The sequence below is a fragment of the Chrysoperla carnea genome, chromosome 1 (genome assembly GCF_905475395.1).
Source record: "Chrysoperla carnea chromosome 1, inChrCarn1.1, whole genome shotgun sequence".
In the NCBI taxonomy this organism is placed as follows: domain Eukaryota; kingdom Metazoa; phylum Arthropoda; class Insecta; order Neuroptera; family Chrysopidae; genus Chrysoperla; species Chrysoperla carnea.
In genome coordinates this window covers 136,053,963-136,126,051 of record NC_058337.1, presented here as the reverse complement: position 1 = coordinate 136,126,051, position 72,089 = coordinate 136,053,963, and the positions used below count along the sequence as shown (strand labels likewise).

Sequence of the window (72,089 nt, the reverse complement as noted above, 5' to 3'; positions counted from 1 at the left end):
TAATCTAAGTGCACATTTTGAATTGGTTGGAGAACAATTTCGTCAAATTGATGTTACTTCGAAGGATACAGATGAACAGTTTAAACGATGTATTGATTTATTGAGTCATATTACCAAGTAAGTAGTCTATAATTATAAAACGTAACATCCCACTTATCGGGCAAAAGCTTCCCTCATTGACTTCCAGGTATGCTTGTCACCAGCTATTGTTGCATCCAATTTCCTCCTTCAATTTACAATATTATGCAGGACAAGAAAATGCCTACAAAGCCTGTAGGCATTTTCTTGTCATGCGCTTGTGGTTCATTCTGGCTATATGACCGGACCAGTTTCATTTTAGTTTTTTCATAGTCAATATAACGTCTTCGATTTTTGTATTGCCCTTCTATTTGCCGAACCAACACGTTCCATAAGCTTTATATTTAAAACACTACGTTCTAAACCACGTAACCGTGTCCAGTAATCTAATATGTCCAAAATAAGCCAAATTGTGGGATCTTACTTTTTAAAAGTTCTTGGAAATATTCAGCAACCACCAATCTACGCCCGATCGTACCTATTACGTCTGGATGGAGACTGGCGGAGCAAGATATTAATACGTTTCTGAGTACGAATTGCTTCCACAAGAACATGGGAAATTATGTGGCTACCCTGTATTTGTATTCTTTTTATTGGCTGCATAGGAAAAATTGCTATAGCCAGGCAGTTTAGTTTACATGATCCCAAAATGTTTGGAAGTTTTTAAAAAATCAATTATTTCAGAGCTTCAAACGAATTAAAAGCGTTAGTTTCAATACAGTTACTCGGACAATTAATTCCATTGCTGTTTTGTGCCTGTTCCTGTTTACTTCTACTGACGTCACAGGTAAGTAAAACATTGTACGTACCATTTTTTATGCTTTCTTTGATTTAATTTGAATTTCTAGCCTGTTAGTGAATCTGGCGGGGAAATTGTTTTTGGCGTAAGTGTATTTGGTGATTTATTTATTTACTGTTGGTTTGGTGAGCACATTCATTTTCATGTAAGGGAAAAATATGCGCCATATTTTACTAAGCAAGTATCGAATAGCTCGAAAAAAAAGATAAAAATTTTTAAAAATAGTTGCATGCAAAATTGCGATTGCCCAAAAGATGGTTTTTTTCTTGTATTTTTCGAGATATTCGAGGGGCAAATTTTATGTTCTTTCGTTTTCTCACACAGTGACGTAATTTGTAGTCAAATCAAATTTCTTCAAAAGTTGCCGAGATCAATTGGAACGAAGGAACTAAAAAAACCAATAGTGCTGTACTCTTTACTTTGAAGCGGTTTTATGAAGGCGTCACTTTTAAAATTGGTGGATTTTTACCATTACGTCTGGCAACTTACATACAGGTAACGAAGAGATGCACTTGTAATAAATAATTACAAAAACAAGACATAGAAATGCTGACCATCAGCATAACTAGGAACGGGCAAAGGTGGTACTCGTCAAGTCCATTTCTCGTCAAAAAAAAATCGAAAGTTAAATAAAATTGTATTTTAATTTTAATTTATGGTTCTAAGAAGATATTCTAATTTTAAAATGTCAAGAAAACGGCACGCCAAGAATTATATCCCAAAAATGATTATTTTTCCCATACTTCAGGGTGGGAAGCCGTCTGGCCTGAAACGCTCAGAGAATGTGACTCCCAGGCAAATATGTATTTTTTATTCATATTAAATCCTAGTAACCTCCATTAGTAAAACAGAACCTTATTAGCACTCTTACTAGCAATGTACAAATTAAAATTTATTCATTTCAGATAATGCGAGGAACATACTCAATGTTTACCATAATGCGATCATTTTCTGCGAATAATTAAAAAATTAGGTACAATTTTGGTACTCATTGTAAAACCACACACAGTTTAAAAATTTAAAGAAACCTCCAATACAAAATCAGGTCTGATCGATTCGTTTATGGCATCGTAGCTCCTTAACGAGTAAACCAATTTTTATTTTTATTTTTTTTATTTGAAAGGTGAATTCCTCGAGAGTGTTCTTACCTCCGTATAAAGAAAATCTGCATAGCCGTTTGAAAATTATTACCTTTTTTCTAATTGAATAAGGTTGCCCTAAACTCGAACTTGAATCGTAGCTAAGAATACTCTCGATCAAATTGCCTTTTAGGAGTTATAATGCCACAGACAGACACACAGATACACAGATACGTTAAACTTTTAACACCCTTCTTTTAAGTCGGGGATTAAAAAACTTGAGATCAATCTAGCCATGAATAGATATTGTGGAAATTGTTCTTTATCATAATCTTATATATTTAAACGAGCAATTCTTGTATATATATATATATATATATATATATATATATATATATATATATATATATCAACGATCTTGGAAATGGCTCCAACGATTTTCATGAAAATGAGTATGTAGGGGTTTTTTGGGGCGATAAGTCGATCTAGCTAGGTTTCATTTATCAGAAATGTCGTTTTATCCGTCTTTTCATGAAAAATTCATCAGACATCTATTGGTGTATAACGTAGTTAATGAAATACAATGCAAATTATAACATAACAAAAAGGAGGCGTTTGAGTAGTCTAAAGTGAAAAATATGACTCTTGCTGACATCTATTGGCGAATAACCGAGCGAAGCTCGGTCATCCAGATATTTTTTCTTTATTCAATAAAATGTTAAAGTCAATAATACGAAGAAATAAAAGTTTTCCTTCATGATTATAACAATTATATTTCAATGACGTCGACATTGTGAGAAAACAATCAGAAAATGTAGATTGTCTGAACTTGTGTGAACACGTATTTAGAGACAGGCATGATTGCACAATAACTAATTGAATAATATATTAAAATAGTAAAATCGTGACATTTCTATTTAAAGAAATTGTATTTCGAATAACTTATCTCGTTAGAAAGAAATATGAATTTAATTTTAATTCGATATTCGTTTTTTTTTTTTTTTACAAGGAAGCTAAAAAGTAATCATCCCATTCAAAAAGTGGCATGGTATGTTTATCTATGATGGTATTTATTAGCCCCCGACTAAAAAGAGAGATGTTTTGATCTTAATATATCTGTGGATCTAAGTATCTGTGTGTCTGTTTGTGGCATCGTAGCTTCTAAGTGCGAGTTTAAGGTTTCGTACCAAAATTTAGAGGTTCGATCAAAAATTTATTTATAATCAATCATCGTTATTAATATTTTTGTAGTTTGGTAACCAGTTTCATAATAGAACTTCAAACGTACGTTTTCAGCAAGTCTGTATTGGTACTCAAATTTGGAAACTTGGCATAATTCTTTCTTTTTGTTTCATTTTCTCGCTGGGAACTAATAAATAAGAATATTAAAAAAATAGAAATAATTTAATAAATAAATAAATAAATAAATAATAAATTAAATAAAACCATTAATAAAAAAAGAAATTTTAAAAGATTCATTCCAAAGTTAATTAAATTAAAAAACTGTTTCTTTTTTATATTGACAGCATTCTTAAGCTTAAAATTTTTGAATATACCACGACAGATATGGATCGACAAAAAATCTGCGAATGAATAAATATTAGCTATTATAGCTAACTTTGTCACGTTATGAATTCCAAAAGGAAACTATAAATCGTGGTATAGTAATTTGATGAGATATTTTATAATTTTTATTGTAAGCATTCTTACCGTATTATTTACAGTATTCATGAATATGATTATGTTTATTTAATTTTTGTTCTAAAATTGTTCATTTATTCAAATTCGTACTCAGTATATTAAGGAATATTTACGAACGAAATATTTGACGCATGTGCAAGACACATGAGCAAATCTCACACCCGAGACGAAAGATTATCGAACGGATGACACGGAGTTCTGACGGGTTTAAAATTAAATTCAACATATACTTGTAAACGATAAGAAATCTTTCTAATCCTGTTTTAACGTTTGATTTCTACGGAATCTAGGGAACTTTCGAAAAAGTGTTTTGAGAAAAAATTGTTGTATAACCGTGAACTTTGGAAATCTGGTTTTCTTTGATTTAATTTATTAAACTTTTTAATTCTTGTGGAATGCTGTGTTTATAAAAAGTAAACTATATGGAAAAATTTTTAATCATTATCATCCACCAACGGTCATTTGTAAATCAGCTTGTGGTCCACGCTCATAGATCGGTTGTGCATCATATGCATACGGCCCCGCCGCAGAAGGTGCTGCTGCTATCTCTTCACGCCCATGTCGTTCATGCCATCCAGGATATTGTGTATATAATCCATAATTCACACCACTGGTTGCAATACGTTTTAAACCTTGTATTGATGCTAACAATAACGCCATTTTAGCTAATAGCAATGCTTTACCACCAAGCACGGCTAAAAATTTAAATCCCATTGGTATTAATAGCATACCCATGGCAATTGTACCAAACATCATTATTGGCATCATATGACGATGTCTTCGACGTCTTGCTGAAACTGAAACAATAACATGTTATTTTAAAAGTTAAAATTTGACCTTTACGTCTTTCGACTTTTAAACATTTTTTTGTTCAAGTTTATTATATCTTATACGTTATTCACGAATAGAATATTTTTTCTTGAAATGTCATCGACACTTTTCCCGAGATTAAGTATTTTATATAAGATTTCGGGTGTGGGAGGTAACTAAGAAATTTTCGGTCAAAGTTATTCTCATTCTAAGGATGTTAAACCTCAAAGGGCGTTTAGGACTTTAGTGCATAGTGAGATTCTGTTACGTTGACATCAAGTTCCAAATTTTCCCACGGTTTCATTAAACTTTTCAATCTATTTTTGAAGGGAATGATAATTTCGTACCAAGAAATTAATAACATCTGTACCAAAAAAAAATAAATGTATCTTTAAACATCTCTACAAATAGAAAGAAAACTTTAACAAATAATAAAATTGATTGAAACTTCATCAAATCATTCTCCTTCGATTTCTACTTTAGCACATAAAATGCAAGGTTAGAAAATTTTTATGAGTATACTATATTCTTTTATCGTTTTGTTATACTATATTACTATATTATTATTAGTATTGACTTCAGCCAAATGCGTTTCATTTATTACGATAGACTTTTGTGCCTTGAATCAAATCACTCTTCATTTTCTTAAAAAAAAATATAGGGCAACAATTTTATGAAGCCAAAACTTCTTTCGCAGACGGCAAGCAACCAAGATAATTATTTTTGAGTAATTGAATGGAAAATTTGTTGTGCCATATTTTATATTTACAAATAATGTAAAATGTAGAGAAAGTATAGTTAGATAAGATTCAACCTCATTTACCTTGAATCAAAAACATACTGTGCCACTGAACAATAAGAATAGGTAAGTTCTTAGGGCTACAATAGCGAATCGAACTAAATATTTTTATCACTTCAGAAGAAGAATTCTAACTTCTCGAATAGAAAAGTGAAATTGGTTTTTAAAAATCTTTATTAGTATGCAAGATATGAACGTTTAAAATTCCTAAACAAAGAGGAAGATACCCACTAGTGACGTCATACGTGGGTATCGCCATAGAGATTACATGGGTATCGCCATCTTTGATTGCTTATAACTTCTTCGTTTTTTAATCAATTTTAATTTCACTTTCAAATTTTGTCTTGGCATCAAGTCTAGTTTTACATTTTTGTGGGTAATATGGCCAATTCGGGATTTGAATTATCCTATTATCATTAGTATTTTAGTACTATTATTTATAGTTAAGCATGCCAATATCTCTTTCATTCAAAATAGAAATGGAAGCGTTTTGTAGACGCTCAGTGGGTTTTTCAATGTTTTAATCATATACAACTGAAATGATACTGTTCCCCAATGTGCACACTAACTAAATATTTAAGAAACACACTATTAAATATTTAAGATAGCAAGGTATACAATCATTGAGAGTGATTTAAAGTACATTAGAATATGATCCATTGAGTACAATGGTCTTGTACCATGAATCAATATTATAAATCTTGAAAACAAGGATCCGAGGTACCACAGTCTTCCTTCTATTGTAGTAGTATTTTCACTTCCTGTTCCTCAGCTCTCATACCTCTCGTTCTTACTCAGCTCTTACTCATATTACATACATTTCAATCATGTTTCTAATGTTTAAAAGATATTTTCAATGTGTTCATTTTTATCAGTAATAGCGTACATATATCCTACACATAAATATTATTATGTTTCGGAGGGAAAATGATATTATTTTAGTTTTCCTAAATGAAAATATCATATCAATTTCACATTCATATTTACAGTTTTTCGAGACAATGTCATATAAAAAGGGTAATAAGGAAATTTTAGGTTTTTCCAGTGAACTTATTGGACTTTTCAGCTAAAAAATATTCTACCAAGCGTTTTAAAAAGATCCACAAGCCGTTGTCCAAATCAGTATCTTTAGAAGTAACGGTAAGTACCTATATCTCAAAAACCGTGGAATCTACCGAAACACATGAAATTGTTTTAAAGTCGAGTAAAGTTCTACACTAAGCTTTTTAATACCTTTAGTACAGTAAAAAAAGGGTTTAGCCTCCGTTTCTCTGGCATATGCCTATAAAAGGGACCACCTACATCATTATTTCTTATTAGCACAGTAAAAGATCAAAAATCAGCTAATAAAAGAAAATGAAAAAAAAAACGCTCGTATTTTGCTAAAACCTCATAGAATATGTTTCTTAGGTGTAAAATATCATTAGTAACGCATGAGTTAGTGGCGCGAACGTTTCTAGTTGCTAATAAACAATATTTTTTTAATTCCATGAAACGATCAATGTGACAATTTACTTAAAAAATTAGTAATTAGACAACTTGTATGACGTAAATGTTAAGTGTTTGCATGTATTTATACATGTATAACGTATCCGTAACTCAAGTTGCCTATTTATTAATTTAGTAAGTCAACTTTAACATTAACCGTTTCATTGAATTAACAATTTATTATTTACTAGCTGACCCGGCGAACTTTGTTCCGCCTTAATTAACTCAATTCAGTTTTCTGCCTACTTCCTACCCCCTAAGTACGATGACGTGATCATTTTGATCTTATATCCGTTTTTAGGTAACCATCTATTACCTTAAAATCACTAACCAATTTAGTTATCTGCCTACTGCCTACCCCCTAAGAACGATAGTGTGATTATTTATAGCAAAATCCGTTCAGCCGTTTAGGCGTGAAAGAGTAACAGACAGACAGACAGACAGACAGACAGACAGACAGAGTTACTTTCGCATTTATAATATTAGTATGGATTAACAAATAGAAACATTTGCGCCTCACTCATGCGTTACTAATAATATTTGACATCAAAGAAGCACATTCCATGAAGTTTTAACAAAATGCGAGCAGTTTCTTTGATTTTTCTTTATTTGAAACATCTTTAACTGTACTACTTATTATTTTTATATTTTTTTTATTGGTTTCATCCTTGAAGCTTGAAATGGAGAAAGTACACGAATGTAGAACAATATGAAAGTTATTTGAGAATTTATCCTGCAGATTTTTATTAAATCAGACATTTTTTATATTTTTATCTCTTTTAAAAAGGTCAAACATACTTTTATCTACAATACTTAGTATTTTATCGGACGTTCAACACCAATAATAACGCAATACATACAAACATTGTAACACTGATTAGATTTTCTTTTCCATCCATTGCAATTAAATATTTCGATGCGAAAATTTCTTATGTCAATATTTGAAAATAAATAAAAACACTTCATAGGTAAACATTTTCAAAAGTTTATAAGTTAGTTAAAACTTAATGTAGATAGGTGTCGGATAATATAGGAATCGGATTTTTTTAAAATCGACAAAGCTGGGATTTTTATGTGGTATAATTTTGAAAATATCTTTTTATAGAAAAATTTTTTTAAACCAATGTACGATACTTGAGATATCTAACCAATTGCGTACATAAAAGCCGATCTCGTACAAGTTGCATACATTTTTGAATTGATATGAAAACAAAACGGTATAAGATATCAAAATGATTTTAAAAAAATTTAGTAAACGATATGATTTCATGTAAATGAACGCCTCTATGAGACAAAACTTGGAGGGGAAGTTTTGAGGTAACAAACATTAAAAAAAATACAGTCGAATTGAGAACAATCCTGCTTTTTTGAAGTCGTTTAAGTAATAATAAAGCAGGCTTTGTTCTAAATTTGCACGAAATAAAAAATGACAAAGGGTGGCTTTACGATTAATGCTATTTTTTCAAGAAATTATTTTGTGTTCAAAAGTTACGCGATCAAATTTAACCCAGATGTGGATCTTGGTATAATAATGATTGACATTTATTTACAGAAAATTTCTTTTATTTACTAAAAATCTAAAATCACTTTCCTCCTTTAATTTTACTTTTCATAAATTTTCGATGAAGGTATTTATGAAGCACTCTATATTATAGGAGTCATGTACTTTAACCAAATTTAAAATATACTTACAATAATCATCGGACGATCGAAACTCTGACGTGTCACTCTTGTTAAAATTAATTCTCACTACGTGGGTTCGAAATACATCGGCTAATCGCATAATAACTGATGTCTTCCAATCTGTTACGTTCGAATTTTTTTCAGAAACCATATTGTCTTCAATATTTGCCTCAGGCGATGAAAATGATCTTGGTTTTCTAAAAAAAAAAAAACATTTACATAACGTATTTTTTTGTTACATTAAGTACGAAATGGGAATGTGTAAAATGAACAAACACCAAATATTTTAAAATATATGAAAATTGAAACTTTTAGAAATTTTGTAAACTGTAAATTTGTATTTTATGTCAACATATTGTTTTATAATCTTAGAAAATTGAGTTGGAAAAGTTTTCAGATGTTAAGAATAATAGAGATAATTTAATGTAAGTACAATAAAATTTTTATCTTATGTCATAATAAATCCTAATCAAACCAAGCGTAATGTACTCACATATTGGGTTGACCACTAAATCAGAAGTATGTCTTTATTAAACTAATACGACAATTAATTCATACAGTAAAAACTAAAAGTAGCTATAAAATTCAATTCTTTAATGAATCAAACAAGTATTTGACAAAAAAAAAAAGGAATATAGTTCCAACCTTGTGTCCCACGACACCTTCCGTTCTTTTTTTCTATTCGATTAAGATTCGGCTTAAATCGAGTAATTAATTAATTTTTGAATTTATTAGGAACGATAAGAGATATATATCTGTGGCCGTGAAATTACATGCGTATTCTAGTACTAAACCTCAAGGGAAACATTTACTCTCATCTGAACATCTTTTATTTTCAATTTTCTGTTTCAGATAAATAAATACTCCCCAAGCATAAAGAGACAAAAAAAACAATAATATCGAAAAGTATAAATTAGAATATATAAAATATCTATCGAAAATATCGTTTATTATTACACCTATCCATGGTACATGCTATTGCCTGTAGTGATCCCAGCATTTAACGTGTACTTACGGTGTACCAACCATTAGCATTTTCATGATATCGTTCTATTATAATATTTTCCATGAATAGGATAACATCAGCGTCTACTACAGGATTTAAAGTCTCTAAAGGATTTTCTTTTCAAATATACAATAAACTAACTATAAATTCGAATTACATATTAGCATCGATTTTATAAAATTTAACCCGTCAACCTAGAAGATTTCGAATTTCCTCCAAAATTTTAACAACAGAACTAAACAATATAGTCATTCAATATAGTTATAGTTAGTTTCCTTTGCGAACTGCAAGCTGCCATTTAATTAAGGAAATCTTAAGAAGGTTCAATTTTAAATGGAGGAAAGAACGCACTTATGATACTGCAAGGTAGATTTGATCAAAGTACAGTATTAGGCGTTAGCAAGACCTGATCTGACTCCAAAAGGCCTCTAAACTTTTGCAGCTATTACAGGACACTGACTAGGAGACAGGCACGCTGCTTACCAGTGCACCACGGTTATTGCAAGAGCTCTTCTTTTCTCACTGTCCAGCTCTTGCCATCAGAAGATCTCATCGGAGATCTTCTGATGATAAATGATTCATAAAGTAGTGACCGGAATGGGCCAACCCATTTTTTCTATCTAAACAGTATTCTTACTATATCGTGACTATATGTTGCTTCTATCAAGCTTTTATGCAAGACAACAATCTTTTAATGGAAAATCGCTGTGACAGAAACTGGCTTTAAAACTGCAAGGCTTAAAAGTCGAAAAGTAGCACTACCGGTGAAATTCTGCAAGCGGCATTGAGGAAATGAAAAGGCGGATGAGTTGTATACCTTACCCTGTACCGCAGCGAAAACTACATTGACCACCAAGCGTTGGCTACATGCAAAAAGAATATTTCTTGAACTCCGCTTTAAGGACAAAGATAATAAAAACTTAATAGACACAAGTACTATTAAAGAAATTCTGAAAGTAAAGTGTTGAAAATGGAAGAAAAAAGAAAAATGGTGAACTTTTTTTGCAGACGTACACTTACCCTCCAGTAGTATTATCACTGTCAGCTTCATGATATCGTACCATTTCAATATTATCCACCAATGGTATAACATCAGCATCTAATGCACGATCTAAAGCCAGCAAGGATTTTCTTTTCAAACATTCAATAGTTGATGGTTGAATTATCTTCTTGATTTTGTTATAATAATAGTTATTGTTGTTGTTAGTGGTTTCATTATCAGTAGCAGTGTCGTTAATAATTTTATGATGATATGGTTGTTTTATTACCATTGAACAATCATCCCATAAATATTTTAAAAAGCGTCCACCATCATACAACCATGCATTACTATTGTGTTGTGAGGGCATTGTTGTTATAATGCCACAGTTTACGTACAAAATAGAATTTATGCATAGAAGTATTAAGAAAATTGGAAACGACATCTGTAAATAAAAAAAACCCGTTTTAATAGTGCAGTAGACACTCGATAATCGGAAATATCCACTAATCGGAACACTTTTCGCTCAGCAATTACAATAAAGGTTTTTATCTAAATAATCTAATAAAATTTCCAACTAAGAAGTTTCAAACGAAATATCGCTATCATCTTCTAGTTCACAATTTTCAAATAGAGCAAATAAATGTAAAAAATTAATTCTATAAGTTACGTATGACTTATATTATTTTAAAAGAATTACCACTACCAAGAATTCGGGGAGTAAAACGCCCAGCTGGAAAAATATTGCATTTTTTATCGAAAGATAGTAACTATTTTAATTCTTTTATCGAAACTATTCATACGTCAATCTATTAAACAAAAGATGAACTTCAATTTAGTTTTAGAATTATCAATATATTTATTTCCCAGTGATTGAAGAATTATTAAGTATTTATGCAAACAATGGAAAAGTTTTAATTGTAAAACTTTTCTTATCGTTTCAACATTGCACAATTTTAAAACAATTTATAAACATAAATTTCTAGGCAATTTGCAAACATATATGAAATGTAAGTGGCTGTAAACACACAATTTAAAATTTTTTGTGTTACGTATAAACATAAAGGTACAAAAATAGGGCGTTTAGTATAATTATCAAGGCATCTGTTTTAAACCATCGATCCCATTTCATGGGGTGTATAGAAGAATCAGAGGTAGGTACAAATTTTACTTGTATTTATTTCTTTGTAACTCCCGACTAAAAGAGGTGTGTCTTATGTATCGGTGTATCGGTGTGCCTATGGCATCCTAAACGGATGAACCGATTTTGATTTTATTGCTTTTTGTTTGAAAAGTAATTTGATCGAGATTGTTCTAAGCTATGTTTCAAGTGAGAGTTTAAAGTTCCTTACACGAAATAAATGAAAAAGAAGCGGTGATAACTGAGTAGATTTTCTTGAAACATGGCTAGGAAATTCTCAATTAAATTACCTTTCATACTTCTTTGAGTAGCCACTAAGATCTTGCAAACGAATCGATCAAATCTGATTTTTATGTCGGGTGTGTAATTTAATATTTTTCGAGGCATCTCTTCGACTACAATCTGTCTTACTTGGGACCATCAATTTTAATCCAAACTTGTTATTAATGAAAAATAATCAAGAAAATTTTACCGTGTTATAAGTTTGATGTTAAACAAACTTAATAAATAATTAATACGAAATAACTTTTAGTAAAATATTCAACAAACTAACTAAACATATTAATCACACTAAACTTAACTACACTTAACGTTATAGCTTAACGCTTAACATACAATGATTCGTTAATACGTATTTAACTTGTATTTATAAGTAATGTAAATTGTAATTTGAGTTTATTATTACGAAATATAATACGAAACTATTGTAATTCAAACAGAAAATAAATAATAAAACAGGCCCTTAAAATTTGGAATTCAAAAGATTTGTCATTTTGATTCAGTTGTCAGGTATGTAGCTTTGATCATTCGAATATATTGGCAAACTTTGGTATACTACAAACACTGGCAAGCTATAAATTTGTATTCAATTTAGTCAGAAAATTCCTCATAATACGCCAAATGTTCAGTATATTTCTTGGTCAATAAGCGACGATTTTTCAATCAGAAATCTTCGCCATGCTGAAAGGTGTTCAGATCTGTAACACAAAAGGTTACATTGAGGCATGTATCAGCATCTTCTAAGAAAGTCAGGCCGCACTTTGGGATCTATGGATGCTTCGAGAGATTTAACTGCCTGGAATAACACAGTCAGACTTATTTGGGTACTAGGTCACTAAAATAGACGAAACAGTGGACTCGATGATACGAGATTCCCATAGCAAGATGCTTAGTAATTTATGGAATCAAGCAATGGCTACGACAAGTCCATCTTGATTACTGATACTTTGCGCAAAGCATGCGACAAGCCATGCTGTGCATATCCACGGCCAGGTCATTCTGTGCGCGGTTAAAACTCACTAGAACACAGTTGAGAAAAGTGGTGCGGCTCTTGACATGAGACTATCGATTGAACATAGTGATCTCATATCATAGTGATCTCTGATGATCCCACTTGTAGGGCCTGTATGGAGGACGATGAAATTTCCAAACATGTTATTTGCACTTGTAGAAGTATGAGCGATGTCAAGTATAGAATGTTTGAGTTCAAAGCCTTGGACCGATAAACCCTGGGAGGAATCCCGGTAGAGAAGCTTTTTGTATGGAGCACTCTCGGTGGAGAAGCTGTGGGTTTTTTGTGTGCCATGCCTGTCACCTTATTACCCCATTCCACCAAAATCCAGCAAATAATTTCCGAAAAATACAATACAGACTTCAACCGACAAGGCCTTTTTGTTGCCTATCTTCCTTAAAAACTTTTTCAGCGTACGTGCTTCGATAAAAAAATAACTATAAAAACTGATTTAAATAACATCATCGGATATAATCGAGTATCGTATGAATCTACTTTGCCCGTGGAATTAAATAAACTCTTGTGTAAATCATTTACAGTTGTTTTTCTTAAATAATAAGTATTTAAAAAAGTATACAATTTGAAAATAATATAAATTAGCTATACTAAATGTATGAAGGAAAACATAATACTCCATTGGTTGTTGGTATGTAATATTTATTTGGATTAAGAACTAGTTTATCGATGGTGCATGAAATAACCACCCTGTCTTCTATATTCTAATAGTATGCACAATGCAATGCAATATTCTATAAATGTAAACAATTTAATAGTTAGGTAAGGGACAATCCATGCATACTTATTTCATTAAACATGCAAAATATTCTTAATACTTAATACTAGGTAAATAATTGTCATTGTATTTGCAAATAATACATTTAATATTGAATATCTATTGTATTTGTTATATTAAATTCAAGAGCATGCCAATGAAACCAACCTAAACGCCACAAAACCATTTTTTAAAAAAATTGTTAAAAGACAAGCTTCTATTGTAATAAAAAGTAGAAAATAATTTAGTCACGTATACATGACAAGCTGGAGGCGCTCAATTTAAAATATGAAGGACCATTCGGAATGTCTCAAGCTTCTACTTTTAAGTACAATAAAAGTATTTAAACCTAAAAAAGATCAAAAAACCTAAAAAATATCGAAAATCAGATAGGTAATGCTTACCATAAAAATGCATTGGCATCCGATTTCCTTATGTCATTCGTAATCTTCTTAGCAAACCCTTTCATTTAAAACTCATATCAGGAAAATACATAAAAATAACTAGTCCGCCATGATTTATAACGACGTCACTTAGCTAACCATGCCTTGTCATTTAAACTAATCGTTTTTACAAAATTTTAGCTTAATCGGTTGAGGATAACTGCTTTAAAATTAAGCTAGAAGATTTAACCCGAACAAACATATACATACATACCAAAATCCATATATACATACAAACATTGCAAGTTTGTTTCGTTGGCTTATACAATGTACCTTTGGTCCAATTGAACGATAACTTTTGTTTATTTTGCAATTGAATTGCAAAGTTTTTGAGATATCGACCAAAATTGCTCCGGGATATCCCCTTACGATTTTGGGCGCCATTTCAAAAACTAAACGTCCAATTGCAAATAGACCCTATTTCAGCATTTTCTGGACTGAAATTACTCAAGAAAATGAATTTTACCCTTTCAAAAGATCGAGAAATCCTCAAATAAATAAATTATTTCGGAATTTGTTGAAATTTGGTATCATGGGTAATTTTGGGCAAAAAATATATAAATTGGGTTCATTTAACGATTTTGTAAATAGATTTTGAAATATCTCCTAAAATCCTGTACAAAAACCTTTTGTTTCGGAGCGATTCTGAACATACTCGTCAAAAAATACTCTTCAAATCCTCAAATCATAGCTGGATGTTATGGATTATGATATTTTGGTGTCATAATTGCCTTGAATATTACACATATTTACTGACAAGACTAAAGTATACTGATTGAAGAAATTTGCTCCTGGAAAACATCTCTCATATACGATTTTACGGGATTCTCCAGAAAATGATTAAAATTTGTTAACAGTTATCTACAACAGTTTTCGTAAAATAAATTAGGAAATAAATCGATAAGAATATTATGAAAAATAAAAGTGAAATAAAAATGTTCCCATTTTTCATCAAACTAGTCAGTTGATAATAATTGACTAATTATTATCCAGACAATAAATAATCCATTTTTATGGTTTTTTTATACATTTTAATTTCCAGGTGCGTACAAAATGTTTATGTGTGTCACTGTGATATGAAATGTCCGACCGATAAAGGAAATAGAATTGAAAATAAATTATATGATTTTATTTAATTACAGAGTGTTCGTGACCATATGTGAAAATGTTAGAAACCTACTTGTATTTATCTACCTTTTAATATAATTCGATTTCATGTACAAGGTGAATCATTTTAATCAATTTTGGCTAGTAGCTCATTTTGTAGTTAACCAATCAAAAAATAATTTCAACAAAAGTTGCAGAGCTTAATGGGGGGCATCATGTTCTGGCTTTAGATTGGATCTAGTTCTCCAGGCTGAATAGTCCATTTAGATCCTAAAAGATATGAGATAGAATAACACTTTAAATTAGAAAAGTTGATTCTAATAAAAAAACTAACATTTTTTATTTTAAAACTTTTTTTCGAAAATCAATAGCTTTCGAAGGAAATGCAACTTTAAAATATTTCATTATCGCATTTAATAGAAAGAAAATACGCTGGCTTTAGAAAAATTTCCACTCCACATTGGGCACCAAAGATAAACTTACAAGGTGAAAGAGTAAAATAAATAAAATTAAAATAATTTCCACGAAAATATATTAAACTTTTATTGGCAGTATAATAAAAATAACATTAAATATTAATATATACAGAATATATAAATATATGATTTTAACAATTTATTCTTTTAATTATTTAAATTTTTAAAAGTTAAAATAATTTTTCACACATTATTTCATTCTCATTTGTAACTCGAGATTAAACAAAATAACAGAAAAAAAATTATAACATTGGCCATTCATAAAATATGTTAAAATATTTGTTTTAACACAGGCATAATGGCATATCTTCAGTCATATGGGTAATTTTTTGCGTGATTTCAATGTTGTGAAATACAAAGGGTTTTCCATTAAGAGTGTTCGAACATCAAACTTAAAAACACGGTGTGTATGAGATATCATTTTTATTGAAAGAGTATTTCATGTCATTTTACGTGATCATAATACCAGACCAAAGTTAGGATACTCTTCATGGAAAACACTTCACGCATTTTCAGTTAATTTCGAAAATTATACTATCCAAACTTATTGGGAACCGAGTATTTTGATTATCATATCTGGTGCTTAAAATTTAAAGCACTGACATTGACATTCAATTAATTTAAAAAGCAAAATGGGCGGAAAAAGAAGGCGCTGTATGATTTTTTTTTCCAACAAAAGGGAACGAGGCTCTTGATTCGTTCGCGCAATAGGTTTCGTATCAAACGCAGCTTTCACCTGAGCCAGTCATTTCAATTGGAAAATGTTCCGTTATTTACCGAATCAAAGGGTAGCTACGACAAGCCCATTGATTACCAGGACTTTGGCCTGCCACAAAACAAGAATACAGTTCAAATAGCACGGGGCTCTTGACAGGAAACCTTGAGCAATTCCAGCGGAGAAAATGTGGGCTGGCCTCGACAGAATCTTAAGAGTTTCTTCTGTTTAAAATAGGGCCTCTTATCGCAAGGCGTCTCGCCTTCAGGATACAGGTTGTTCTCAAGGAACAATCTATCACTTACGGTACCCCTCTTTTGTATTACTATTACAGCTCAAAAAACCGGATAATGACATTATTTGTCAAAAAGTTTACTAATCAAAAACTATCAATTGGCCTAAGTGAATACTGCTTTCTTAATGAATTTGATAATGATTGTTATGGAATCAAACTTGTATGTTTTTTTGCAACCTAAAATCCGCCATATTTTTTTTTAAACATACCTCACTACTATATCAGTTACCAATTTTATAAGGTTGACTGTGATGCCATTATCTGTGAACGAATTCTTTCGCAAATTATTTTTAAAACTTATACTAATATAATTTGAAAAATTCATCATAAAAATAATTTACTTTATAAAAAGTTTTTAACTTCGAAGGCCAGAAGTTCATCATATCCGAATTATACATCGCTTATTATCACTTATAAAACTTGTTATTTCCTTACAACGTTTTTTTATCTTGTGTAGTCTTTTGATAACTAGTGTCAAGGTAGAAATGCCATAGGTATGGTTCATTTGGAGCTGCGGACTTATCTATCTGAGCTTGACGTGAATTTTTTCTTCGATCCGCCAACCGCGACAGTAAGCCATCCATCTAAAAGACAGTTAGGTAGTGACGTAATTAATGTTGTACGAATTACTTGCGAATACAAATGCGAATGCGAACATCACTAGTTCAAACATGCAGAGTTTTTATGCCCAAGAAGATTTTCAAACATGAATCAAGCGAAAAGCCATCGCAATGGTAAATAATGTATAATGTTGATACCATGAACACCTGGTCTATTTGATCCTATGTCTATAAATATATTTTTAAAAGTTTCAGACGGTTATAAGTATGTTTTTTTAAAACTATGTAGATAAGTTATACGTTTTATTTTTCTCACTTTTTTCTACCAAAATATAGTAGGTACTTAATTAGGTTTTATAAACGTATTATGTGCATTACGAGAAAAAAGAATCATTTGATTTCGTAATAATATTTGATAGTGTTACCCACCCGTGCTCGAATTTATGTGTGCATGATAATTATTTATCCCTTATTTAAACTTTAATTTTCTCGTTAATTTAACGAAATAATGAAGAAAATAATAGTTTGTGGTGTTTTCATAGACGAAATAACATTAGTGTCTCATAGATATTTCATTTTAGAAAGTGATTACCTTTTGTTTCGGACAGTTTGTTAAAAAACGAATATGATAAAATGAATAACACATGTCTTGTATCTTTGTCCAACTTATTATTGTCTGTCCGAAACAATAATGAACCGTAATTGAAATGAAAAGGCCTACTCTTTTGTTTGGTAACCAGAGACGGTTGAAAACTTGGAATACAATATTCGATGAGTTATTGGCGAAATATGATCGCAAGTGCTGCGAAAATTGTGAGAAAAAAGGTCAACCAGATTGCGTGCCAGCCGTGTGGCCACATGACCGTAATCATATTCAAACATTAATGGCATAAAATTATCTTTACAATAAAGACAGTTTCATTTATTTTTCTTTGATTTATTTTAGTTTAAAGTTATGAACATCTGAAAAACACCCTTTATGTACAGTTTATTGCCAGTGTATATATATTATTCAGTTCTACTTTCATTAAAACTGAAATGCCCACAAACCATTATTTTATAACTCGACTAATATATTTGGAACTTTAATCTCATATTTTTTAAATACTGCACAATATTAAAATTTGAAATAAAAATATTTTGATTACACAAAAGTTATTTAGGTGGTGAAATTTATATAGGTCGGTTTAAAAAAGAAACCCTAACTCTGTTCTATTTGGAAGAATGATTTCCTCAACGAGAATTATCATCACTTTATTTCTGAAAAAAGGTTAGCAAAGTGTTCCAAATAATCTCTAATTTCACAAAATAAGAGTTGTTAATTATTAACCTCTTATTTTATTTAAGTGCGAAAATAATTATACAAAATCACTGATCTATATAAATGTTACGACCTAATCAAAATTTTCATAATTAAAGGCACTAGAAAACGTTTTTTTACATAGGTGTAGCCAGAACGTTTTCTTAAATTAATTTCCATGAAAAGTGATGGAACTTTAAACTTATCACTTTCAAAGGCAAATCCCAATATCAATTAAGGGTATATCGCAAACTTAAGTTTCGCCGCCTGTGTATGACTTAAACGAATTTATCAGAAATCTTAGTCGGTAATGTAGATAAAAAGAAATGTTTATATGTGTGTATGTCGCAGCCAACTACTAAATTAGCCTTTCAATTAACAGCCTAGCCTTTTTACTAAACAGCACTGTTCAACCAACGGCCTGAATATATTCAAAAAAAATTTCACTTTTAAAATAAAAATATATCATTCTTTAAAGTTTGTTGAAAAACATTTATAATTCAATATACCTTAAGCTGATTTCATACTTGGAGAGCCATCTCTCTTGGGCGCTTTCTTAATTTAAAGTCGACATTCACTGCTGCTCGTAGCTACACCTATGATATTTTCTCAAATATCTATTTTTATAAGCATATAATCAACAATATTCGCTTTTCTGAATAAAATCACAGAAAATAAAAATTATTTGCTATTATTTATTAAATTATACATCGTTAAAAATTTAATTTTAGCACAAAATTACATAATTTTTAATAAAACTTCTTTTTCGTAATTATTATTATAATTATTAATATCTATCTAGATATATGTACAGTTTCATAAAGATCCGTAGACAGAAATTGGACGTACACATAGCAGAAATTCAAGCTTTCCAGTTCCTGGTGGCACTCCTTTTGAATTTTTAATCGTATCCACACACATAAAATTTCAACGTGGATCACCAAATCACAAATTCTAATATCATTTATGTTTACGAATCCCTTTTTTTAAGATATGATGGATTTAGCACAAAGTTAACGTATTTCTTTTGAATTAATTAATTTGAGTATTCTTTTAATTAATTAGTAATTTAATACTCTGAATTATTGAATTAATTCTCCTTTTATACACAGTCATTTTAAAAATAAAGCTCAATTCATACCACATTTTTCCGTTCTCGAAATGCAAACTACACACATAAATAATTTAATAATGAATGGTTCTCGTTTTCAAATATATTGTACATAAAATGGCTGTTTTCTGCTCAAACGAAAAATACCGGTCAGGAGGACACTTTGAGCGTTAATAACATGATGTTTACAGCGGATGCTTATAATTGAAATTATTGACACTTTCCGTATAGCTCTGATATCACCGAAATACAAGTTCCATAGTTATTTCCATAACCATATTTCCATATGATTTTTCCCATAAACTATCAAACAAAAGTTGGAACGTTTCGTGTTTCAAACATAAGTTTGAAGCTGACCATGTACGCACACTTAAACGTGTGATTGATAATGATTATCTTTTGTGACGTATTCAAAACGATGTAAAATTGTTTTATTTGAATAAAGATTATTATTATTATCATCAGACTCTGAACGGTCGCCATTGCAGCGCATAGTTCATTTCATGAGCGCTTCCCAAAAAAAATTTAATGATTCCGTTGTACCGATTTTAAGTCGATCAAATCGATAAAACAAAATTCATCGCAGAAACTAATTTGTCATATCTGAAAGTATTGAATTTTTCCAAGGGCTGTAAAAAACGGTACCGTTTATTGCGTCAAGTGGGATTTATCTTGTGGGCAAGTCGAATTTACTAAATCATTCTATTGTCATCTGTTAATTACAAGGACCTTTCTTCTTCAACGCCATAAGTTTATGTACCTATAGATATGTTTAGCTTGCATTTCAATTCACGACATAAAATTGATTGTCTTTGGTCATGTTACAGGCATCCTCACACACGAGTATTTAATATCAATAATAGTTCATTCTCGAGTTACGTAAAAATTTTGTGTAGCCTTCGTGGATTTTTAAATTTTCTACACATCGTTGATATTCCATGTATGCAACTGCGAGATAAAATTAAATTTCGAAGATAATTATTTCTTCAAGTATTCGATCGGATCCACTAAAACGTGTCTGATTCACGGAAAGAAAAACAACTGTGTAAAAAAATTGACATACAAATATTGAAATTTTTTTAAACCATAATTGGAAAATATTTTTGATTATGGTTCCCTAAAAATTTTTGTTCCTATTTTATTTTTCAGGTTTCTTATTGTTTATTAGGTGATATGGAAAATTTTGGTAAACACAGCCCGAATTTTGTTTCAATTCCACTAAGTATTGGTAAAGCCACTTGATATCCACCAACATGATCCGGATTTGTAGACTTTAAGTCATCGGCCACACCAACTGCAGGTACAACGAGTTCAGAACCAGTCGGTCGGCTGAAAATTATTGATAAAAATTTAGTAAAAGAACAATTTAAAAATAATTATTAACGTCTATGTACTAGAAAAATAAAATAAAAATAGAGGTAATTCACAATGAATTAAGAGATGCCAATAAACGGAAAATCTAAAAAGACGTGCAGAAAAAGAACTTATTTTCTGAAAATTATATTTTTTCCAACTAGAAATGTCTAAATAGATAAATGTCGGAGATGGATTGTCCAATCAGCTGTTTTAAATAAATGTTAGTTGTTTAACAAAACAGTTCCGTTACGCAAAAAAATTGAAGGACGTTTAGCGATTTTTCACTCTTATTAGCGAACTTTAACACGCAACATTGCATAAACGTTTTGCATTTGAAAGAATGTATGCCGGAAGTAAAGAGTTTAATATATTTGTTTGTAACAGTAAATATTTACTCTTGTCTTATTTCATCGAAGATGAAACTTCACCAAACACTCTGTGACTGCAGATAAGTACTTGGGCAGTAATAAATTTCGATTTTTGCCCCAATTTCCTAGATCAGTTTTTTGTATGTATTTTCGACTACCAAGTAGTCATCATCAGTAAGAATTAGCTAGCGATTACTCTTTGGTGGCGGACTGCACCAAATTAGCAAAGAGTAACATTCATAATAAGAGTAATCACTAGCTAATTCTTACTGATGATGACTACTTGGTAGTCGAAAATACGTATTTTAAAAATACAAAAAACTGATCTAGGAAATTGGGGCAAAAATCGAAATTTATTTCGATATATCCTAGAGTTCTCATTTATTATCTTCGATAATATTTATACTTGGGTAGTAGTTTTGTTAAAAATGATGCAACTTCCATCAAGCTGAACGTCTTTCAGCAGTTATGCATAGCGGAGCTGTTTTCTAAAACAAGGGATTCGGCAATCCATGTGCGACATAAACATTGCTTCGTTAAATGGTATAATTAGGAAAATATTAAAGCAAAGACTAAAACAAAGCACATTTTACCTCGACATGCAATCCCATCTATTGGCAAATTTTTAAACAAAAAAAATTACATACTTTTATTAAATAAACGTAAATAAAAATTGTATAAAAACTTAAAAATTAATTAACTACTTTAAAAAAAATATAACAAAAGGAACTTTAAAGGCGTAAACTATCTTTTAAGTTACACTGTGCAAAACCAAATATGATAGCAAGAGCCCTGGCCCCGCGCATTGGCAGTCAACTTGTTTTTCGCAACAAGTATGCGCAGATTGCCTTAGGGTCTGTCATAAAACCGTTATACTAATAACTCGGCTCTTGTGTTCTCTCTCCACCATATTACGTTACGATTTTATATCCTCCACTAAAGTGTATCCTCTTGCTCTTCTTATGAATGTATTTTACGTCGATATCTCGCTGGTCTAGGAAAGTTGGAAATGTCAAGAAATGCTAACATTCGAGAAAAATCTGGATAGTTGGTATGTATCTTTTAAAATTACTTTTTTCGTGGTTCAAGCGAGAAATAGTCAGAGAACAAATCGGCATAATTTTTTATTATAACTATGAAATAAATAGTCAGAGATTGTCAGCCTACAATTGTAAATTACACTTCATTTACTTTCACGAACACTTTATATCCCTTAAAGTTCCTCTGCAAATGGAAATATTGGGGAGAAGGTTGAATTTAGCAAATTCAAGCACTTGTTTGAAAAGCAAAAATGTTTGACATTACTGCAGTGAAAGAATACTTCAGGCATCTTTTTTCAGTAATGTTTAAGGTATGACCAGAGGCGGACTTTGGCCAACGCCATGGCAGGGCCGGTAGTGTAACAGGAACGAAGTTACAAATAACTGTAACTGTGTAGGGTTGAAAAAAAGTAAGTCCGCCTCTAGGGATGACATGACATCTAAAGTATGAAATGGAATTCTACTTTAGAATAAAAAGTACTATACCATTTTCTCATTTATAAATAGAGCTAAACTTCCAAAGTTTGGAGGGACATAGAGAGAGATATATATTAACAGGTACACATTTGTCTTTTTTTTATCAACGACCAATAAATTAGATTAAAAAATTTACTTACGATCCTCCGAAATCAACGAAAAACAGTCGTTGTAATACTTCATATGTCAGCAACGTAACACCGAATTGTGGTGATGATCTTAATACTCGAGCTGAAGAACAAAAATTCAAAAAAAACAAGATTAGTCCGAAAGTTCTACAAATATTGTAAATTATTAACAAATAAAACCATACAAATGAAAATAAATGTTTTGTTATAATCTTTCGAAACATTGCTCTAAAAGATGAATATATCTAAAAAAACTACGATTTTTGGGATATCACACACGATGTCGAATTATCCTTGGTAAATATTTGCTTCCTTTATACTGCATCAAAAAAGTATTAGGAATTTATTCCTATAGCCTTAACAACCTCTAACGCCATTTGGTTTATTCAAAAGTTTATATTTTATCAAAAACAGTGGTCGATAGAACCGCGAAGACCGTTTTTAATAATATTGTTTCGAAAGGTGCTATAAACACGGAAAAATATTTTACTGCATTGAAATGTTCGGAAATTCGCCAAAAAATCTCTAGATTTCGGATGATAAATTCATGGATTTTGTACATTAGTAAGGCACAATCCGAATTCATGGAACAAAACGTAGGAAGTAGTATCGTTCTAAATGCAAGCAATGCGGCAAATGTTATCGTTCTATTATCGTATTCCCCAAATTTGGATCCACCTGGCTTCTTTTGAATCCGACAAAGCAGGATATACACCTTAAATCAATCGTGTGTGGTATTCCATGAAATATATTTTCGATAAAAATAGCATATCATCCACTGTCTGTCGTATGCAGTGGAGCTTTTTATCTCAATATTTTACATTCCGATTTTTTTTTTTACTTACAAGACAAAAGTAGAAGCGAATAGAAGAAAAATAAAAACCGAAAAACAAAAAAAATAAAAAGCTAAAAAATCAAATAATTGTTACAAATTTGATTCCAATTTTGAATTATATTCAAAGCTCCAATTAAGCAAATTTTTTGTAATTAGCAATATTTTAGGTAGTCCACTCTAAAAACGAAGTTTGGGTTTTTTTTCTGAGACACACCACACACTCTAACAATGCTATTAAATGACGCCCATGAATTTCGAAAAAAAATACGTCGAATTCAGATTACCATTTCGTGAGACAAAAATTGGCACAAAATTTCATGAACAAATGTGGATAATTCATGGACAAAAGAATCCAATCAGCATTTTATAAAAATTCGCATTTGACTGTTTATATGACACTGCCTTTTTTAAGAATTAACTAATTTAAAATAAATTAATTTTGACCAAAAAACATATTATATAGAACGCATTGAATTATGAAGGGATTTTACGAGTGAACTACCTTAAATTAAATTCTATCAACTTACCAACAGTTCCTTTCCAAAATGCCCGTGGTCCCTCTTCTTTATAAATCTTTTGCGCACAATCAACTAAACCATTATAAGTAGTTTGTCCTTGTCGTGCGACCACTTGTAAACGTGTTTTAATAACATCAGCAGGTGTTACTAACGATGCAGCGGGTACACCAGCTATGGCACCAGCTAATAACAACGTTAACGGATGATTGTAACCGTTCTCGTCGGCCAAGGCTGCTTTTGTATGTGCATACATTGGGAAATAAATGGCACTAAATGGTACATCACGCATGAAACATGCTCGAGCTCCTTTATACAATCCAAACAATCCAAGATCTTTAACAACACCAAGTGCGGATACTTTTGAACCACCAGCAATTTCACCGGCAACTTGTAATCGAATTTTAACAATTTCTAATGGATTTGTGAATACTACTTGAGATGCGCCTGCCTAAAATATTAGATAGATCAATATAAATCAGTGAATATATGTAGGGCCGTCCTTAAACTTTTGGAGGTCTTGGCAACATAAGGGTCAAAGTTCTTTCTTCTTTTGTAACGAAATAAAAAATATTAGCATTTAGTTGATTGACTCTGGATAAGTTTTTGACTTAACTAGTGTGCTAGTAGCTACTTGGATAAGTATTCAAAAGATGGTTGTTATAAGCTTGATCACTATGCGTGTGTGTGTCTGTCTATTTGTGGCATCATAGCTCCAAAACGGATGAACCGATTTTGATTTTTGCCTGTTTGTTTGAAAAGGTAATTTAATGGAGAGTTCTCTTAGTTATGTTTTAAGAAAATCGGTTCAGTTTGGAGAGAGGTACAAAGAAAAAACGCATATGTCGAGGATTTTTAAAATTTTGTAAATTTCACTTTTATTACGTATTTTATATTTGGAAAATCACATAAAAGAAACATAATACTAATACTTCTTAGTTTGGGACTAGAAACTTTGGAATCAGGGTCCTTGTCAATCGCGGGTCCCTGGAAACTTGCCCAGAGAACAGGTGAAAAAGAAATGCCCGATGGCAGTAGAGACATCCATCTTCATACAAGTGTTTACCGACGTAGGCAAAAAATGTTGAATTTATTAAAAAATATTACTCACACATGCACCAGCCAAAACTTCGGCATACATCGGTAAATATCCATTTTTATTCATAAATTTATCACGTACTAAATCATTGACTGTTAATTTTATTGCTTTTTCCGGTGCTACACCCATCAATTGTGGTAAAAGACCACGATATAAACCGAAGAAACCTTCATGTCGTATTACTTTTTTAAAACAATCAAAACTATTTCTGTACATTAATTCACCAATAAATGATCCCGTTCTTTGATTTTGCATTCGTGTTTTTACTAAATCAATTGGATATACGGCAGTTGCACCAACGGCTAAAAGATAAAAATTGATATTTAATAGAATAATCTCGTATAAGATTCGGTCTGCTTCCATAGCTTAATCACTCGAATCTATATCCAATCGTAATATTCCCATTTTCTATTTTTGGTTAGGTTAGAGAGGCTGTTCTGAGGTGGTACACAATTAAACCATAGAACTCGTTGTGTTGACGAAAAGAGGGTTGGAGAGTTGCTTACTCCTAGAAGCATTTGGAGCTATTTAAAAACAAAAAGAGTGCTTTGAACATTAACAGACTTCGGGCCGGAAAAATAGTCTTAAATGAGAAAGAAATTTTGACTCAAATGTCAACCTTCCCTATCTCCTCATGACAAGAGCTGGACAGTGATTGAGAAGATGGAACATCGTTTCCTCCTCTCCACTCCTGTGACGGCTTCTGCAATAATTGTGATTCACTGATAAGCCCAATCGTTCAGCCGAGCCTTATAATGAATGATTTTAACATAAAACTTTGTAATAAATATTTGATTGATTAAGCAATTGGAGCAAACATTTGAACAAAGCAAGAGAAAACAAACCTCCTGAAATTGATCCTAATGTAAATCTGTATGTACTTTCCAAAATTTGTATTAAAACGCCACGCTCTTCAGGACTCTGAAAAAATTTCCAAAAACTTAAATTTTAAAATTTTCTTTACGATCAAATTTAAGAAAGCAAGACAAATTATTTTGAAATTAAGAGTGTATTACGTCTTCAGGAATCTGAAATGGCCCCTGTGGCGGATTCTATCGGAGGTAAATGATAGTTATTGGATTCTGTCGAACGAAACCATAACTCAGAATAGCTAAAACTTTAAATAGCTTCTCTACATGAACTATTCTCTTAGTGGGTGAAATCTAAAGGTCCAGAAAAATTACTTACAGAAACTGCTTTAATTTCAGCAAGACGATTTGTAATTTTTTTATAATATTGCTCAGGTGCAATCGCATTCAAATCATTGTAAACAATTCGTCTGAAAAAATAACAACATTAATCAAACAAAATTGATCTTGAATGAATAAATGATGAATAATATAAAAAATTTGTTATTAACCAAGACCAACCCAGACCAGAAGCCGTTGCCGTAATCTCTGTAGTTCGGTGACGATTCCCTGTAGCATGCAGAGAACGAATAATAAAATCAGAACTTTACATTAAAATAGGAAATTTTTTAAGACAAGTTTCAACTGAATCGAAAATGCTATCGGTTTTATTGAAGCAAATTCTTTTGAGTTGAAATTTATTTTATGACCGAGCTTGTATGCATTTTCTAAGTTCACAGAAAACCTACTTAAACGTAGTTTTTTGAAGAAACCATATCGAAACAACGTCCACAAAGAACTTCGAGCTAATAAAAAAACTTTGGCTTTTATATAAACAGCTCCCTTCTCATAACGCAAATGCTGACGGGTTAATTCCTGTGGATAAGATATCACCTTTCACCGATTTATATTAATCAAGCAACTTTTACAAACTGAAGCTCTCCCAACACCAAATGAGAATTACGATACGCAGAGAAGCAAATAACATCGAAACAATTTTTTAATAAACCCTCATTCACACTCTCGCCGAGTAAACTCGCAAAAGTTAGCTGGAGTGAAGCACTTTCTACTCCACTCTCGCCTTACTTCTCAAGAATCTTATTGCTATGGCTGACATATCTCCATGTTTACAATAACAATATAATTTTTTTAAATAAAATTAACAGCAACCATTATTTTGTTTGTTGAAAAAACGTTTTTAATAGAAACACAAGTAATCACAAGACTGTGAAGATGAAGCACACTTGTACTCGTATGAGTGCCTCGTGTTGCCTTTGACTCGGATACAAAAATCCACCTTTTTAGTGAATTCGGGCAAAGCGAGGCGACGACAGTCGAAAAGCCACAAATATCACCTCTACATTCTCGTTCCTCGACCGACTTTGTGCTTCTTCGGGAGAGTGTCAAGGAGGCTTAAGACTTTCTGTGAACTATATGTAAAATAATGAAAAATTTATCGAAATTATTTCAAGAATTTTGGAAAAATTAGCACTATAATGATTTGGATGCGCTAAAATTTGAATAAACACAATCCCTTTTCTCGAAATTTTTCATTATTAAAAATTAATTTTATACCAGTTAAGAAAAGTCATTCGTAAGCTCCCTAATGTTGAACCCACATAAAAATAGTGTATCCCTAAAATAATCTCGAGCATTCCCATCTTAACTGGTATTCAAATTTTTATTAGCTGTATGGGAATGTTTTCTTTTTTTTAAGTATATAAAAAGCTATTAAAGCGCAAAGCGGAAAAAGTTGAAGAATGTACGTACCCTGTTTGATGTAGCATATCACATAGTTGAAATAAAATATCCACTTCCAACGGTGTAATTTGTGACATCATTTGTGCTGAATGTAAGAATTCCTCTTTAGTCACCTCTTGATTACGATGGCCGTTTGTTGCATTTAAATAAATACGTTTTACTAATTCCATATTATTTAACAATGAATTAAATGCCATAAAATATGGAAAACTAACTTTTCTACCACCTTGTAAACCGCCTGCAACCTAGAATTAATTTTCTTTTTTAGTGATGCAGTGAGATTTAAAAGTATAACTTTCGTTCGACATTTATTGATAAATGGTAAGTAACCTGGTAGTCTAAATTGGAACTACTGAAAACGAGCCCCCTTGTTGTTTTAATTAGTACAAATTGTTATCGCCAGATGGCGGGAATTATCTTATTTGAATTTAAATATTTTGATTGGTCTTTAAAAAAGGTAAGTACAAGTATTACCTTCCGGTAGTCAAAATTGGAACTACTGAAACGGATCTACTTCTTGTTTTAATTAATACCAATTATTATCGACAGTTGGCGGGTTGCAACTCCCGTTTAACAATATCGGTTATTAATTTTCAAATAAGTCTTAAAATTCCTACAAAATAAAGACGAATTTAACAAGTCTATATTTATCAAAGTCCATCAACTCATTTACGATAAGAGAAGTGGATAAAAATGGGCATAATGGCTAACCTAATTTCCCTTCTGAGTTAATTATTTGACCTTTACAAGTTAATATTATTATTGGTAAATTATTTCTATGAAATCAAAATTACATTTCTCCCCCATTTTATGTTAGTTTTCAAAGAAACAAGAAAAAGTAGCTTACCGTTACTAAATTATCTTGAATTTGTTTCGTTAATAAATGTGTTTTAATGCTTATCATAATATCTTGGAAGTCCATAACGGATATAAATCCAGTACCAGCTTTATCAAATCGTTTAAACGCTTCAACAGCACACTCTTCATGGAAGTCATGTAAAAATTGACTGAATTCTGAATAACTAATAACACGCTCCTTCTTTTTACCAAAGTATAATTTTACAAAATCACCATCCATATTAACTGGCATTCGTTTATGTAATTCAGTCTTATTTATTACCTCAACGAACTCATCTTTAGAAAAAAAAATAAAATTGGGTTAAATTTTCTTGTTATTTTTTATGACTTATCTATTTACATGTTTTAACGTGCCAACAATTTCAGAAAATAGTAGCTACGTTAAAATATTTATTCTGTATAAATTATAATCATATATGCAACCATTATTACAAACATGATATTATAATTGCTCTAGTAAATATATTTCCCGTAAATTTTCGAAAGCACACCAATTGGAACTATTCACTGAAATAAGATTTTTTTGAGGCAAATATCTGGACAGACCCAAAACATACTGTGCTCTGCATCTGGGAAAGACTTACTCTTCTCTAAATGTCCGGACATACAATAGCAGAAAAAAGGGGCATTATATGAATTAAGAAGAGAAGGAGTTTTGATAATTCTTAAAGAGTACGAACCTTTCTGTACTCAAAGGTTACTTCTATAGAGATAAAATAAATTCCGAAAGGTAAAAGAAACCGGAAGAGTAGTTACTAATGTTCTGAGGAACTTTGGTCGTAGATCTTTAGAAGCTTGCAGGAGTCTACACAAAATTAAAATTCAACTATAAACAGCTTTTCTTATGGAGCATTCTAAACTCACAGAAGAACACCGGAGGCTCAGATTTCGAGATCCTATGAAGAGTTTTGGTGACAATAGTGAAAAATTGCTGCATTCGAATATACAATTGAATCGAATTCTAGATGTGTATATCAGATTATCGTAAAAATACTGCTCTAGATCCGCTTCTAGATACATATCAAAACTCGCGTGTTCTTCGAAAAACAGCTTTGAAATTATTTTAACGTTATCATGTAATAATAATAAACATAATAATAGATAAGAGGGGACCTTCAAATGAGTCCCAAGAACCAAGACGAAGTGGTAGTCTCTGTTCTCTTTGAGAACAATATGTCACTCGAAGGTGAGACGTCTCCGGATATAAGGTGCTTCTTCGATTAAACATTATCATGTAAATAGACACTTTTAATATTTAAAAAAATAATAATATACAAACCAAAAGTAACCATTCCATTTCCATTTGTGTCAAATAATTGAAAAGCGGTTTTATAGAGAGCATCCGGTACGCAGAGTAAACCTTCAAATGCCTGGAATTCTGCAAATGAAATGAGTCCATCTTTATTTGCATCCACGATACTGGCCAATAATTGCATAGATTCTGCATTGTAATTTTCCGATTGAAATAATTGTAAATAGTTTCGTATAAAATCATTGCTGGTCATAAATTTTTCTCCATCAATTTCAGCGGATGCATATTTTTCGAAGACTTCATGTAAACGTTCGGGATTTGCTCGTTTTAAATAACCACCACCCTAGAAATAAAAAAACGAAATATTATTACAAAATAAGATAATGAACTTTAGAGTAAGTTTATGGATTATCATGAATGTTGGAATAATGACCAACAAGGGCGATTCCAAAGACGGGCAATCGAGGTATTTGACGTTTGGATTAGTATTTTTCGAGATATTTTCTGAATCGCTTCGAAATAACAGCTTGGCACAAAAAATTTTAGGCAATATATTAATAACTACTCACCCAATCGTTAAATGGGACCTTTTTTGGTATTTTTTTGGGGTAAAAATTACTCTTTAAACCAAGTTTTATCAAAATCCAAAAAAAAATTTTTTTTTGTTATTTTTTCGATTTTTTCAAAGAGGTCCCCCTTATGAAAATTCCTGAGATATCGACTAAAACAGTATCTGGTGAAGGAAGGGGTGAAATCCCGAGGCAATTTCTGTATATATTTCAGAAACGTTTAATCGAAAAATGAACCAGATTTTCGTGCATTTGAAGTAAACAAAAGGCCAAGGATCAATCAGAATTTCAAGTCAATCCATAGACTATTTTTCGAGTTTTGTGGCCTCAAACAAACGGAAACTAAATGTTTATATACAAGAAAGATTAATTAGCAAAATAATCAGACGTCTGAGATGATAAAACCTTAAAAACCTAATGTTCAAAGGTGTATAATCTTTTTGTACCATTCTGTATTAAAATATTTCATATTGTTTTTAGAAAAATATTTTAATTAAATAAGAAATTGAATTCGAATATATGCGGAAGAATTTCTAAGAATTTTATATTATGATCTGAAAATATTACAAATACTTTTCACGTATATGTAATAATTTTCTAATATTGTCGTCTATGACCTTTTCATCTTTCGTGTCGATTCTCATCGTTTATATGACTCAATTGATTTTACAAAATTCACTCGTGACAATAAGAGGTGGAGAAATATTCAATGTACCGTAATAACTGCATTTAGGCACCATGGAGCTATAGAGCTATAGAGCCTCAAAAAAGTACCGGCACCTCATAAATGAAAATACATTTTTACTTAAATAAACATAAGATCGTTCAGAATGACTCACTTCAGTTTGACAGAGCCATTTTTAGCCTATATCTATTATGACTACTCACTAAATCCAGTAACAAACAATTCACGAGTTAAAAAGTCGGGATATTACATTAGTGTACTATTTCATTTATAATATTATTATTAAAATTGAGTTGAAATTAAAGTTAAATGAGTTTGCGAGTGATCTTAATGCATAATCATTCAATTTTACACCAACTCTTTTTTTTTTTTTAAATATTGCTTAGCAATATTTATCGTTTAAGAAAAAAATATACAGATTTCAATAAATCATTTAAAATAATAATTTCAAAGCAATGTTTTCGGCAAATTTTAAAATAAATTATGCACGTATACTAAAAAAAATTAAGTATGCCTTAAATGGCATTAAATATTAAAAAATTTTGAAGAAAAAAAATCCAATAAGAAACTCGCTAATTGTCAAAAGTATGTAGAAGGATATCATGATGCGGGCCGTGATACGTAATGTAATCGATGTGGTACAACGGTAAGTAATTTTATAATTAGCTTTGTAAGGCTAATCTGGCCCAAGGGGGTTCAGAGAGGGTACGAGGGTAGTTCCCTCCACCCCTCATAATAAAATTGTCGAATTCCATACTTCAATTATTTCTTGATTGCATGTTACAATTTTTAGAGATATTTCAATTTGCTCTTTTTGCAAATTTTCTGATCTTTTGCTATTCAAAGAATGGCTTAGGTTTTTGATTAAGTCGAGCGACCAGTCCTAGAAACTAGATGACTTAGAATTAGAAGCTAGTCTATGAGCTTCATCGATTGCATTTAAATTTTATCCTTTAAAGTTTCTGTTGAAAAGTGTTCAAGTATAGTTAAAGGTTTTTATTTTGCGCAAGAATATTCACAAAATTCGATGCAATTCAAATCGCTGTTGTTTTAGGACAGTCATCAATTTGACCTGACAATGAACCGTAACAAAGTAATGTCGCAATGAGGATATGAAAATATAAATATTTTCCTTCTTGTCGCGCGGCAATTATGACTAATAAAAGACCATGTGCATAAATTTTCGTTATACCTACAACGTAAATAGAAATAATGTAAAACATCGAATCGTTCCGATAACGATCTAGTACCAATGTCAAATAATTTATTGAATATGTAATTAGATTACTAATTTTATCTCATTGCCAAATACCTGAATTCATCAAATATTTCTCATTGATAAAATAAAATTGTTAAAAAGTATCTATCTGTAATTTCGAAATAAGTATTTTCTCATAAACGGTGCTACTCAATCGAATAAGTTTTTCGGATTGCGAGAATTATTCTCACGAAATACAGAAAAAATATTTTTAATTCTAATTTCTATGGTGAAATGTAGTAAAAACTATTTTCAACTTTTGCTAATATTTTTCTAGAAATTTTTATGTTTTGACCTTCTTATAAAATCTGCTTGTAAACAACCTGATTTTCCTCAAGGGGGTTCCATGAGTCATGTTTTTTGTGTGGCTTGTCAAATTTACATGACGAAATCGCCAAATTTATGGCCAGAGTTTTCGGAATGGGCATTTTTCAATGTAAAAAAATCGTCCATTGCGGAAACTCCGATTTCATGTTTCATCAATTTGACGACACAAAAAGAACAAGGACTCATATGTAACGCTTCCACTTTCATTTTATACAAAGAAGTAGAAAAACGGTCGCTTAAAATCAGCCGAGTAATTTTTTGAACGTTTACAAGATAATAATTACTGGTAAACTGTTCTTTTAAATCAATTTTTTTTTTGACAGAGAAGAGCCAATGGGTATCCTAATTATTTTATTTGTGATTTCGGTAATTGTATATATAATATATTTATGCTTTATTAAATAAAAAATTATTAGCGCCTATTGGCTTGATTTGGACTATGGTATCAGAAAAGTTTACACATTTCAATTCTAAAAGTTTGGAAAACGACTTAACATATCTCAAAGAATTAAAGGGTCTAACTTGATTGTAATACAGATGAATTTTTATGGAAAATTCATCTGTTTGCGATTGCTTCATTTCTAGAGAAAGAGATCTTATCTAGACTTCAGGCTTAAATTGGATGATACTTAGATGATATTCCGATATACCTTATTCGTCAATGCGTCAAAAATATCTAAAAATGACAATCACAACAGAATGGATCATCACCACCGAAAAGGTAGACACAAATTTCTTTTGAATTAGAGAGAGTGCTTTTTTAGAAGTTCACATCTTAAGAGTTGGTAACACTCTTTTTTTTTTAATAACCGATTTAACACCAAGCAGTTGCTTTGTGTTTAGTTTGGCTCGCCATTTCATAATGAAGGGACTCACGGCAGAGATGAATCTAACCTCATTAGATCTAAATTAGGTTAAGAATTGGACATCCAGAATCCAAATTGCGCCATGTGTTAGATAAATCGAGTTGAAAAATTTTCTAGGAAGAAGAAAAAAAGAAAAACTCGTTAACAATGCAACACCTCATGAAGCTGATAATGATTAATAAAATGTCCAGCATCTAAACCTAATCAAAATAGTTTCCAGTTGAAAAATATTAAATTAAAATCAAAACGTGATGTGTTATAAAGTCTATGAATAGAATTTACAATTGTATAGTTGACATTGATAATGAAATAAATAGGAAATAATGCCCTTCTAAAATATCGACTTTTCTATTTATGGTTTGATATGTGTTGTATAACAAATTTTCTATACTACCTATATAGTATGTGCCAGAAGTTTTCAGCCACTTTTCTTTAAAAAGAAATTATGGGGTAATCTAATTTAAATAGGTCTGCTATACTTTATCAATTACGAACTCAAGTTGACTTTAAGAAGACCTTGGATATAAAAAACCGTGTCAAGGTCTCTTAACCTAAAAGATATTTCTCATTAAAAGGTGCCCATGAACTTCTGTAACACGCTGTATGCTATTTATTTAATGGAGTACAGAATAAAATATTCAACAGCTGTGTGTATACATAAAAAGTTATGCTGAAAAGTTTTAACTTTTAAAGTAAATTAAAAATTTATCTATTTTAAATCTTAAATAAACAACACCAGTCAATACAGAGATATGAAATTGAGTTCACCTAGCAAATGTCAAATGTATAGTCAAGTGTTTAGCTATCTGTATTATATACGAAAGCGATTTTCATGTTGACTGTAAAATCAATAAAATTTTTCGCGGAATCGCCTAATTTTTGGGATATTGATAGTGATAACCTATTTTCTTGCTTCTATCTCGAAGAAGGTTGAATTGTATATTAGTTTTTACTAGAATTAGGGAAAAGAGATTTCCATATCACAAATTTCGTTTTCCATTTTTTGATACACCTACGACTTTGTTACTTTTTAGGTGTATAGGTTCTGTGTGAGTCCAAGTTCGGAAAACGTTATGAAAAAGAGTTCCAAATTACAAAACGTTTAAAAATGAATCTGCTTTTCTAAAATGAGAGTTTTCTGTCTTTCAAAAGTACTTCAAAAGTGTTTCGGAATGTGATCCACGCAGTTTACTCGCAAACTTCTTATTTTAGTAAACACTGAAATTTTACTTATTTTCCCGTTCGAGATTGGAATGAAAAAATGACGCACCCACATTAGGTGACCAGAGGGCAAAGCACTGATCCGAAATGTCTAGAGATCATAAGCTAGATTCAAATCCACATATTTTTCGTATCAAAGATCAGAACTTTGCTTAATAAAAGGTTTTTATACTGACAATAATTTTTGTTTAACATTTTATTTTTGTAAAACTTCCGTTAATCCAGATGAGATATTTCACAAGTTATCAGAATAATTTTATCACAAGCTATCAAAATAATTTTAAAACAACAATTTACTCACAAAATAAAACATCACTGCAAAAGTTTTTGAATATAACACTAAATAAAATTAACAATCTTGAGAACTTTGCAGGTACATCCAAAGCTAATTATTATTCTTTATAAGCTTAAAATTCACTGATTAATATCAAATAAAATTTAAAAAAAGCTACTATTCACAGAACAGAAGTCTTGTTTCACTTAATTCACATAAATTAAGCAGTTAACTTAACAAAATTTTAAAATGTTTTTGAAGATAATATTTAAACAAAATTAATTTATGATAACAAATAGTCTTGATATATCCTGTGTTTAATATTTCAGTCTCTAATCAATCCGTTTAATATTTCAATTATTCAATCTTATAATTAATTTAAATTTAAATTAGTTCACTCGCTGGGGTCAAATTTTTATTCGTTTTGGTGAAATAAGTTTGATTAAACCATTTAACTTTCGATTGGGAATGGTTATCAGGAGCCACGGTCGTTTGGCAATCATCAGGACAACTTAATTTTTCCCAAAGCAATTTTTTTGGAGGTTCTTTATGATTTAAAATTGCCTGATAAAATTAGCTTCGCGTATAACCAAACAATTATGGATTTTGGTTTAATTAAAACTCAGACATCGCTGATTTTTAAAAACACATTTCTGTGAAATTAAAAAATATATTTCCTAAATAGTCTGTGTCCGTTTTTAGTATTTAGAGTAAAAAAGTCAAAAGTAGGTGAAGACCACTTAATAAGAGGTGAAGAAAAGGTTTAAATTAATAGTTACACAATTTTAGACCATCAAGATTATAGACTGGATTAATGTTTGTAAATTGGTGAGCTTCGAATCAACTTAATCAGCATACGACCTTTTTATATTCAACAAGTTCATGGATAATGGTATGCTGTATCACTGTGCCGCATTATGAAAGTAGTATGATCAGGACGATTCTGGTTCTGGGCAAAATTTGGAGGTGCGAGGATTGAAGCTGTAAAATAACGAGTCGGAGAATCCCATTGATTTTTGACGTGGATACGTCTATGTTTTTTGTTTTAATACAGAGTGTTTTAATACTTTAAACAGGAGAATATTTACAAACGCCATCAGTGCATAAATGATTGAGATCGGTGAGTTTGAGAACTACTATATCGATAACGCCATCTGTTGGTGCATAAGTGAAAGAAGTCGGTAAGTATGAGTATCCTCTTATACAAAGTAACTTACATCCAACCAGGAATTTTTTGCCTAGAATTACTTCATCATGAACCCATAGAATAACTTCTTGTTGTAGAATAACTTGTGAACTAAAATATATAATAAAATGATTTGTTTCTGTCACAACTCACTGTTCCCAGCCTAGGTTGAATGTGTCCAAAAAGGGATTTTTGAGAAAAGGTATATGTTTAATTATATCTAAATCCAAGCGAAATCAAAATAAAAAAATAAAAGTCCGGATAAATCTAGGTACTGAAGTTTATCTAGATTTATTTTTTCCTGTAACATATTATTGTAGATTAGTATACACAGTGTATATACACAAGTATGTACTAAACACTTAATTACCGCGTGATACTGATTATAAACAATTTTTATGTTAAAAAATAAACAATGTTTATATTATTAACCTTATCAATCTCAGTTTTATGATGTCATACGATCAAAACTTGACTATTAAAACTTTTAAATTAAGATAGTTTACGCGTGCAGTGACAATATTTAAATTGTGATTTTTTAAAAATAATTTAATATCAATCAAGTTGACATATATTTAGAGAAATTGAGATAAAATATCAAATTATTTGTCAATAAATCATCAGGGAATAAGCTGAATTTCTGACTGTATATCTGTCTTAGGCCATTAAGTACATAGACTGAGCATCGCCTATCTTTCCGTACAGTGAGAGATGTGTCAGCATCTGAGGTAATCGCTTGGGTCAGCTAGAGACATTTATCAAAAAAATACATTTATGAAAAAGAATATAGGCAGATTTTCTCAAAAAAATATACATTGAATACAGGGACATATATCAAATAACATACATTGAATGTCAAATTTTCATATCACAAAATGTTTTACATAAGAATCGTAACTTGACTTAATAAAATACTTATCACGTATCACTTCATACTTTTTCTTACGAATCTACAATGACAAGTATGACAACAACATTGTGTTTTGACATTTCTACACCGTCGCCATGATGGATTTGACCCAAGCAATTACCTCAGATGTTGGCAAAGTTTTAATCGTTAGACGCTCAATGGTCTAAGATCTGTCTTCATTATCTTGATGTCTTTGTATTTTACTTGTGTTTACGGAAAAACTACCTTAAATTTTTTAATAGAATGTATACATCTTATGAATAGATCCAATTTCATCATACCAAATTGTAACGAAAAATATATTTTTTTAAACGGTGAAAAAATATAAGTAATTTATCGTTGGATAAAAAAGTAAAAAAAAACAATTTATCGTTGATATTATTATATAATTGTAAAATCAAATGACGTACGTACGGAAAACATACACTTTTTTTAAGTATGTGTATATCCAGTTAAAAAGTTTGAATAACATGTTTGTATAACTCATTTGCATACATCACTTATGTGAATGAGATAATATTATTTTCTCTCATTATTATTGAGATGAAATATATAAATATTGAGTGAGTTTTTTAAATGAGCCATATTTTTTATCCGGCATGCCGACTGCAAACATCACCACGCTATATTGTGTAACAGGGCGCCCCAAATAAAACCTAGTAAAACCGGCCATTGCCACACGAGTATTAATAATAACAGACGTACATTATTATTTACGGGATTACTTCCCGCTATAGAAACTATTATTGGCCCAGTGCATGAGTTTTATTTCAGATTGTTTCCATGGCAACCATAAACTACTTTATTATTTATGCAATTTCGTCTCATATTCTATAATTTCTAATGCAATAAGCTTTATTATTTTTCAATAATTTCCATTTGACATTTACTATACCATTTACATGTTAACAATTGAAAGTCATATTTTAAATAAAATTCATGATTTATTGCAAAGATGACAGCGCTACGGTGGATTCAGCTGTCCCCTCCACCTACTATGCTACCTGCCAATAACAATACCCACATGCAATTCAAATCATTCTTTAGAAAGAGAAAAAGCGACCGCACAGTCTATGGCACTGGTGTTACTATACGACAGTTTCCTGACGTCGAATTTGTCCCGTTCTCCATAAAAAAGTAAAACTAGACTTCATAGCATTTGAAAGTGAAATAAAAATTGATTAAAAAAAGAAGAAGTTACAAGCATTCAAAAACTGTTGCCTATCTTCTTTTAGCAAAACAAAGTTCTATCTGTTATCTCTACAGTGATAACGTGAAATAACGCCACTAAACTATATCTTCTTTTCCTTCATATGTTGCACCCTACTAAAGATTTTCAAAAGTGAATTTCACTTTTCTACCCATCATAAAAATTTAGTCAACATCCCTATTGGATACATGATTTCTTTGTCTCTCCACAATTTTCTGCTTGTATTTATCTAGATCGGGAAATCTTAGTCCATTTTTCATTTTTAGATCGACTTTGATTTAATTTTTACTAAAATAATTATTTGGCTAAAAAATTCTAAAACTAATTCACAGTTTTGCTGAAAAACAAAGAACTCAAATTCAAATTAATTTTTTAATAAACTTAGAGTAGTATCAGAATTAATCTTATCTATTTTTAAGTGATCGATTATAATAATTATTATTATCGCAATAAAAACATTTCAAGTACCGATATATATTCACGGCCGATGCAATATTAAAAACTAAACAAAAATAATCTATAAATGTTATTAAGGGTCATTTTAGATCAAACAAGTCAAACGTAGGTGGGAATAAAATAGCATGCGTTAAATTTTCGTCATAAAAATCTCAATATACAATGTTGTTTATGTTATAAATTCTCAATTTTTGGCAACAAATTTTATCATGTGAGAACATTTTGACGCCATATCAGTGAAAGGAAGTTTGGCTCTACGTCAGCTTTATATGGATATTATGTAGTAATAAAACTAAAAGTAAAAATTTTTACTTTCATTAGCGATTGTAAAATTTTTAAGACCGGAACGTAGTAAAAAAACCCTAATTAAGATTTAACACTTTTAGTATGCTACCTGACTCACCAAATTATTTACCGGGCGAGTAAAGCTTTTATAATACAGTGAATAAGTCGGAAAAGTTGGGAAACACTACCGATTTTAATGAAACTTTTGTAACGTGTTTATAGGACTCCAAGAAACATTCAACCAAATTAACCTAGTCAAAGGGGAGCATAGGGCTCCGGCGGGGAGCATATGTAGCCCAAAGCTTATTTTGGCTTAAAATTTCAAAATAGTGGGTAATTTTCGTCGCTAAATCCGAATCTGACATCAGTATATACGAATTATTTCACGTATTTCGAAAATCGTACCATTTTTGGCATGAAAACGGCACAAAAAACCACACGCACAATGGGAGTTCAACAGCGATACTACTGTTCCATCATGCATGCTGAATTCGGATTAAATTTTCTAGCATTTAGTCTACATTTTTTAGCGTAACCATCACGCAAAGTCAGTGCTTTTTCCCATTCCAAAAGAAGCCTACTCTTTTAGAGGCCTAGTCATTCCATAGACCTTCTATTGATAAATGGTAAGTAATCAAGTGGTCTAAATTAGAACAACTGAAAAAGCGGCCCACTTCCTGTTTAATAGTACAAATTTTTCTCGCCAGGTTTATCTACAGAATTAGGACCTTCCTCTGATTTTAATTAGTACGAATTATTATCGCCAGTTGGCGAATTGCCACTCTCAGTTATCAATAGATGATAGTTAATTTTTAGATTAGGCCTTCTTAAGACTGTTTCATGGATTGCTTGACCTCATTCATGATTTTCCCAATATATAACAAGAAAATATCAAGGAATACCTACAATAATTTAATTAATCAGAAAGTAATTGATTTATCTCTAACAGTTATAGCCTCCTCGACTTGTTATAGTTATATCGGACTATTTTTATAATCTGTCAAGTTACTTTCTCGGAGTAATTTATAAAGTACATAAAATTAACCCGGACGACCATTAACAAGAAAGCTTTCGATGTTATTAAGCTAATGAAAATTAAATTATGTTTACCAACGTCATTTTAATTAATATAATTGCACTGTAATAACGATCATTAGATATTATTTTGCATAGTTATTTTTATACCATGTATATATGAAATATACATAGTATATTAAGTTTAGTCCCAAGTTTGTAACGCTTAAAAATAATGATGCTAGGAAAAAAATTTTGTCATAGGTGTTCATAGAATCACCTAATTAGTCCATTTCCGGTTGTCCGTCCGTCCGTCCGTCTGTGGACACGATAACTCAAAAACGAAAAAAGATATCGAGCTGAAATACAGCGTACTCAGGACGTAAAAAGTGAGGTCAAGTTCGTAAATGAGCATCATAGGTCAATTGGGTCTTAGGTCCGTAGGACTCATCTTATAAACCGTTAGAGATAGAACAAAAGTTTAAATGTAAAAAATGTTCCTTATCAAAAATTAAAAAACTTTTGTTTGAAACATTTTTTCGTAAACATCACTGTTTACCCGTGAGGGCGCCAATTAGGCGGAAATTTTATAATATGTGTACAAACTATACACTAAATGTCGGTCGGTAATGCAGAAACCTATAAAGTCATTTACATATGTACTATACTTGATTATCAGTTACGTATGCGTCACGTTTGTATGTGTAATGTGATAAAGAAATCAACACTGGCTATGCATGGTATTTCAACAATTAACTCAGTCAATTGTTTGTTTTCACTTGTATTATTAGAAATTTAATATGAAAATACACGGTGTGTAACTTTAAACAAAGCAACCAAGTACTTAAACGAAGCGTTCTTGGAAAAATTTATCCGAGGAAATTTTGCTGGTATTCAGAGAGGTGAAAGCAACTTCAATTTCGATGAAATGCAGCTTGAAAATTAAACACCTTCAAAGTCAAGGACTTATTATAGATAAAGCAAAATTCAAAGAAGATTCTTTTTTAGGAACATTTCTAACACCCGATATATTACCTTAATGTCCGATCAACCTAGAGCATCCAATTTCTACTGAATCTATTCCATTTTCCAAAAAAATTTTTAAAACTTTAATTCTCCATCTCTTATCAGTTATTAATATAAATTGATCTTGAACGTCGGAGTCAAGGTCAAGTTCATCATATGATGCCCCCTCAGAAGTAGAATAATTTTACTCCGAACATTTTTTTCCAAAAATGCCTCATTGAACGTCGGAGTCAAGGTCAAGTTCATCATATGATGCCCCCTCAGAAGCAGAATAATTTTACTCGGATCATTTTTCCCAAAAATGCCTCGTTGGAAGAAATATTAAACTACTTTGTTAAACATCGAGACACTTTGCATGTATTTTTAACTAATTTTCCATTGACCTTATTAATTGACGAAAGAAAATATTGATAAAAATAATATTTTGATAAATTAATATTATCAACAACAAAAATATTTCTCGGTTATCAAAATCAACCGTGGAAAATTTTATTGTTAATTAATCCCTTACAAAAGTCAATGGACTATAAATATTATAAAGCCAATTATTTTTAAATTTTACGATTTTCTTAAGGTTGTTGGTGAAGTAGATAATAGAATCATAATTACATTGAGAATCGTTTGAATGTAGAAATTTTTCGAGTAATAAAATATCACCAAACTTCGTTCATGACATAAAGAAAAATTTGTATCCAAATAACTTTCGGAACGGTTTATTACAAAAAATCCACGAAAGGTTCGTGTCCAAAAGAAGGTTGCCTAGTGAGTTGTGAAAGTCATGCATTCGTATCTGCTTATCCCGCCTTATCAGATCGTGTATTCTCGCACTCTTGATCATTTTAATGTATGACAACTTATCAGAAAAACTTCACTTTCGACACTTTGTACAAACGAAGACGAAGTTGTACAAACTATTTCCTAATAAGATTCATTTCTTAACTTTATAATTGACTTATTTAACATTTTTGCGGAGTCAATTCTATGCAATAACTACCAGTACTATCTTTCCACTAATTATAATTAGTGGAAAGTTACGTGAGCAATAATTATTATTGCTACCTGGACGCATTCAATAACATACCTTAAAAACATTAACGATTTATAAAATATGTCTAGTTCGCGCCAACCGCCTTAAACATGGTAGTATTTAAAAATATATCTCAAACATATGTTTGAATTATTAAAGAGAATGCATTTACAAGACATTATATAGTTTTATAATAGAGCTTGCAAACTACGAAAGACACGGGCAGATGTCGGCAGTATCATTTCATTGTTGCTTGTGCAACTATGCGGCATAGTCTAGGGCCTGCTGCCATTCGGATATACGAGACTATCTTAAATTTATGATAAAATATATTCTTTTTATTGAAATAATATTCAGAAAAAAAGCTAAATAAATCTGAGACTTATGCCTACCTTGTTACTCGGGGGGTTTTACCTTGTTAAACTTGTTACTTGAGGGTTTTTGGGGTCGTTGAATACGAATATCGCGATAGCATCGGGCATCAGGTACCTGGTGCGCGGGTTACCCAACGTATTCGAGGTACCTTTGGCACCGGGTATCTCGGAAACAAATTCTGTCGCGATATTCTTGTTCAGCGACCCCCAAAAATCCCCGAGTAACAAGTTTGGAATCATTTTGATTACTATTAACCAAATTGTGAATTTAATATATTTACGGTTAATATAAAATGCATATTATTTGTGCAAATTGCATATTATTTTTAATTTCTAATAAATCAATTTAGATCATAAAATTTCCTGGCAAATCTAATGCAGAAAATCGTATTCAAATCTGTCAAATGGTTCAAATTTTCGAACTTGCTTCGTTTCCACAATTACTAGCTAAGATATTTTATACAATTAAACTCATTAATACAACAAATCAAAATATCTCCATAAATTAAAAATTAAAAATTTTTTTTTTTATATTTTCACAGAATTTTTTTTTATCAAAACCACACAGAAAAAAAAAACTTTTAAATAAATACCTCCATTAAATTAATTTAAACAATATAAAATTTCTTCGAAATTAACAATTAAAAACTGGAATCCCAGGAAAGACAAACTTTTTTTATTCCCAGAGGTCAACAATGTCACTCATATCACACAAAAATAAAACTTTTTTTTAATTTAAAAACACCACACAACAAAATTTTTGTATTTCACGTTTTATTCTAATAAATTTTCGTTGACGAATGAAATGAAAATCATCACAAACAGTTGCTCTTCTCACACAAGAATTAAAATTTTAATACAAATTTATATATTTTTTTCTGTAAAGTCGCATGTAAACAGATTTAAAAATATAATTTTCAATTATATGAAGTATAAATTGATTCAAGGATAATTATATTTTATATACACATGTATTACATGAAAATATATTTATTATGGATTATTTAATTTTATATACAAACTACACTAAATTGAAAATAAATTTTCTAATAATGATAAATGAATTATATCCTAATTAAATTTTTAACTTCCAATATTTAATAATCGTTTTTTAAAAGGTTTTTACGTAAAGTATTGTTTGTTTAATGTGCATTCATTTCAAGGGTTAGTATTCATATGAAATATTGAACACGGCTACAGCACACGTACTTCTAAATAAATGATTTACTATTTTATTACAGTGATAAAATATGAACGGTTTTAAATGTTCTAGCTAGGCCTTGACAATCATGCAAATGGTTCAATGGTAAATATTTAGTTGATGCTGTATACTTCTGTTTGGCTATTGTTAGTAAGATCATCTGCAAGCAGTGTCGGTTTTTTGACGCGCTAAGGTAGCCTCGAGCTTGAACGGATAATTAGAAAAAATTCATAAGGTACCTACGCTTAAGATGGTCTACTTCCAAATACTTGTCCAGATCGAATAAGTTTAAATTTCGCGCTTATGTTTATTGATGCCATAGATACAACTGCAAAAATAAATCATCCATCTTTGTAGTGGTTGACAGCTTGTCAGCCATACCTTTTCTTACTTATTCCTTTTTCAAGTTCCATGAATTACCCTTCATTTTCAAGCTTATCATGTTTATTTCTGGCGTAAAATGGACTCACGGTCTAAAAATTTACAGCTTAGAAAAAAACAGGCAAAACATAATTTTAACGAAAAAATTAAATTTAAATGAGTTTAAATAATAAGTGTATTAGGCAAACATAATTCGAATGTAACCGTTTTATAGATGTTCTCCTAATACTGAAATCCATTAAGAGGTAACAGCAACTGTAAAGATATTTAACAATTAAACTATTTTTAAAACATGTTCTAACATGTTTTTCATCCACTTTTCTACGAAAGTTGTTATTTTTAGCCACGGATACCGGGTAGTCACGGTTGCGGAATTCCACACGGGTAAATTTTCAAGTGAAGGAAGAAAATTTTTTTACGACTTTTCTTTTGTATCACGAAAGTCATGTTTAGAGGTTATGGAAGGTCTCGCACACAGTCCACAGATTGATGTCGACACTGTCTACAAGGTAATGCCTTAATAGAGGTCTCTTTTTGCTCACAAAAAAACAACTTATTCAAGAGAAATTGATTAAAAATGTATGACCACATGACTGTCAAAGAGGACAGAAATTCCACCACAAACAACTTCCGTGAAATACACATTCTAATTATCCGATAGTCTCAAACTTAGGTCCGCGTTATTTGGCGAAATTAAGTCTTTCTTCTAGTCGTGTACTGAATTTGAGAGTTGCTTACTGAGCAACTTATTATAAATTCCAAGAAAAAAAATAATGTAGTTAATAAAACTTGGAAGTTGGATATCTAACTTGAATCTACATTACCTATGATTGTTTTTTGGTACGGAATACTTTATTAAAAATGTCAAAGAATTTACAAGTATTAATTACTAAATTGATAACAGAAATTTCTAGGCAAATATTCGCTTTATTGATTTTTTTGCAATTTGTTTTAAAACAACAAATAGTCTAAGATCTATCACATCAAAAATCAACGTGAAAATTCATTTACCGGAGCAACTGAGCAACTCAATAAATTGGACTGGAGTAAAGTCGGTTTTAGAAAATGTGTTCAGGAAAAAATAGATAGTGTTCTATGTTAAACAAGCTTTATGAGCTGTTTAGAGAAAATAAATGCATTCATTATTTTAATGACACCCCGGTAAACATTTTAATCGTAATGAATCTAACGTAAATACTACTTAACAATTACATATCACGTGAGTATAGGGTGCACCTCCTTCAAAAAAATTTACTAGTCTGTTTCCATAGAAAATCATACTTTTCAGACTCGGATTTTCGGGTCCTAGTCATCCCTAGCTTGAAAAATGGGTCAGGACTCTGACGCCACTCATAATACGGAATATTCATGAATTTTTTCCCATTTCTTGGTTAAATACGAAAAAACCGTAAAAGAGATGACAATAAATGAAATTAAAATTAAAATCGGCCAAGAAATACGGATGTTATAAGCATTTTAAATTACTAATTAAACAGATATTAGACAGAGAGATCGAGCATAGTTTTTGACGTCATATACTATGTTCGCCATAAGAACTCCATGCTAAATTCTGTTTTGTTAGAAAGAGATACAAACAAATTTTTGATGGATTTTACCTTAGTTCTTTTTATAGTTATTCGAAAAATAACATGTCTCTGCTGTTTTTTCACAACAATGAGCTTTTATTATTGGTGTAAGAGACGGCATAAGGTCGATCTTCACCCATATGACCAGATGAGATAGTTGAAGTGCGACCTTATACCGTCTCTTGTACTATAAAGCAAAAACAATCATCGATATTCCCTATTCAATCATTTTCAAAATTAGAAACTTTTTGAGATTGGTTTTTATATGGTATTCGATCTGAAGACTCAATTTTTGCGCTAGAAACTGATTAAGGGAGTGACACTTTATACAATGTTTGTATTTTACAACTACTAGAGATATTCTATTCATTACATAAATAAACAGCCTAACGTTTAAAATTACTCTTTGAGTCAAGGTTGGTATAATATCATTCATTTTGTGCATAATATACAGTGGCACCAACTTAGAATTAACTAAAAAAATAAAATTTACCTTACTAGTACCTAACGACTAAATTCAATAAAAATTTTATCACATAGTTAAGGTACCTTTTATTAACTATATATAAATCAATATATAATTTAATTGAATGTTCAATGTGTCCTTAATATAAAAATATCTCCCCAAAAAATATTCACGTTTTACTTGACGGTCTTATGTTAAAGAGATTGATGGGATATATTCAACGCCATATAGGTACTTAGGCTTCGAGCGATTTGATTGATACTAAAATGAGATTCTTAGTACTAATTCAAGTTATTTGAATTTAAGTTGCAATATTTCTCGAATATAAAAACCATTTGTCGTAATTTTCGTAGCTGCTGTTGTGACTGAAAACGGTTTGATCGGTTTTCGTTGAGAAGAAATAACAAATTATTAAATAAATAAAAGTTGTTCAAGGGAGAGTTAAGTCAATAAAAATTAATTCGGCCATATACAGCCTAATCATAAGTCAACGATTGGGTATAGTTCTTAAAAAACCATAGATACCATACCCAATTTGCTGAACTTGACGACAAACTCTATAGAGATAATACAAATGAGCTACAAAGTCGCCGCCAAACGATTGATCGAAGTAGAGAGAGGCCAAATAAAGTAGGCGCGTATAGCTACCATCTCTCTTATACTTCTCTCTTACACGCCTACAATTTGTCTTTCTCTTCCTATGTCTAAGAGGAAGACGAAATTAGAAGTAAACACTTTTTATGGGCTCTATAAAAACCACCTAATCTAATAGTTAATCTAAAATCGTTACCAGGAAACAATTAAATACTCTAGTCTATATAATAAATTTAAAAACTTTGAACGAGTTTCAATTGTATTGATGTTTTCTCAACGAGTTTTTTTTGTAATACCTAAAATCGATAATAAACGACAGAACAAATTAAAGTTTTTGTCTTTATTTTTAAATTAAATAATACATAATTAATTTATTATCAAAAAATTTGCATATATCTCATAAAAATTCATTAAAAAATATTATGTGACATGACTGAAACTACTACTGAAAAATAAAATTGCATGCCGTGCGTATCTAGTCGTATCTGTTACAACTTCTAATGTAGGTTATGACCAAGTGGCATGGAAAAACTGTCAAGTAGAGCATTATTTATTATCCATGATTTTCGTGCTTCTTATATTTAGTATTTATTTATTATGTATGCACGACGAGACGTAGCAATACATAAATTGCATTTCAAGCCCAAGAAAGAAAGTAAAATAGTTTTTCAAATGTAAATGTATTTGAATCATTTTCTATCTTCATATAATTTTTTTTATTTTCGAATTATGAATTTTTCCGATATTTTCAACTTATCTACAGTTTTTTAAAAATATATTTCTTGAAAGTCCTTTAAAAAAGGTGAGGATTTCTCTCACCACGAGAGTAAAGGTGTAAGCGAAAAATATTAACTTCGGAAATTTTCGGGCCTATTCGCGTACCTTCGTGGTTGATATATGTCATACTCAGTAAATTAAAAAAACTTGTGATAGAAATATGGTGAAATTAGTTAAAAGGAATTCAATTATTAGATTATTTCTTCTAATATTTTCACTCTCAAACCTCATTCAATAATCACGTAATCAAACTACTTTTAATTAACTAATGCATTAAAAAATAAATGTATATAAAATTATGTATAGGTTATGTTTTACAAAGTTAAAGCACGAAAAAAAGTCTCCAAGATTTTTTGACACTTCTTTGATTTTTCTGATTTCGATAATTCCCGGTCAATCACATTGACTTATAATTCCTGGATTGTGACCACACTGTGAGAATATCCACTCAAAATTTATTTTGGAAAAAAACTTGTTATTTTGGCCATGAAAAGTCAAGTATAAAAAAAGATAATTGAATGCACTTCAGAATAACTAAAAAGATTTGCTATTCAAATTTTGAAGACTAATAAGCTTTCAACATTTTAGTTGACTAATATTGACCTTTCGATAAAAGTAATCAGTACATAATTGCAAATAAACTGCAATAATTTTTTTATTAAGGACAAATTAGTACAACACAACTGATAAAATAACAATTATAATTGCAATATTATTTAAATCCGGTATTTGAAATGATAAAGTTTAATCAACTGATTAATATGATGTAATAATTTAATTAATTGAGTAGAAAATTCTAGAATTAAGAAACAAGAAATATTTCTGTATTGTGACAACATTAAGATATTTAATAAAGAATTAAATTAATATCAATTTCCAAGAAATTTAAGAAATATAATAATACTTTAAAAGAAGGGTAACTGATCTATTAAATGGACACTTAAAGAGAGTAAAACGACCAAGCGAACGGGAACCATCAAAAATCGATTCTACGGATCTAAAGAACAACAGTTTCGTGGGTTTACTCCCTTTAGCACTCCGTGACTTTATAATAGGGCATTTTTTAAGAGAGTTTTCGCAAATTATTTCTAAATTTTCAGTTTTAGAACTCGATTGTGGTGCCGGAAGAGCCGCAATTTTGTCAGCTAAACAATAAAATCAGATTTTACAGTGTAAAAATAATATCTCTATACTTATTGTGAAGTATTATCACTCTATTGGGACATTTACCCTATTTTAAAAACTATATAGGTATTTTAAATATTGTTTTTGAAGTAATCTTATATTACAAATGTAAATAGATAAATAACAAAATAGCACTTGTAATTATGAAAAAATAATCAGTTTTTAATAGATAAGTTACAAGAATAATATTTATTTTCGATAATAAAAACAAAATCAAATTTTTTTGGGCAACTTTTCAATATTCGTAACAACTTTATAAAACGGCACAATTCTTTAAAAACATTTATTTTTTATTTTTAGTATTGATCTAAACTCATAAAAAATTCACGAATACTAAAAATAAAACTTTTTATTGGGACAAACAAAACTGTTTACTTTTTTTACAAGTTAGTTCAACAGGTTCTAATCTTTGATTAACATGTATGTAAATTTTAATTTTTTTTTAAATAAACACGCAAAGGTGTTTTAATTAATCCAAGTTTAATCAATATAGTGTTCAAAAAATATTAATTACTATTCAAAAAGGATTAGTGATACGCCACTGGAATTACATAGTATACCTACATGGAAAAAATGAATTTCAATATCATAATAGTTTTTTTTTGTGAAGTCAAGGACGTTATAACCATAAAAAAAACTAAGTTTTCTGAATTTGTTCAGTGATTGATTAAGTAAATGAAGTTTAATTGAAAATTATTCATAATTACTGTGGTTTTTTTTACAATACCGGTATAACAAGAAACCCCTAACCACTAAAGCAATGTGGATTAGTGAATATGTTGGGTTGGGATTACACACATATCTTTTACATATTGCTTATTTAAAAACTTACCCACCTCTTGACAAGATGCTTGTAAGAACAGCAAATTCACCAAACTGTTTTTGTTCATTCCAAATAAAATATTCTACGACGATTAAAAAAAAAACAAAATTAATACACAAATTTACAAAAAAACAGTGGAAGTTTATTTCGAAAATCAATAGTGATTCTAGGTATTGGGAATATAACCACGTGTATTCTATGACAAAACTATTTTTAATATAAATTCCTTGATTAATTAATTAATTAAGAACACAAAATCAACTACAAACTAAAATTATAAAACAAACATAACTCTATAATAAATGTTTCTGCTCAATCTTCTTATAATCGTGTCCGCTCCGAATCCAAACGAGATAATAATTGCTCTTTATTACGTACAAGTATTCATTGTATAGGCAATTTTATATACATTTATGAAGTGTAGTTGCAAACCCAGTGACAGCCTATGGAGAATAGGGACATCTATTGAAAGTTGTACATAATGAATAAAAAACATAATAAAGCAGCATCAATTTCAGTCCAATCCAATCCAATTTTTAAAAGCTTATTTTGCCAACGAACAAAGTTATCTCGTAAAAAAATGAATTAGAAAAACGAGAAACACTAATTTGGGACTAACTTAATGATAGTATTGGACGATTTTCTTTATTAGATCCTTAGTACTAGTACAACTTTCATATAATTAGTCCAGAACAGCTGCAATATCATTTTGACACTTATTCTAAAATCCTTATAATATCATCTTTCTTCTGTTCGTCAGAAAAAGCAATTCATTATTGGGCCAGGGGTACCTTTTATAAGCTGTTTAGGCAATGTTACTTACACGAATGTTAAAAAATAACATATACTTATTCAGCAAAGATCCAAGCCAATATTACAAAAAAAACCGGACATCTAACGGAAAACTTTTGAACTGTAAATAGGAATGAGCTTTTCTCCACCCATTCGAATAAAATTTGTACAGCTTTACTCGATTCTGGCAAAAAAAACACCTGCAGAATAAGATAAGAACTAATTTACGATAACGGTATTAGGTGTTAACGTTGACGGTGTTATCAATAACGGTCGAGGTGATTTTAATGTTTTTTTCCTCATGTAAAGGTTAAGTTGTCAAAAAATTATCAAAATTTATCTCATTTATTATAAAAATTTAAATTATGGAAAAAGAAAGCGGTGTCGAAGATGAGAACTCACATAATACGGATGAAGAGTTAAATAATGTAAGAAGAATTCAATAAATGGAATTTATGATGGATAATTAAGATAATCGGTTTTTTTTTTAGGATATTATATTAAATCATATGGAAATTTGTGTTGCTGAAGCTGAGAAACGAGCGAATGGAACGTTGAATATACGCGATTTTTTTACTGTCTATCTTATAGAAACTAAGTATGTCTTTTATTTAACTTAATTAACACTTTTAATACTGATAATGTATTCTAATCCTTAAGCTAACAATTTATTTTTCTTATCATTTTTTTATGAGAATGCCTCAACAGTTTTTATTTTATTACTCAGTAAAATAAAATTTCTTATATCGTATTTTGTAAAATGTACCAAGATAGGTAAGTATTTTTTTTAATCAGTCTTAGTTTTTATATTTCCTAGACACAATAGAAGTAAGTCGTTATGGATTGTAATTGAGTAAAAATTCAAACTTGCTTTTTCGTTACTGAAAATTGATTTATTTCACTGTGTTTGGGTGTTTGTTGCATCGGATTCATGCTTGCGTTATAATTATTATGCATCAAATTCAATATTCATCTTTCTAACAGTTAAGATTAGGTAGTTCTCATAAAGTTATCGAATTTTTAATATCGCAGGATCATATCAATTCAAATTTAAAATATGTAGATAGCTTATTTTTAGTTTTATTGGTGTCGAAAAAATAAAGATGGTTTCTCCATAGTTTTTTACTTGCATGAAGCATAAAATTAGATCAATTATAATTTATGCATTTTGTTTCTAAACTCATGACGGAGGCTTTATTAAAACGGGAATTATAAAAAATAGAATAAATTATACTGAAAAATCAGGAATTAGCATAGAATTTTGAAATATGATTCTCCAAACTAGTCTGGGAAATGTTTGTTGAATTAAAATTTTAAATGTTCCCGGAAAAACGTCAGTATTTTAAATTTTTACAGCAGTGTGATTCGAACATTTCTACATCTTTTTTACAGAATTTTGATTTGTTTTGTTTTTTTCTTTTATTGGGGCAGATCTACAGAGTTACGAATTTGACGAGTGGCAGTTAGCCTCTTATTAAAGTTTTGCTGTTCTTATGAATTTATTTTCATCCGGTTTTTTGTGACTGAAATGGTAAACTTAAACAAATTTTGCGAATTCGGTTTATTTGTCATTTTGCGTGATATCTAAGAAGCTACTTCTTCAATCGCTGAAGAAACCATTTTTTTTTATTCATTGGTTCAAAATTACCCTGAATATCCAATTTTATCAAAATCTGAAACAAAAATAATTTTGTAATTTTTTCGATTTTTTTTAAGGGATACCCTTAAAAAAATTCCAAAAACTCCAAAAAACTTTTAGTTTCCAATCTTGGTAAAACTCAGTATTTAGGCTAATTTTGACCCAAAAATTATGAAAATCTAGTTTCTTCGACGATTGAATGAGTAACTTTTAAGATGTTACCACATAAATATGCTTTTCTTGATTCGATTTTAGGCGAAATTTAAGAAATTTTGAAAAGGTTGAGACAAACCTTTTTTTTTAGATTTTTAAAATTTAATCGATTTACTTATTGAACGAACAGTTTTTGAGATATAACTTGAAATGTCTACCAAAAACCACAATTTATTCGACATGCTAATCATGTCACCTCCAGCTAACTCCGCCACTTTAATTTTTCATTGCTAAGAGCCAACCTCATTGCTACTAAATACTAATAAAGTATATTTTTAGAGTTACAGATCCTGAATGGAATGGAGCATTGAATAAATTAAGTACAGTATGGCGAAGATACACCGAATTCGAACAACTTCGAGCATACTTAGAAGTAACATATCCATATATAGTATTACCACCGTTACCTGAAAAACGTGTTTTGTATGGTTGGCAAAAAGTATCAACCGATACATTTGATCCAGATTTCGTAGATCGACGTCGAGCTGGATTAGAAAATTTTTTATTACGTATAGCTAGTCATCAAATACTTGGACACGATAAGCATTTTATGGAGTTCTTGCAACAAGATGATCGATGGAAGGAAATGATTAAGGAATCAAGTTATCTTCAAGTAGCCGAATCGAAATTAAAATCATTAAGTGTAGCTGTACGATTAAAGCGTCCCGATCCACGTTTTGAATCCATTAAAAATTATTCCATTGATCTCCAATCGAATTTAAGTAATTTATTAAGAAGTCGTGCAAAAGTTGTAGAAAAGCAATATAGTGTATATAAGTTACATGCTAATTATGGTCGAGTCTTTAGCGAATGGAGTGCTGTCGAAAAAGAAATGGGTGATGGCTTGCAAAGAGCTGGTCATTATTTAGATACGTTTGCATCGAGTATCGATGCAGCGTTGGAAGATGAAGAATTATTTGCGGATCAATTAAAAGAGTACTTATTTTTTGCGACATCGTTGCAGAATGTTTGTAAAAAACAGGAGATTTTACAATTAGAATTAGAATCAACCGAAGATGCGGTTAATAATAAGAATATTGAGAAACGTCGTGCCGTCCAGGGTAAATCGGGTATTATGTCACGTTTGTTTGGTACTGTTGATACGGAAGAAGTACGAGAACATCGTGTTAGTGTGCTGGATCAAAAAATTAAAGAGGGTGAATCTGATGCGAAAATTGCCAAAGAAAATTTGATGTAAGAATCTTATTTTTAATTTTAGTTAATTAATATCCTATGAAAGTGAATTTTGCTTCGTAGCAATAGGGAATATTCATGAAATTTAAATTTGGTTCAAATATTTTTCTTCCGTAACTTTAATTACTGGACATTTCAACTAAACCATTAATTTAGTAATTAATATATTTTTAACTACTTAAAATTAATTAATAAAAGTACAAATTCAGTGAGGGCATTTAAAAATTTCTAAAATGGAAATTCAAATTTTTATACGGGCGTGGCATCATAGTACACGCTTGTCAAATTTTTTGACATACTGTATGATATTAATTACTTACATTTTATATGGTATTTAATTAAATTATACTGTTCTACGGCTTTTTATTACAAAACTTAATAATAACGAGTGTAAATTCTATGTTGTAAATTCATTTTTTTAAAGTGTAAATTATGCATTGAACTGTCAAAAATTGACAGATCACGTACTTATACGTCATCAACAGAGAGCGCTAAAAAAACTGCGTTTAAATATCTCAAAATTATAATGTATTTTAAATATTTTTTACACTTAAATACAACATTTTTAAGCAGTATTTATATTTTTTACTTTGTTATAACGGTGTAAACAATGAATTAAAAATATTTAAAAAAAATACATGAATATTCCCTATTCCGGAAATAGCTGCATGTATGTAAAATACACTCAAAATTGCAGATTTAGCTGCTTTGTTTACATTTAACTCAAAAATTGTTCATTCGAAAGTTGATATTAATCGAAAACGAAATGATTAAAATTTTAAATATTTCGAAAGTCTATGTAAGAACTTTAAACCTCCGCCCATCGCGTGATAAGCGCGGCCCTGAAGTTTAAAGTTTTTTAAAATTAATGAATAAAATTTACTTTTCTAGGGAATTTTTAGAAAAAGCTTTATTCGATATGGATAGATTTCAAGAGCAAAAAGCTTTAGATTTAAAAGAAACTATGCTTGGCTATTCGTTATTACAATTAAAAACTGCGAAAAAGGTATTTATTTGGTCATTTTATTCATATCTGAAGTGTACCCAAATATTGAGGAAACTCGACTTCATATTTTAATTAATAAACTTTTTTTTTCAGGGCTTACAAGCTTGGACACAAATACGAGACTGTTTGGCTAGTATTCCTTAATTCCTATAAATAAATAAATAAATATAAATACTCAAACCAATTATCATTTTTCTTTTTGTAAATATTAAATTTAAAACAAATGCGATTCAGAGTTAATATATTGTTAATTAAGATGTTAATTAATTAGCGCTGTTGTCTTTTTAATCACGGAATATTTATAATTCAAACAAAATATCTTTCACTTTAAATGTTAAAAATAATCATGTTTTTTCTACTTCAATGTCCGAAAACTTTTTATGCAAATAAATAATAAAAAAAGTATTCAAAATTTTGGTTCAAAAATATTTGTATGTGCAATTTATTATATGAAATAATTTATAAATAATCGTACGTTTTTTTTTCTATGATAGCCGAAGAGCTGATAACATGGTGCATCTAATCGAAAAACGTCATCATTTTTCTATTATTCGTTTCTTTTAACATCTCATTTGGCAGAAATAGACTAGTTTTCATCTTCGAAACATGTTAAAAAAAACGAGACAGAAATCTTATTATCAACTCTTAGGCTACTTAGTTTTCAGAGCTATCAGTAAAATAATTCTTTATTTATGCTAAGCAATTTTGTTTTCATTCTTTGTTTAATTTTCTTTCGTTAAACGATATAATAAGTTATAATGCTAGTCAGTGATGGGACCACAAATATTTAATTTATACAATTATTTTTCTTTAAATAAATTATTTTCTTTCTATGTTGAAAATTGTTATTTATTTTGGTGCATTTTCCAGAAATATATATATCGTCTAGCTTTTTTCCCGTGGTTTCGCCGCGATAATGATTTATTTCAGTTAATTCACTAAATGATTCGTTTAGTACCTTCTCCTCACTTATCCCCCTCCATACATCACTCGCAATACAGAAAATGTCAACTTTATAGAAAATCATCATCCACATGCTATCCTTTAATTCATTTGTTAACGCTTAGACTGCCCCCTAACACCAATTTTACTTACATCCTTTGGATATTAAGTCTATGACGTAAAATAAAAAAAAACCAAATTAATTGAGATTTCCGGGAGGGGGTGATAGTTTGCGGAGAAAATTTTTTAAGTTTACGATTTTTACCATAAGTTAAATAAAATTTATCGTCGAAAACAAAAAATCGCATGTTTCAACAGATACAGAAGGAAAAGATAGTTTTGGCGTTGTTTTCCCCATTCTTAGAGTGTTGCGACGTATATCTTAAAAATTTTCTGTTAATTTGACTACAGTACGCGTCGAATGGAAAAAAACCTCCAACATTCTAGCGTGAATAGAAAGGTAGTTTTAGAGGTATTTTTCCTATTTCACCCCTTCAAATTAATTACAATTAAGTTTGCATCTATAATGTTTATATTTCTTTTTCGGTAATTAATCTTTGAGCATGGTAGAAAAAATAAAGTATATAAATGAAAATCTTCATTTCACCTAAATTCTACGGCTAAAACCTCAATATTCATTTCAAATTACCTTTATCAATAAAATTCCACGGGCAGGGAAATACAAATCGTAGAAATTTCATTTTATTCAAGTCTTATTTTGTGCATTTCAATTGTGAGACTAATATATCGATTTTATGGGATTTGTTGGATTCTGTTAGATCGTTGGGTATTTAAGTATTTTTAATAATAGAGGGACATAAAAATTATATATTATCAAATTTTTACGACTTTTCAAGGAATTCAGTTTTATTTATGCTTGATATAGGTAGGTATTTATTTTTTTCGATTTCATTACGGCATTATGTCCCTTTTTTATTTAAAAATTAAAGAAAATATCATCAATTAGTGTTAATTGTTTTTTAATCAAATGAATCCAACCTGAAGAATTTCTCGCATAATACCCAGCATTGGATAACTTTTGATATTAAGGGAAACAATTTGATTCGTTTGCATTATTTCAAGTTTCAACCAACCTTTTCCATCACATGCGTAGTGTGGATACAACCTTAGCGTAGAAATGAATGTTTTTAATAGTTTACGAACAAATAAAAAAATTTTATATGTAGTAATAGGTGGTGTAATAATAACTGAAATTAGTTATCGTATCTTTAAAAAGTTTTACCCAAAAAAGTGTCGAAAACATCAAGTTTTATTTTTTTCGGCTGCAAATAACACGTATTGGCGTACACACGACAGGGAACTACAATGTAATAATTTACATTGTTATTGTCATAATTTCCATATAATAAAAAATTACATAAATAATACAAAATATACTTTAGATCTTTGTATGTATCTTTTTACAAGTGAAGAAATTGCACAAACTGTATTGGATGCTCATTTACGTGGTATTAAAATTCGTATTATAACTGATTTTGAAATGTCACATTCATCTGGATCTAAAATGGAGGTGTTTCAATCACATGGTAAGTTCACATGTAGTATTATTCTTTTATACAAGATGGCGTCATGCTTCGATTTTCGTTTGTTTTGTTTTAACACATGCGCTATTAGCATTAATTATTTAAAATAAAAGCTTTTATGTTAATAAAAGCATTGTTATACTCTACATTTTATGTTATAAATCGGGAGTATTTTAAATTTAGTTTTCAGTTTATATAACCATCTAATAGTCAATTTTTATCTTTCTGCCTGTTAACGCAATAACTTAAAAACGTAAAGAGATAGCGATCTGAAATTTGATTAACGTTTTCTAAGAGTATGATTGTCAGCAACATCATTAATGTCGATTGTCCATTGGTCCTATGTTTTATATCATAATAGAAAGAAAAATATTTAAAATACCTCCCAAAATGTGTACTTTCAAAAAAAAAAGAAACAACTTTTGTTTGAAACATTTTTTTTCATAAACTCTCAATTTTAACCCCAAATTAGTACTTACTCATTACATGATATTATATCTCTAAGCGTGAATATTTTAAACATTAATATCCAAGCATAAGCAGGATACTTAAATAATTAACTCAGTTGATTGTTATCTATATACTTCATATTTTTATTATATTTCAGGTATACAAGTTCGATTTAAGAAAGCTACAAATTGTTTAATGCATCATAAATTTTGTTTACTTGATGCGAACACAGAAAATGGGGTTTTAATGACTGGATCTTTGAATTTAACTATGCAAGCTGTTGCTGGAAATTGGGATAATGCTATTTTTACAACGCAAACAGATTTAATTCAACAATTTCAACAGGAATTTAATAGGATTTGGAGTAGTTTTGATTAAGTTTCTTTTTGATATTGTAAAAGAGAGTTTAGACTTTTTATACCCTGTATACATATATGAAATATATAAAAGGTTAAGTTCAGTCCCAAGTTTGTAACGCCTAAAAATATTGATGCAATGATGCTACAAAAAAAATATTGGTATAGGTGTTCATAAAATCACCTAATTAATCCATTTCCGGTTGTCCGTCCGTCCGTCCGTCTGTGGACACGATTACTCAAAAACGAAAAGAGATATCAAGCTGAAATGAAGCTGAGGTCCAGTTCGTAAATGAGCAACATGGGTCAATTGGGTCATGAGTCCATAGGACCCATCTTGTAAACCGTTAGAGATAGAATAAAAGTTTAAATCTAAAAAATGTTCCTTACAAAAAAATAAACAACTTTTGTTAGTGTAGTAAAGTGACAATCTGTCTTTACTTGCATAACGTAAAAACAAATATACAATATTTTAAACTTATTACCTTATGTATTCGCTTCGTGCGTGAATTTCGTTTCCATGACGACGATACACTACTTTAATTATAGAATTGTATGGATGCATATAGAATTGTATGGATTGCATTGAAAACTTACATTGAAAATTTAATATTCTTGTTTCACAAATTTAAATAAATAATTATGATAATTTACATTTGAAAAATAATATTTGTACAATTTGATTTCTTATTTTCACAATTTTTAATGCATTAAGTTTAATTAATTAGTGTTTTTCAATCATTTTAATTTGACAGTTTCTATATCATTAACATGTAAAGAATTGCAAATTAGTCATAACAGCCTCCTTTATCTCCAAAATTTTTCACTTAAAGCGCTGGCATCGATTTTATTATCCCTACCATGACTATACGCACACAACGAATATAATAACGTGAGTCAATGTGATTCAATTCCATTAAAACAAATATACTTTTGATCTAAGATCTAACCAATCGGTTTTTTTTTTTTTTTTTTAAATTAGAAATTTGTCTTTATTTGTATTTTTTTTTTTTTATTTTAAATTAGAAATTTGTCTTTTTTTGAATTTTTTTTATTCGTAACGTATTCGAAGCTTCTTTGTTGAGGTAAATATAGTATTTTTAACTTATCAGATTTATCTATATATATAAAACAAAGTCGTGTTAGTTACACTACTTATAACTAAAGAACGGCTGAACCGATGTAGCTGAAAATTGGCAGGAAGGTAGTTTAGAGCCAGGAGAAGGACATAGGAATTCCCGTTCGACAGCATTCCCGTGGGACTTGATAACTGAGTTTCGGTGGTGGTGCCATCTATAGTAAACATATTGAACTAACATTTATTTCGATGGTGGCGCCATCTATGGTGAACTTATTGAACTAACATTAATTTCGATGGTGGTGCCATCTATGGTAAACATATTGAACTAACATTTATTTCGATGGGGGCGCAATCTATGGTAAAGTTATCGAACTAACATCTATTTCGGCGGTGGTGCCATCTATGATGAACTTATTGGCCAATCCTTATCCTTAAACAATGGCCAATCCTTAAAAGTTTGTGGTTTAAATCTAGAACATTCATGTTTTTCCCATGGTCAATTATACGTGGCATGTTCACGGGTCGGAAGACCATCTGCGTTGTTTGTTTTTGCGCCTGTTAATAAAACAAAAAATGTCGTGTATCACAAGGTACTTAAATGAAGAGCAACCTATGTACTAAAATACAGAAATAATTATGAATAATTAATGTATTTTTTTATTTTTTTTTTGTATTTTTTCCAATTAAAAAAAAAAAAACTGCTTATTTATTGCCATTAAGGCGGAACAAAGTTCGCCGGGTCAGCTAGTGAAAAATAATGCAAACGCTGATAATCGACACTGTCTATACAGGGTATTTCAACAATTAACTCAGTCAATTGTTTTTTTCACTTGTTTTTTATATGAAATTGTAAATATTATTCCAATAAAGGCTACTAACACATAAATTTTTCCATTTTAATGTTGCACGTTCCTTCAAAAGTTCAAAAGTAGGTAGATTTAGAATTTTGTAGTTTTTTTATAAGTAGGTATAATGTTAAGTCCATCCATGGTCTTTTATAATTGTAATAAATAAACTAAAATTTTCTAATCGATACACAAATTTTTATTCCTTTTAATTCCTTTTTTCCATGAGGCGCTTTGAATCATTATGGATATTTTAAATTGAGCGCATCTAGCTTTTACAAATGGTTATGTATGAGTGACTTATGAGAAAAATTATTTTCTACTTTTTATAATAATAAAAGCTTGTCACTAAAAAAATATTTTTACTCGGCTGCGAGACGTAAAGGAGTGCTGATGTGTTTATCAGTCTATATATGAGTGTTTTGTATGTTTGTTCCTATGTGGCACACTAGAGACCAAACGCGTGGACCGATTTTGATGATTCTTTCGTCAATAGATTTGTTTTAATCTTATTATTATTTGCCTAAATTTCGCAGAAGCAACTACACGAAATAACAATTTTGGATAAAACTTTTTAGTCGTTTTTGCCTAAACTGTATGGTTTGCGGTAAAATGTTTCGAACAGAAAATGTTACTCTTTTAATCAATCACAACTTGGTATTCATCTATCGAGTACCAGTTATGGAGTAGAGCGAGCTTTTCATTGAGTTTGAAAACCTAGAGTCAAGAATGAATATGCTTGTTTCAAGTTTCAAGTGTATTTCAACTTAAAAAAGACACTCTGAATACAGGGACCGATTTTTTAAATTTCGCCGCCCTGGGCCCAGGTTTCACGAATCTAAGCCTAAATCCACCACTAGTTAGAATATATTTTCGGTTGCTATAACTGTAGCAAACGATTTGAAGTTTTGTGCCTAATACGTTTCTAAAGGTTTTCTAAATCTTTCTGTGATATGTTTTTTTCGAAGTATCCTGCAATACCACCTTAATATCCTGAGTTTAAACAAACATTAACTGTTTACTTACATTAATATTAATGCACATTTCAATTACGTGTTCCAATAAAGTATAAACATATATCGGACTACGTAAATTATTGATTATTTTTATTAATAAATTCCTTTGTCAGTTCAGTTAGAAATTGATGTTCATCGTGGCAGCAAGGATAATTCAAATTTATTTACCAGGATAATTCGAAAATATATCAAAAAAGGTAATCAAAAACCATGCAATTTTAAATGTGTTGCAGCGAAAATAATATGAAATATCAACAAGTACACGTAAATATTTGGAAAATGTTTTACACGGCTGGAACTTATTTAATCTTGGCTGCGGCCGTATGGCTTTTATTAAAATTAATACAAGCATGTTTTTGGTTACCAAATACTTTGAAAAAACAACGTGCTGATATGGAAGCCATGATGAATAATTTACCGAAAGAGTATCGTGATATGGCCAAAGAAATTCAAGCGGAAATGGAGGAGAAAGAGAAAAATGGCGAGAATATGATTGAAGAATTATCATCGGACAATGAAGACGAACCGAAAAAAGTCAAATGAATTCTTTTTTTAAATTATATAGTTCAAATCGTCGGATAATCGGAGCTAAAATTTATGAAATTTTATTTCGTATCAATGATTGGGTATCGACGCATAAATTTTATATAAATGGGCACTTGCTAATATATATAATTATTTACAAATTATATAGACTCATACAATTTTTTACAAATCGATAAAATACTTCATCGATAAAAAACAATTCGAATTAAATTCTTTGATGTATAATATGTTCCTTATAAGCACTTTAATTATGAATAAATTATTTCGCTTAGCAATTGGTCAAAAAATTTGAATTTTTTAAATTAAAGTACACTTTAGCTTTTTACATGTTAAATATTATTAAATTTCTTAAGTGCTAGTTTACGAGTGAACAAATTTGGAAATAAATTGCAGAGAAATGAGAAGTGATCGAAAAAAGAAATTTATAATTTTTTTTTTCTTTTATAAATGTCGTACAAATTTTGTAAAATAAGTAATTAAATTATATAATATTTATTAATTATGAAAATTAATTATTAATGAATTTTACTTGAAAATTGTATTTTTAAAATATAAACACAAAAACAAAAAAATAAATATATTTTCTTAATAAAGTCAATATACCTATGTTTTATATTGTTTTGAGTTTTATTAACCGACTTCAAACAAAAAAGGAGGAGGTTATCAATTCGACTGTATTTTTTTTTTATGTTTCTTATCTCAGAACTTTCGATTGGGTGAACCAATTTTGATAATTCTTTTATCTAGTTGAAAGCTAGTGCTTCCCGTGTGGTCCCATTTCATTTTGGTCTAGTTCTGATAACGGTATCCATGAGAAAATCATAAAAGTCTTAAATTTGCATTAAGTATGCACGACAAGAGGACGAATAACTCAATATCACGTCAATCGATTTCGATGATTCTTTTTTAGTGATAAATTAGTTAGTGCACTTCAAGTTCACTAAAAATTACAAAATAAAAAAAACAAAAAGAAAACCGACTTTAAAAGAAAAACTTTTCCAAAACAAATTAAAATGCACTCAAAAGTAAAAAAATAACGATAATATAATGTAGTTAAAATTATTGTTATTTTTTTAGTAGGTGTCAGCCAAGCTAATGTAGCAAACTCTTCTGTCAGGGTTGTTTCCTTGGCTGACACCGACTCCAAAAATAACAATAATTTTAACTACATTATATTATCGATATTTTTTACTTTTGAGTGCATTTTAATTTGTTTTGGAAAAGTTTTTCTTTTGAAGTCGGTTTTCTTTTTGTTAAAAGTTTTTTTTATTACGAAAATTTTCCAAGATTCATTAATAGGTCCTTCTTACATGAATATATCTTGTAGTTTGTGATTAACTTCAGGAATTGAATTTTCACCCACTTAATTTTCGTTTCTTTTTCAAACTTGGAAAACATAGGAAATAAACAAAGCAAGGGATCAGTGATCTACAAATATGGACCATTTTAATCTGTTATGGCAAATAGTTCGTTTTATAGTTAACCAATGAAAAAATAACTTAAACAAAAGTTGTAGATTTTCTAGGGGGACGTCATTTTCTGACATCAGAGTTGCTTTAATTGTAAATTTATATTCTAAAAGGTAAAAGGATCCTCATAAAAAAACATTTTTTCGAAAAGCGTTAGATTTCGGAGAAAATCTATGTCATAATTGCATTTAATCGAAAGAAAACACCTCAGCAAAGGAACATTTTTTAGGAAAAATTTATTTAGGATAATAAAGGTCATCTGCGGTAATAACATTAAAGTTCAGGTAAAGTCATGGACACGGATGAATGTCCTCTATAAAGGATTTTTCTTTTTCAAAAACTTTCTAACTGAATGTGTTATTCTATTTCTTACCTTTAGGAACAAAATTGACTATTAAAGTAAACCCGGAGAGCTAAGTCCAATCTGATGTCAGAACATGATGTCCACCCATCAAACTCTGCAACTTTTTATTGGCTAATTACAAAAGGAGCTTTTAGTCAGGATAGATTAAAATTGTTCACTCTATATTTCAGGTGGTTTTACCAACAATTTTTCTTTTATTGCTTGGACTATGGTCGAATGGAATGACAAACTTTTACTTTTCAAAGTTTATTGAAACTATGCAAATTAGTTTAAATTTGAAGTATTAAAGAAACGAGAATACATTTTCTTTTTTTTGTCACGACAAAAAACGATTTACCATAATTAATTAATCATAATTAGTCATCTGGTTGTTCATATCTAGAAAGTTTCGAGGAAGTATTAATGGTTGATTTAAGTATAAATTTTGAGATAAATTTTTTCTGAATAATCATTTTGTACGGATAGGGAAATTGTCACCAATTTAATCTTCAGTGGATGTTTTTTTGTTAAAATTATCAAATTATGAATCTAAAAAGAAGTGGAAATGGGCTTTTGGATGACAGGTGCACTATCCGTACTACTACATGGAAAAAACGTCAAAAACGAGAGATAGAAACCAATGGCGGATGTTAGATGTGGCCTTTGCCCAGCCAGTGGGCTAAGTTGGCTTTTATTATTATTATTATTATGATACCTATCATTAGTGATTTTCCCAATAGTCTTCAAAAGTTTTGTTGTACCTACGTCAGTATGGCTTTTCATTCGAGTTATTTTTGAACATAATTGTATGTTATTACCAAGGCATTTTCCTATTAATTTTAGAGTTTATTGTCTTTTTTACGAAGAAAAATAACTATTTTAAATTTTAATTATATTAAACCGGAAAAATTTATAAATTATTTAAAAATTACAAAAATGGGCTGTCTTTGTGTCCCATTTCCTTTGTCTTTTCATATTTAAACATATATTTTTTCATAATTAATCCTAAATAGTTATTTTATTGATCGAAAGAAAAACTGAATTAAATAAAATAATAAATTCAATAATTTCCCATATCATTACAGACCGTCAGCTAAGAACAAAGCGAAATTTTATCATTATTTTTGATTATTAATCTCAACAAATAAATTTTCTTTCAACATTTACGGCAGACAAGATAATGTCCAATTTTCACTCACTTTTCACAACAATTTTGATCGTAACTCGCCGAATATTGTATTCCAATTATTTAACCGTTCCTGGTTTATCGGCTTATCGAAGTGATTTTATGATATTCGCATAGAAACTAATCTAATAGGGCTAGATCGCACGATCTTGGAATCCAATTAAAAAGTACATTAAGTGAAATTGAAATTGAATTGAAATTGTAAGTCGCGTGATGAGAGATTTGCTCACGTGCTCTGCAGATACATCAAATATTTCGCGCGTAAAACATTTTTATACCATGTATATGAAATATATCAAGGCATAGTAAGTTAAAAAGTTTAGTCCCAAGATTGTAAGGCTTAAAAATATTGATACTATGAACAAAAATTTTTGGTATAGGTGTTCATAAAATCACCTAATTAGTCCATTTCCGGTTGTCTGTCTGTCTGTCTGTTGTCTGTCTGTCTGTTGTCTGTCTGTCGTCTGTCTGTCGTCTGTCTATCGTCTGTCTGTCGTCTGTATGTCCGTCTGTCATCACGATTACTCAAAAATGAAAGAGATATCAAGCTGAAATTTTTATAGCGTGCTTAGGACATAAAAAGTGAGGTCGAGTTCGTTAATGAGAAACACAGGTCAATTGGGTCTTGGGTACGTAGGACCCATCTTGTAAACCATTTTTTTCGTAAACAACTGTTTACCCATGAAAGTGCAAATTATGCGCAAATTGTATAGTATGTATTATATGGGAATATCAGTTATATATGTAATCAACACCTGGTATTTCAACAATTTACTCAGTCAATTATTTGTTTGCACTTGCTTAACTTGCTGACAGGTTTAAAAGCGTTGCTTTGCCGTGAGTTTATTCATTTTAAATGGCAAACTAAACACAAACTGTCTGCTGTCAAACAATATATTGTTTGACTCCCTCAAAGATGCGAAAAATATAGTTCCATGAACCTGGAACAGCCAAAGTTGCACAACCAGGTAAACAATACGGGGTTAATTAGTACTCGTTTATTACTAATTAATTACCCAAAAATTGAATTTATTACTCCATTTAAAAAAAAATTAATACTAGTTGTGCTGGCTTCGACCGAAAGTTAGCACAACTGCTTCAAAAAACTCCGTATTGGTATAAAAAATTAGTACTCATTTATTACTAATTTATTACCATTAATTTTAATTTATTACTTGTAAAATTCTAAAGTAATTAAAAATTGTTCTAGTTTTCTCGTGAACCTGGAACAACTAGTTGTTTTATTTTTATTTTTTTCTTTGAAAATTATGCAAGATGGAAACATTCAGTAATGTTGACTAAGAGGATTAAATTTAATAGAAATTCCTCGACGTCGAATTGTTGTGAAACATTGTGCAGGCATACACATAAAGCGACGATGGTTTTATCAAAGATTGAAGCTGTTGTGAAATTTGATCCTAAATTGGGTGACTTTTGCTAACGCACTTTTTTGTTTGTTTATCGAGCACATCATTCTTGTAACTCGTTAAATAGAAGTTATCTTTTCTTTATCAATTGCAGCTTTTCATCCGACACTCATTGTAATTGAAATGTCGTTCATAATCCAAACAATGAAAAAGCCGTTATGAGTTAAAAACAACAAATTGGTCTGCAACGCCACGGTGGTAACAGATAAGTTGATGGGTTGTTCCAGGTTCACAAAGAAAATGAACAATGTCAAATTACTGGAAAATTATACCAGTAATAAATATAAATGTGTAGTAATAACATAAATTAGTAATAAATGAGTACTAATTTTTTATACCAATACGAAGTTTTTTGGAGCAGTTGTGCTATGTTTCGATTGAAACCAGCACAACTAGTCTTAATTTTTTTTTAAATGGAGTAATAAATTCATTTTTTGGGTATAATTAATTAGTAATAATCGAGTACTAATTAACTCCGTATTGTTTACCTGGTTGTGCAACTTTGGCTGTTCCAGGTTCATGGAACTGAAAAATATACTTCATATAATCAATTTTTTCCTGACGTTGTCAGCCCTGATATCATTTATTAAATCTCGAAAACGTAGACAAAAAGTATCATGGAAATTTAACATCATTATGAGCTCACGATCTGTTAGCCCACCCCTCTCCAATCCCCACCATAAAGAGGGGGTAATAACAAACTCTGTACATAATAATAATAGATATAGACATCATATATTGATGAAAATGAAAGTATGAAGCTTTACTACTAGATGTCACCATACACGATTGTGTACTGTGTGACGTCATTAATACAGTAAAATATTTTTTTGTTGCATTTTTCTACAATGAACCTATATTTTTATTTAACAATAACATAAATATATATATAAATTTTTGCTAAAATAAACATTATTTATAAAAAAAAAATTAATGTAAACATAATTATATCGCACCGATATATGTAAATAAAGAGTAATTAGTGTCAAATATATATTTGGGGCAGTGAACTTTCCGTATGTAATACAACGGCATTTGTTTGGTGTCTTAATATTATGTTGGGGGAGTTAAATATAATGTTATAAATATAATTGTATACAATGTATAGACTATTTTATTAACAGGTATTATTGTATTCTTGTGTAAACATTGCCCTCGGTATGTGATTTTATAAAAATGTAGTTTTTATCAATCCAGAAAATCAGTGATGGATTTACACTAGGGGCAATCGGGGCTAGTGCCCAGGGCGGCAAATTTTCTAAGGCGGCAAAATTTGGAAAGTGAGAAAACATTTTCTATACAATATATAATTAACTAATTCTTTTAAATAAACATTTTATCTTTCAAGAAATATAATTTATGCATTATGTATCAAATTAAAATTTTGTATATTATAATATAGGAAATTTAAGGTAGTACCAGCATGAAATCACTTTTCGACAGATTTGGCCGAATTTTTTTTCTCGGGTTTATAATAGCTTTATTTATGAATTCCTAAAATTTCATAATTTTTGACCGTTTAGATCGCGAGATATTTAAAGACAAAGTTCGCGATTTTGAGGATCATGTCCCATTTAAAGCATGTAAAATGTCCGGTCTCTCCAACTATTTTTTATGATATTATTATATATTGAAGAAAAAGTAGAAAAAAATGTTTATACAATACAATTCTAAAAAAAAAATTTAGAAATTAATTTTCACTTTCGAGATATTAATTTTGACGTAAATTGATCGAAATTGGGACGTTGGCATAATTATTTCCCATTTTAAACGGTCAAAATTTCTGAAACTTTGGGAATTAATAGTAAGCATTATTAAATTCTTAAATTTAATTTTTCGTTAAATTCTGTCGAAAAAAAAATTGTACCATTGCTTTAACATAGAAACTGCAAATACCATGCTGGAACATCGTTAAGTGAAAACTATTAAAATAGTTTAATTAATTTATTTCCAATAAGATATCAAAACTATTAAAATAAAATTTCAGTCATAGGGCGGCATTTTCTTCAGTGCCCCAGGGCGGCAGAATTTTAAATCCGGCCCTGCAGAAAATGGAAATGTAATCTAACTTTTGAGAATTGTAAGTTTCTGCTAAAATATAATATGTTTATTTAGATTGATTAGAGCAAATATTTTAGTGTTTTTGATAAAATTTGGATCTGAAAAAAGGTTTTCCTTTGTTTTTAACCTATTTAAGAAATAATTTAACAAAAAAATGTTAGATAAAATGAATTTGATTCTGGTTTTTGACACTTTATTAGCCCGCATTGTTTTATCCGCATATTATGCACCTGTCAGTAAAATCATTTTAACCGGCTTATCATTATTATTATTTCCTATACAAGTGACGCTACTCTGAAGCCAATTGTAATGGATTTTGAGTGAAAATTTGAGTTTCATGGACGGTAACTTCAATCACGATATTGATAAAAAAAATTGTATGTATCTTAGGAGTTTTCTGGGCAGTAAGTCGGACAATCTTTGTTTTTTAAGCCTCGACAAAATACCTCTCTGCCTGAGCTATCGAAGCCCCGAAACAGATGGATTTTAGGGCTATGTTTTACGACTGATGGTTGATTTAACAAGAAGATCAAGCACAACTGTACTAAATTTTCTAGTAGTATTTTAAGAATAAATATGGTGGAAGCGCTTGGAAGAGTAAAACATTGATACGAGTAAAAATTAAGAAAATTCAACTATTTTTTGTCTTCAGCTTTAAAAACAACTTTCATTACATTAAATTTTATACAAACAGTAAATTTTTCTATAGCAAGAAGTCAAATTTAAATTATATTTATAAGAAAGCCGTATTTTTTCTTCTTGAATTCGGCTTACATTTCATTCATGTGCGATTTTTCGTTTTCTAGACATAAGCGTTTTTGTAATTTAAAGTTAATCATTTTAAACATACAACAGCACATTCAAGTCTTGGATCGCATTTTCCTCGGATCATGTAAACATACGAAACTTTTGATTAGGAATGACTTCTATAGAGACTTTTTTAATCAATAACACAACTATTTTTATACCCTGTACAAATGAAATATATATCAAGGTATACTAAATTTAATTGCCTGGCCATCTGTCCATTCTTGATCAAGATCACTCAAAAACGAAAAGAGATATCAAGCGGAAATTTTTATAGCAAGCTCAGGGTGTGGAAAATGAGTTTTAGTTCGTGAATGAGCAACATAGGTCATTCATTCATAGAAGATAAAAACAACTTTTGTTTGAAACATTATTTCATAAACATCAATGTTTACCCGGGTGAGGGTGCAAATTAGGACAATACTTTGGTGTCCATTTTCTCCAAAGTTATAAAAAATAGGGAGTTAAAAATTGGCAGGTAGCTTCAACTATAAGTTGTCTTGTGAAGATTTTCGAAAAACGAAAATGTTTTCGAAAATTTTCGAAATAAATTATATAGTTTGAAAATAATTGTGTGTAACTTTTCGAATTTATTAAAAATAATGTAAGCACTGACATTTAACACTTTCTATACAGGGTATTTCAGCAATTAACTCAGTCAATTGTGTGTTTTCAATTGTTTTATTTCAAATAGTTTTTGACATATTTTGTATCGAAAGTTTTTCTGGGCAGAAAAGGCCCAATTTTATGTAAGGTTTACGTTCGGAATGTAAACATTCTTTATAGGATTCTACTAATCAAACTCTTTATATCCCCAAAAATTTAACTTGTTAGCAGAAAGAGAGATAGTCGATTAATCTGTTTTATATAACTGTAGTTTAATAAAATAATTCCATTCTGATTTTTATTATTCTGCATTGCTGGATTCGTATATAATATCATCTGTTTCGCTCGTCTGTCTGCGTAGAGATAATTGTCAACTTTCATTATTTTTACATCCGTCTATAAACATGTGGGATGTATATCAGTGATGACGCCCTAAAGCTTCATGGATTAAAAAGGAAAAGTAATGTTATTTATTTGTTTGTTATAGATGGAGCTTTGTGTAAATTAATCATGAACAAATTACAAAAATTATTTATTAAATTGTTTGCTCAAAAATTGCTGCTCAATGGTAAATTATTGGAAAATTTTGTTTAAATGTAAGTGTTTCATATTTTTATTACTAGGTATTGTTTATATTAAATTGATTTTTTGTATTTATAAGTTTGTTTACTAAATTCTATATACAAATTTAAACGTTAAAGTCTTACGATCATTAATGATGTTTTTTTATAATACAATGGCATAAGAACAAATAATTTATCGATTTAATCTTAATTAAAGAAATTGAAAAAAATTTCAAGAGTCAAACTTTGGCTTTTTGGATTCAAATGAAAAATGCCGACAGAGCAAAGTTAGTGTAGGAAAAATACGTATCAACTATTTTCGTACTTTATTTAGGTAGGTAATTTGTTTATATCACGAGCCGCAGTGAAACCCTACTAGCATGCATTACTAGTTTTAAACTTTTTGTGTACTGATTAATCAGATTGGATATAGTTTCCAAAAATAAAGAAAATAAGTATAGGTACTGTTATGGTATTCATTTCACGTGCTCGAAAATGATTTGGAATAACAGAAAACATTCGATCAAGCATGTGAAACATGTGATACAGACATGTATAAATGGTTCGGTTGAGTACTTACGGATAACTTTTGAAAATGAACCTTCCATTGATTAGTATGAGCGCCCAAAGAGTATAAGGGCGAGGATAAGCAGAAATATAATTGTGAGTGACATCTGGAGTCTGTGGCGATCAACTATTAAGTTTGTTGGCCTTGCGGGAGCGATTATTAAGTTTGACTACTTTGTGAAGGTGACTATTAAGTTTGAAAGTCTTACTCGGTAGAACCGCTACGATTTTACCTTAGCTCTTATGGGCCGCTTCTTCTCTATTATATCGATATTTTAATGTTTAATGGGGTTTCCAGATTTATTTCAGGAGAGGAGAGGTTCAACCAGTATATAGCAAACAGTTATAACATCATAAACTTTTCAAAATTTATTAAAATTTCAAAAAAAAAAAAAAATAAATAAAATAAATTTAAGTTTTTCGTTTCAATTTAATCTTTTTGCGCCCTATGTTAAGTAATTACCTAAATCGACCATGTCGGATCGATTGAACATACTTTATCTTCTATTTCCAGCCGGAAGTGGCTTATTCAAATTATTGTATAATTGTCGTAAATGAAGAGACATTTTAAATAAATTGGAAAGTTGATCCTTAAAAAATTACTAAAAACTATTGTAGGGAATCCTTTCTGGAAAAAATGACACATGGCGAAAGACAAAAGGTTTTTTTTACTCGTTTTTCCAGAGAATGATTCAACAAAAGTTTTTAGTTGTTTTATGAGGAACAACTTTCTAATTAAAATTGTTTTTTTTATCTCTTATCAGTTATATGTTTGAATAAGGCATTTTCTGCTGAAATCGGAAGTTGAAAATATGTTAAATCAGTTCAGTTTAGTTGTTTTATTACCACTGATTATTAAAATGTTAATTTTTGAGATTAAAAATAAAGACAGGTAATATTCAAGTACGTACGGAATCCTAGAATTGATTTAAATGCTTTATTATTTTTGTGTTTTTGTTTTTTTCTGTAATCTCATTTATAGCTAATTTTTAATCAATATTATTTATTTCTATATAAATACATATATAAAGTTATAATTTAAATAATTAAATATATTTAAAGCCATATTTTATACATATATAAACATCATTCCTCATCCCACTGATTCAACCTAGTGGGATTGTGAATAAATTAACATAAAATTTATGTTGTTATCCTTGAATTTGTATACCTAAAGAAAAATTTTCAAGACCTTCAGAATCATGCAAACTTCATCGTTTTTTAAAGGTCGAAGGTTATGGATGGATTGGTTAAAATTTAATAGTGTTTATAATCTGAATACTAGGTTGGCCCGATTTGTTTATTTCAATTTATTTGAATAAACTAATTAATATGCACACTTATCTTAGGATTTCTTCACCTTTTGCTAAACGCGCTGCTGACAGACAAAAACCGTAGAGATAACTTTTAGAAATATAAATAAAATCGAATGAAATTCAAAACATTTTTTGAATCTTTATCATTTTTCTTATGTATTTCTAGTATTTTTTTAAAAATATGTTACGGATTTTTATACCATGTATATATGAAATATACATAGTATATTAAGTTTAGTCCCAAGTTTG

General features: G+C 30.0%; 4 protein-coding genes across 8 annotated transcripts; 3 read left to right on the top strand and 1 right to left on the bottom strand.

Moving 5' to 3' along the window:
* Nucleotides 1-19,292: 19,292 nt before the first annotated feature.
* Nucleotides 19,293-50,258, bottom strand: LOC123290444 (calcium-binding mitochondrial carrier protein Aralar1). Of its 5 annotated transcripts, XM_044870619.1 has the most exons (12): nt 50,164-50,258; nt 49,885-49,953; nt 30,198-30,513; nt 28,908-29,194; nt 28,070-28,305; nt 26,822-26,869; nt 26,640-26,730; nt 26,297-26,372; nt 25,464-25,753; nt 24,365-24,803; nt 23,015-23,105; nt 19,293-20,962 (listed from the first exon to the last, which is right to left on the bottom strand). In XM_044870619.1, exons 2-12 carry the CDS (start codon nt 49,936-49,938, stop codon nt 20,788-20,790), a joined length of 2,103 nt encoding a protein of 700 aa, XP_044726554.1. In that variant the 5' UTR covers nt 49,939-49,953; nt 50,164-50,258; the 3' UTR covers nt 19,293-20,787. The 5 variants fall into 5 exon arrangements, with proteins under 5 accessions (XP_044726554.1, XP_044726553.1, XP_044726558.1 ...); XM_044870618.1 differs by lacking the exon at nt 50,164-50,258 and having other exon boundaries at nt 49,885-50,081; XM_044870623.1 differs by lacking the exons at nt 49,885-49,953; nt 50,164-50,258 and adding an exon at nt 43,452-43,595.
* Nucleotides 50,259-50,789: 531 nt separating this feature from the next.
* On the top strand, nt 50,790-55,123 carry LOC123305149 (sorting nexin-4-like). The gene is made up of 5 exons (XM_044886814.1): nt 50,790-51,091; nt 51,155-51,261; nt 52,795-53,709; nt 54,601-54,715; nt 54,809-55,123. Exons 1-5 carry the CDS (start codon nt 51,029-51,031, stop codon nt 54,857-54,859), a joined length of 1,251 nt encoding a protein of 416 aa, XP_044742749.1. The 5' UTR covers nt 50,790-51,028; the 3' UTR covers nt 54,860-55,123.
* A 350-nt stretch (nt 55,124-55,473) lies between these two features.
* On the top strand, nt 55,474-58,057 carry LOC123295338 (mitochondrial cardiolipin hydrolase-like). The gene is made up of 3 exons (XM_044876654.1): nt 55,474-55,479; nt 56,910-57,204; nt 57,809-58,057. The coding sequence occupies exons 1-3, from the start codon at nt 55,474-55,476 to the stop codon at nt 58,027-58,029; spliced, it is 522 nt and encodes a 173-aa protein (XP_044732589.1). The 3' UTR covers nt 58,030-58,057.
* A 3,028-nt stretch (nt 58,058-61,085) lies between these two features.
* LOC123305233 lies at nt 61,086-61,767 on the top strand. The gene has a single exon (XM_044886931.1). It carries the CDS (start codon nt 61,172-61,174, stop codon nt 61,490-61,492), a length of 321 nt encoding a protein of 106 aa, XP_044742866.1. The 5' UTR covers nt 61,086-61,171; the 3' UTR covers nt 61,493-61,767.
* Nucleotides 61,768-72,089: the final 10,322 nt, after the last annotated feature.

Coding starts and splice junctions, on each gene's coding strand:
- LOC123290444 (XM_044870619.1), bottom strand. CDS start 49,938: ATGAACAAAAACAGTTTGGTGAATTTGCTGTTCTTACAAGCATCTTGT. Junction 26,870..28,069: donor GATATGCTACATCAAACAGG/GTACGTACATTC, acceptor TGCATGCTACAG/GGAATCGTCACCGAACTACA. Junction 26,731..26,821: donor GGCAACGGCTTCTGGTCTGG/GTTGGTCTTGGT, acceptor TTATTTTTTCAG/ACGAATTGTTTACAATGATT.
- LOC123305149 (XM_044886814.1), top strand. CDS start 51,029: ATGGAAAAAGAAAGCGGTGTCGAAGATGAGAACTCACATAATACGGAT. Junction 51,092..51,154: donor CGGATGAAGAGTTAAATAAT/GTAAGAAGAATT, acceptor TTTTTTTTTTAG/GATATTATATTAAATCATAT. Junction 54,716..54,808: donor AATTAAAAACTGCGAAAAAG/GTATTTATTTGG, acceptor TTTTTTTTTCAG/GGCTTACAAGCTTGGACACA.
- LOC123295338 (XM_044876654.1), top strand. Junction 57,205..57,808: donor GGAGGTGTTTCAATCACATG/GTAAGTTCACAT, acceptor ATTATATTTCAG/GTATACAAGTTCGATTTAAG.
- LOC123305233 (XM_044886931.1), top strand. CDS start 61,172: ATGTGTTGCAGCGAAAATAATATGAAATATCAACAAGTACACGTAAAT.